The sequence below is a fragment of the Hippoglossus hippoglossus genome, chromosome 17 (genome assembly GCF_009819705.1).
Source record: "Hippoglossus hippoglossus isolate fHipHip1 chromosome 17, fHipHip1.pri, whole genome shotgun sequence".
NCBI classification, from domain to species: domain Eukaryota; kingdom Metazoa; phylum Chordata; class Actinopteri; order Pleuronectiformes; family Pleuronectidae; genus Hippoglossus; species Hippoglossus hippoglossus.
The window spans coordinates 13,318,715-13,388,324 of NC_047167.1; the positions used below are offsets into that span (position 1 = coordinate 13,318,715).

General features: G+C 41.0%; 1 protein-coding gene and 1 long non-coding RNA gene across 3 annotated transcripts; one reads left to right on the plus strand and one right to left on the minus strand.

The window, feature by feature from the left end:
- Positions 1-4,080: 4,080 nt before the first annotated feature.
- Positions 4,081-36,096, minus strand: eif2b3 (eukaryotic translation initiation factor 2B, subunit 3 gamma). 2 transcript variants are annotated; one of them, XM_034613070.1, is made up of 12 exons: positions 35,782-36,096; positions 34,094-34,263; positions 32,809-32,963; positions 26,858-27,017; positions 26,405-26,516; positions 17,158-17,247; positions 14,555-14,691; positions 14,158-14,348; positions 13,777-13,839; positions 12,955-13,103; positions 9,184-9,287; positions 4,081-4,303 (listed from the first exon to the last, which is right to left on the minus strand). In XM_034613070.1, the coding sequence occupies exons 2-12, from the start codon at positions 34,239-34,241 to the stop codon at positions 4,251-4,253; spliced, it is 1,362 nt and encodes a 453-aa protein (XP_034468961.1). In that variant the 5' UTR covers positions 34,242-34,263; positions 35,782-36,096; the 3' UTR covers positions 4,081-4,250. The 2 variants fall into 2 exon arrangements, with proteins under 2 accessions (XP_034468961.1, XP_034468963.1); XM_034613072.1 differs by having other exon boundaries at positions 34,094-34,272; positions 35,782-36,087.
- On the plus strand, positions 35,552-57,943 carry LOC117777971. The gene is made up of 3 exons (XR_004616708.1): positions 35,552-35,749; positions 47,638-47,751; positions 57,483-57,943. It is a non-coding gene; the product is annotated as an uncharacterized LOC117777971 (long non-coding RNA).
- The last annotated feature ends 11,667 nt before the right edge of the window (positions 57,944-69,610 follow it).

Genomic DNA, 69,610 nt, shown 5'->3' on the forward strand with positions numbered 1-69,610 from the left:
TAAGTTAGTGATGGGGTGGTGTCAGTGTGTGTGTGTGTGTGTGTGTGTGTGTGTGTGTGTGTGTTTGGGGGTGGAGGCGTTGGTGGTGGTTGTGGAGGAAATTCATTTGTGGCCGGAGAACACAGAAGACAAATTGAGGAAGTGTTGTGCTAATGTGTAGGGGTCAGCAGCAAACACACACAGGTTTTTCTGACTGCCTCTTGGGTGGCCTGCTCTCTGCCTCTCTCTCTCACTCGCTCACCCACGATCAGCCCTGAAGCCATGAAGCCACCCAGCTACTCAGGCGACCCCCTTCCCCCCACCCCACCCCCCCCCCCCCCCCAACCCAGAGGCTGTAACTCCACCTTCACCTCACCGTGCATCTGCGTGTGTCTGTGTGTCGTACATGTTTCTCCACCATCCACCCAGGACATCCATCTGAGAGTGTGTGCGCTTCTTTGTTAGTATATATTTAACGTTGCTTAAAAAAAAACGAGAGGAGCACATGCAGGCCAAACTTCGTGGTTGCACATGTTCTGCTCATAAAAACGGTTGTTGGGTTGTTTCTTATAAGTCCACGTCTCTCACGCCGTAAATCAAAGTTGAGGAAGAGTAAAGCACGTCTTCGCCCAATTTTATCAAACTTTCTCTGGATCATCCACAGACTTTACTTTGGACAGGATTTCACTGAAACGTCTTCATACTTCCAACCCAAAGGATTGCCACTTGGATCCCAGGATCATCCAGAGAAGCCTCAACATTTGTTTTCGTGAATGACACATCGCAGCTCGTTTTTCAAAACTTCATGAAACGAGAGCTAAATTCCATTGGCCCCCTTCACATTCAGGTGTTGGCACTCAATTTGTTCACAGGAAATAAGTGGGAAAATATGTCTTTTGCGATTCGGGTGAACATTCCCATTGAACTATCAACCGACCATCTCGTATCATTTACAAAAGTGTGATTTCAAGGTAGAAGTGAAACACGATGGACAAAGTACATCATGGTAACATCTTCAGAAGTGTCACATTGTGCATTCATCTTGACTAAAAGCATCAAGAGTCCCATCAGCTCTGGGCCCCAAACAAACTAATTTTGAAAATGTCACAGCTGATATGGACAAACGTCCTCATACCTCTGCAGAGAAGGTTATGTTTTCATTACTGGTTTATGCTAAATCCAGAAGGGGAAGTTTGGGGTGTGGGTCAAGAAAGACAATTAACTTTTGGAGCTAAATTGATACAATGCAGGATTTTTTTTGTCACTTTACTTATTTCTTTTCTCGAAATCTTTGTGAATTTGATCAAGAAAAAAAAGATCTGTCTCACTATAAGGGACTGGTATCTATGACCGTGTGCAAATTGGTGCAGCTTGTTTGAGTGTTTGACTGCTGGGCCTTGGCGGAGGTAAGCGCTGTACTAAGAGCCAGTCTAGTTATTAATAAGCTTGATTTAATCCTAAACAAATGTCATGGGCAAAAGTGGTGACAGCAAAAATGTTAACTGAAGATAATTTGAGGATGAAACCTTCGGAATTGACGGAGGACGTCTCTGGTGCGAGACAGATTTATTTGGGAAACATAATTAGATACAAATCTTCTGTAGAGAGGTCCGAAGATTCCACAAGGCGACAAAACCAAAGTGCGACAGTCTGATATATGATCTGTGGCTCGACACGGGATCTCTAGATCAAACATGCACATTTGTCTACGCATGTGTGCTCCCACTCATGCGTGCATGCATTAACTCGCAGCGGTGTCAGACGGCACTGATTAGTTTGTGCGACAGCGGATTAACAACAGCCACACACAGGTAGGCCTGCACACATGCGAGCACACACACATACAGAGCAGCAGCAAACAGACATATGTTCTGGAGGAGCGGGCTCAGCCATGGTGGCGTTGTATTGAGGGGACTCTGGGGTCTTTGTATAAATATACAAACCTCTACCCAAACACACCCGGCTGCCAGATCTCATCATGTGGTTTGAAGAGAGAGGTCAGAGTGTGAGACCGCGAAAAAGGTTAACATAGCCAAGACAAAGAGCGCGGACACAGAGAAGCTCAACTTTAACTTAGAAACTGTGGTTTTCATGTGTTTTAACTCAAACGTCAGGTTCAAATTTTAGTCTTGAACCTTCGCATGTCGTGACTGAAGTGGACCGAGGAAACGTCCACAGCAGGTTTCAACCCAGAGACGAAAAAGTGTCAAATTACTGTGATTCACTCGTACTGATTCAGATTTTAACGACTTTGGAAATGGGGATTACTATCATCGTGAAGAGATGAAAAAAAAAACATACATGACCATGTAGCACAGGGGTAAACAAAGGCTGAGGTTATATTTGCTATATTTACAACTCAATCTGACTTCAATTTGTAACTGAAAGCTAAACAAAGTAAGGAATGCATTAAAACAGTTACAAACGCATGGAAAAGTTCGGAACTATAGAGTATTTCAGTCTGAGGTCTACAGTTATCGCCGGAGACGAAAATTCTGTGGTGGAACCTAAAAGGACATTATTTTATCCTATTCTTTATTAGAAGTAAAATCTGTTACATTTTCTAAGCAGTTGAAAAACGATTTTGAGTATAAAATACCAAGCTGGCGGATTGGAATTTCAATATGTGACACGTCTAGACACAAAAACCTATAAGTCCAAACCACAAGCCAGAAATCTGTTGTTGGTTGGAGAACAAACAAAAAAGACATACTTAAGCAAATTAAACTAACAATAACCCATATGTGCAATGTCATCTGTCAAACTGTGACTTCAGCATCCCACCACCAAGGATGTTTCCAAAATCTCTGTGAAGTTATCTCACCGACTTCCTTATTCTATTCTAATTTGTAATGCTGCATGTAAGGCCCTCCTCCATTAGTGCAGTGCATTGTGGGGGAAATGTGCTCATCAACAGCACGCTCAAAAGTCGACCGTGTTTAATATGCAGACTGTCGGACTTGAGTTTGCTTCACACAAAATATACTCAAAAACCTGCTTAAAACAAAGTTTAGAACTGGGACACAATGGATACAACAAGTCAGGACACTTCCTGCTCGGCCATCTTTACTGAAATATAAATTGCTCCTCCAGTGATTTGATAAAGACCTTTTGTTGAGAGATAGATGACAAAAAACTAATTTGGCTCATTAGAGGATCCTGATGAGTTCCTACAGTAGGCTGGGTCCTACATTTCCCACAATGCAGCTCTATAACATCTTTTATCAGACCCTCATATCTGGGTAAACGCCCAGAAAACTTCAGGGTGAAAATCACCAGTATTACTGGGTCAGCTTTATTAATTAAGCATATAAATTATAGCTCAAAGCCACATTAGTAGTTGTGATTTCCTTTGGGCTTGACAGAATTACAAGCTGGCAGTATTTAAAGTACAGCTGAGAGGGATCATAATCTCTCTTTCTCATCTGCACACAGTTATATCACATCATCAGGCCGTGAGAGACAAAGTCTGAATGAGTCGTGCGACGGCCACAGACACAACAGGAGACAGAGGACAGCAGATCACAGACACACACATGTGCACACAAAGCACCCCCACAGACATCCCCGGCCTCATCTCCTTCCTTCGTGACTAAGGAACTTCAAACATGTAATTTAAGAAATGCTCTGCCCCAAAGAATGCAATAAATCTTGTGACAGCAAAGGCAGCAGAAAGGAGAAGGAAAAAAAAAAGGGAAGAAAGGAGGAGAGTCAGGCGCGAGCTCGCTTCTTCCTCCGCTGTGTTCGTGTGCGAGGGTGGGGTGTCGGCGTTAACTGATACAGCATCAAGCTGGGTGGTCCGGGGCCTACACACATACACCATTTCTGTGTACAAATAAACTTAACCCCCCCCCCACACGCTATTGTGGTCACCCCTCCCACTGCTTCTTCTTCGACATCTCTGGTCTTCACAGCTGCACAGTGTGCACGTGTAAACAGTCGAGCACATTCAGACATGTACGCGCCCACGCTCCTCCTTCTACAACAGGGTAAATAGTCCGACTATTAGGAGACAGTAACGATCAGATAATTACTAGTGTGGTTAAACAATTACAAAGATCAGGAAGAGATGAAGGGAGCAAAACACACCAAGCAAACGGATTCATGGGGTTTTTAAGCAGACCTGTTTTTATTTGAACACAATGTACAAAAAGGCCTATAGGTGGAAGAGAGCGTAGAACAGTCAAGCAGGCTTCTGATTGGTCAGTCGGCCGGTTAATCAGTTGTCCTCTGGGTTTTCCCGGCTCTCCGATAGGGTAATGAGGTGGGAGCTAGATCTCCATCAGCTGGTCCGTTCCGACGATGACCTCGTTAGTCCTCTCAGCTGAGGAGGACAAAGACATTCAGACAGAAAAGAAAACGTTAATAATAACTCTTCATCATTTTCAGGTTGTTTTCATTTGCGTTTGTCTGTTAGTTAGCAGCATTAAACAAAAACTACAGGACAGAATTCCATGAAGCTTGGAAGGATGCGACATAGGTCCCATTAAAGATCCCATTATAATTTGCGGCGCCGGATCAGGGGGCGGATTCAGGAATTTGTCATTTTCTTTTTTCAACATTTTCCGTTATTTCTCAGAGTTTAATTCATGGATCTTGATTTTAAAAAACCCGGCCTGCTTAGGGGACTGATACGTTGGAGTGATCCTAATCAAACTACAGATCTAGTGAATTTAAATGTGGGTTGATAAGGGGACTGTTGGGCCTTGGCAGAGGTGTGCACTCTACTCGTCTAGTTTACATGTTACACGTTTGATACCCTGTAGTCTTCTTCACTACATTTGCAGGCCTTAACATGCCTGACTTTTTAAATCAAGATCCATGAGTTATTCTCTGAATCAATAAACATTTTTGAAAAAGCCCCATCTCACAATGTCAACGAAAATGAAAGAACAAAAACAAATTCGTAAATCCGCCAAACCCTCGTGTAGTTTGTTTAGAAACACTGAAGGTAAACGTAACTCTGTTCAAAAGAAACATCCACATGTTGAGCAAGTGTATCATGGCTTGTGAGATTTGAGAAAATAAAAGCTAGAAGACAAATACTCATCATGCTTGAATCTGGCAAAATGTGGACGTTGGTATTAAAAACTGTTGTTTGGCAGGAGACTCCTCCATGTTTCATCAAGTAAATCAACAGGGAAACTTTTCAAAAAAAAGTCTTTGCTCTTTATTACTTTAATACCACACACAAATTTTACTGCAGCGAAATGTATTTACTGTAATGGAAAACCCATTAGGTTATTTCTGCGTATAACTTTTAATACCACAATGAACTGAATGGAAAACAAAGGTTGTCTGGAGGGCACAAATAAATGTATGTGCAATTTGTAGTTAATGGGCTATAACGTGCATATCCCTGTATGGTCCTTTCATTTATTTGACATCACTCCCAGAATCTCCTGCGTGGTAAGAGTTAGGTCACTCTGACCGCTACCTGAACCTCACTGAAAGAAATAGATGGTGCTTGAAACTACGTCTGCCAGCGTTTTCTCACTATCTTCCTCAACCCCGAACCCGGTTCAGCATGAGGAGAGCAGCCGCCGCGCCTCCCTCCATCCCTTCATCCCCGAGCACCAGTACCGATCCAAAGCAAACGGTGGAAGAGAGTAATGTTCCATCCACACGAGGCAAGCTTTAGTGTGAAGGAATCTGCTGCTCGGACTGGGTTTTCTCCGCTGAGTGTGTGCGTGTGTGTGTGGACGGGAGGACAAATGGAGCATGGGACAGTAGGAGAGGGAAGGAGAAGGAGTGACTGGAGAGAAAGGGGCAAGAAGTTACTCAGTTTGGGCCCTTTGATTTGTCCATAACTAAAAGTCTTTGTCACAGGGTTGACCCAAGTCCTGTACAGAAAGGTGCACACACCCTGCAAAGCCATGTCGTCCTATGCATTAGCATGGCATGACTTTTAGCAAGGTGATTTAACAAGATTTTATTTTTCTTCTTTCCTAAGTTTTTCTTATCTTTGCCATACTGGTTGGACCAGGAAACACCAAAACTGTACAGGAGGCTTTCTAACAGGAGTTTACATGGGGAGGCACCAAGTGGGATCAAGTTGGAGGGGTATTTTAATTGACTTTTAAATAAGTACTTGCTAAAACTATGTCTTAGTATGTTATGCAAAGCAATGTTCAGATATTGTATGAACCAGGAAGAACAGTAGTATGGGGCTAATTGTGAGAACGCAAATGTCTGTGAGTTGCTCCGACCTGTAGTAAAATGTCCAGAAAATGTCTGAGTGAGCCCATGTGAGAATACAGCAGGAAAATTCAGAGCCAGTGAGTGGGCGTGTTGACGTTTCTGACTTGTGACAGACGTAAAACTGAAACAAAACCCCAAAATTATCCATCCTTTTCTTTTTCCTCTTCTTCTTCTTATTTATGCATGTTGCCACTGTAAAATAAATACACCTGGACTGCACAACTGGGTTTTTTCTCAGACTTAGTGCCTTCGCCAATCATACGTATTTACAAATACAAATAAAAGACAGAAAATTGCCATTTGCTCATAAGAGACTTGTCTTGGAAACGAGTATTCTGTCCAAAAATAGATAAAAATGACAGAGAAGCACTTAAATGTCTCCAGGATGCATTATAAGATCAGAGGACAGTTTGACCTATGAGGCAGGAAACATGTCCATGTATGATGCCTACTTTATAAATGCAAGCACGTGTGCATTTGCCAGAGTGGCGACAGCGAAGGTGTGTGTCTTTTAAATATCAACACCTGATACACGCGCATGTGTGCACTTTAGCGGTGTGTGTGTGTGTGTGTGTGTGTGTGTGAGCGTGTGAGGTTGACAGTCAGGGTGGTCCTTTACTGCTAACAGCTTCAGCAGTGGAGTGGGTGTGTAATGTCTTTAGCAGCCTATGGTCAGTCAGTGAGACTGGTGTCAGAAGACAATGCTCTGCTTTTTCTTACAGTACAATATAAAGTCAAAGAGGAGAGTGGGTTTATAATTAGTTCAGTGTGTTTTAAGTTCAATAAACTGAGCTGATTTCATGACAAGGGCAGATTAACATGTATAAGTATATTAAGCTGTACAAGTGCACTTATAGCCAAATATTATGAGAAACAACGTCTGGTTTGTTTGGAATTTTCCAGTGCGAAATAGATTTTGATGTCCACCTATGTCTTAAATAGTGAGAGGGGCTTTTTGAGCGCCATTCACTCATGTTGGTTGCTACAATGGATATAAACTAGCAGTTTTGCTAGCTCATTTTCACACATTTGGTATTTTATACAACTGTCCCACTTTTTGGCTTCTGTTTGATTGCATTCATTGTTCCTCATGTGACTAAAACAAAGGTTGAAGTCGTAAATGTTCATAGGTTGAAACCAATAAAAGCTTTGTGTTGTTTTCTACGGAAATTCCCCAAAACTTATCATGCCCTTTGGTGCTGGAGGTTTAAGACCTTATCAGCGAGTGATTCACAGAAATTTCCCTGTTACTGTTCGTTTCCCTGAAGAGGAGGAACCAAGTACTGGAGGTGTTGTACCTTGTTCCTCTCCTTCAGTGACGCTACGTTACACAAGTTAGATTTCGTTACATCCCCTCGAGTCGTGGAAGACTGCAGATCAATCCTCTATCGCCATTCCTGAGGTTTCTCCCAGTCTTGATCTCCTGATAAGGTTTTTCAGTTTATTCACGAGTGTAAACACCTTGAGATAAGATGTCATTTTTGAGAGGGTCCTAACATAATGGGAATGGAAATTACAAGATGCTATATTCTAAACTTATTGCCATATCTTCAAAAACTTAGCATTCCAGGCTATGTTAAGAAAAGTTGACTAACTACAGTAGAATCCCTTTAAAATAAAAACTTATAACGATATAAATATTTTTAGAAATGACCAATTGAGAGAACAAAAAAAAAATCTGTGTTTGACAACCAGCAAGAGACAGAGAGATTTACACTCCATTAGAGAAACAGAGGCTGTTAAACCTTTACTTTACGTTTGCGTGACTGAGTTTTGGCCATACATTGTATGCAGAGCAATTATGCAACAAGGAGTCCAAGCTTCCAGGGTTCAATAACATAATGTGCTGCCTAGTCGGGAGCGTCCTGCCAAAAAAAGCTAAAGCCAGATTGGTTTTGTAGCAGTGATTGCTCGACACTGCATTCCTCTTCTGAGCTTCACGTACGGTTGGGCCAACAGCAAAATGGTACATTAGATCAGTCTGTACTGGTTTGAAGCGTGGACGACGTAATGCTTGGTTCTCAAACCTGTCGAAATGCTGCTCGGTTCTAAAATGACACTGGCACCGGCGTCCTTTAGGAAAAGAGGTATTAGTGCTCCCAGTTGTTCACTCAATTAGGCTGCTCAGTCTGGTAGCCGAGCTCACTCTCTCTTTCTCTATATGTGCGCGTCTGTGTGCGCGCGCGTGTGTGTGGAGGACATGGCTGGAAGCTGCTGCTGTTGAATTCCGGGTGGTCCTGTTCTGGCCCTGCTCTCTAACCTCTCCATCAATGTGACACGCACGCACTCACACACACACACCCATGTTTATACTTCTATCTTAGTGAGGACACTCATCGACATAATACATTCCCTAGCCCCTTACCCTAACCTTAACCATCCAAACTAAATGCCTAAACCTAACACTAACCTAAACCTGATTCTGACCCTAAAACCAAGTCTTAACCCTGAAACAGCCCATTGAAAAAGTGAGGACCGGTCAAAATGTCCTCAGTTTCCAAAAATGTCCTCACAAAGATATAAGTACAGGAACACACACACACTGAGCTAGCTTCGGGGACAAGAGGATTAAAGAAATAAAATAATCTCTGACAAATCTATCACAGCGACTTCAGAATTAAGAAACTTTCATAGTTGGCAGATACCACACACATACATTAGCACGTTGTCTGGGTCGGGCCAGAGAGAGGGGTGGACAACCTAACAGCCACAACCAACCTGGACATTACAAACTTTAATAGACACCATGTCTTGTATGATGGGTGGTGTTATATTGGAAAGCGTTTGTTTTCTTTCCAGTCTCAGTTTTTGCTGCTGTATCATTTGTTCTCTTCGTCTTTTGAGGCTTAGTTTCCAGTTGATTGTGGGGATTCAAAACATCCAACTTCATTTAAGGGCATAAAATGCTCAAATGTAGCCACAGTTACAGAGGGAAGAAATGAAATACAAGATCGAATGCTTGAGAGTTAGATGACTGTGTGTGTGTGTGTGTTTGTGCCTCACCCTCTGATTCGATCCGCTGTCCATTTCCAACCAGACAGTATTTGAGGTCTGCTCCTCGGCCAATGACGGCGTTACTGCAGATCACACTGCCCTGGATATTACACCTGAAAATCAAAACACACAAACGACATGAATCCCGTTCTTCTTATATGGCATAAAAACACTATGTGGTTCCCAACTGGAGTGTTTGAAGGCCTAGTGAGTCCCAAGATTAATACAAGTGACCACAAACACATATAAGTTAGTTTCCTTTTAAGGAACAGTAAATACTTTAACTGGTTTTAAAATCGTTCAAATCAAACAGTGTTCACAACCCACATTCAGGCCACAACCACTGATCGTCATGAGAACATATTGCTTAATTTTAAAGGTGGAAAGGATGGAAACAACCACTCTACAGATGACATCATTGCAACTTTATTAAAAACAACTCACCAAAACTAACGTTTAGCTTTGGTTGAAAACTTTGTTGTCAGTCTTATGACAGTTAAGAATAGAGGATTATAAAATATGTGTTAGTTGCAGCTGTAATGAACTAAACAATATTATTTTGACGTGCCTTGAAGTGCAGGAAGTGGCTAATCCTTCTGACCAAGTGATAGTTTGAGTAATTGAAGATTAATATTTTGCTGGGATAGGTTTCGTAGTGTTGAAACATTTTCTGTTTGCTCTTCAGGCTACGCTTGAGATCCCAACATGGTTCATATTCATATTTCTTCTTTGGAGCTTATGTACACACACACACAAACGGGCACATGCACACAGCTTAGCACGCTCATACTGGGAGCTGCCCAGTACAACCACAGCCTTCCTCTGTTGGCTGCGAACCCTCTCCCCTCCACAGTTGTGGACTGAGGTCAAACTGACAGTAGAGACATTCAGCGTCCTCCCACCTGCTTCGAAGACTCAGACATATGCTTCATGACATTAGCATATATGTGCAGTGTATTAAAAAACCACAGCAGGCCATGCGGTGTGTGTGTGTTTGCATGTGAAGACATTGTTGGCCCCGTGCTGCAGTCCCACCTGAACTACCAGTGCCAACCCACCATGCACACTCACATTCAGCCAAACCATCACCATAAAAATTCTTGGAGGGGAGACACAGACAGTCTTGTGTGTCCTGCGTCGGCTAATCGTGGAGGGCATGTGTGTGTGAAGGTGTGTGTGGGTTCGAGAATGTGTGTGTGTGTGAGAGTTTCAGAAGCTTGGGGAGCCCAGTGGAGAACACATGTTGATCTTGCCCAGGTTGTGACGCACACACACTTGGCCCCTCTGCACCTCACACACAGACAGGTTTGTATCGGCCCGATCTGTTCAGGTGGTTAGGCCTTAAGGGAGAGGGAGAAAGGAGTGTGTGTGTGTGTGCGTGCATGTGCGTGCGTGTGCGTGTGTGTGTCAGTGACTACCCAGGAGGTGCTGGTGGTAGATGGTGATGGGAGATTACAAGATTCAGAGTTTTGTAACATTAGAGAGAGTGGGAGAGAGCGAGAGACCACCAAAGAAGCTTCAGAGCTGAAACACCGCTAATTACTAACACCAGGGCTCCTCCTTGCCATGACCCCCCCCATCCTCCTTCCCTCTCTTACACTTACACACACACACAAACACACTCACGTCAACCCCCTCCTTCCGTGCCAACCCCCCCCCCCTGTAAAGTTGACCCCTACTATCCCCCTTCCCAAACACGCAGCGCTTTGTCAACAAGCTCTGGTCAGCTCCAAACAAAGAAGCCAGAAATGCTCGGGGTTTCTGCGACATGGCTGGGGTCTGCTAATCCCCTCATACTGGCTTTTTCTTTCCTTCTTTCTCCTTCCTTCTTATGTCCTCAAAGAAAGAAAAGAAAGAATTGCAATTTCTTTATTGCATGCTCGCTTGCTTGCTTTCCCCTCGCTTCTTTCTTCCCTTCCCCTGTCTCTCTTTATTCCTTCATGCCTTTGTGCGTGCACCTACATGGGCATGATGAGGGTCCCCATGCTGGCTGGCTGGCTGGGGTCCCTGAAAGGCTTAAGAGGAGATGGGGAGAGAGACGGAAACAGAGAGGAGAGAGAGAGAGAGATGGCGTCGGGGCCTTGGCGCAAAGAAAAGAGGAGGAGTAAGAAATTGAGATAAAAGACAAGGAGCCTGCGAACGAGTGCATTAAAGTCTCTTTCCACCAGAGTTTCTGGCTGAGAGACTGAGCAGATCAATCTGCATGCTAATGCTACAGTAGCTTCTGGTGCTGCTCTCTGCACAAGTCCTCTTTTGTGGCTACAAAGCATTTTGACCACTGAAACTACTGGTTACAGTTGAGAGCAATGCTGATGTGCACCCCCCCCCCCCCCCGCCCAACCCCAAGTTAAATCTTAACGTGGCAATTACAATATCTGCCTAATCCTGCATTGACCCTCTGAGTTTCCTCATTCATCAAAGTTGCAATTGAATGTATGTAATGTAACTGTAAACGACCAGGTTCATTAAGGTGATATTCACTCTAAGGCTGCATCTACATTACTACGTTTTTGTTTCAGAACGCATAATCTCTGCCACAGATTTGCCTGCCGTCCAAATGTCTGGAGTTTTATAGCCGCTAAATCGGAGAAGTTTGGAAACGCTGCAGGTCTCATTTTATTTCGAAACCTCCATGGCTGCGTTTTAGTCTGGACGGGCAGAAACGGAGATGTTTGGAAACGATGACACTCACAACCGCTTGCTGAATGGGTCTTTTCGGTCATGATGCAGCCTTCGCTGATTCGCCAGGCTCCTATCACACGACCCCATTCCAGAAGAAAACCACCGGTCCAAGAAAAGAAATCCATGATCTCACTTTTTTCCCCAGAGGTCTGCACTCTACTAAATGCGATTCTAATTCTTTATACTGATATTTCTTATTTTGACCATATTCCTACTGCTGTATCACCGCAAATGTTCCTTGTGGTGGATCTAATAAAGGATCAACTTATTTTATCTCAGCTGAAAAAGGAAGAAAAGAAGCACATTTGCACAACCTTATTCCTCGGCTAGTTTCTGTTGTAAATTGTGTCATTTGAAAATATTAGATGGAAAGAAGCAAGGAAATAGTCACGCTGTTTTAAAAAAAAACTTCATTCGTTTTGGCATTTGATGAGCTGGTACTGATGGAACTAATTTCGAATAGCATTGATCAAATAGTTCAGACTCTTGCTTGTGTGGATAACATCTTTCAAACCCACATGGTACCTCAACAATTCCATAACCAGCGTGTTTGTTTGGAACTGGTCTCTGGCTGGTTGCACACCAATAGATGCATTGTTAACTCAGCGATCCCTGTTTGACCCCATAGTGCTCAGAAAACAAAACCTGTTACACCTCCCATCGACAGACACACACATGCACAAGAATCCAACACACACGCGCACACACACAGGAAATGCAGTGAATGGAGTTCTACACATACCACTGCTTTTATTTGTAAAAAAAACAAACAGTGTTGAAAGAAGCAGCAGTGTAAAAAGTTGTTTTGATTTTTGGGTTAGTGTGTAGGAGGCGTGTAAAGGGAGATTCAAAACGCTCATTACAAGTTTTTCCTGGCAATTAAAGATGATTTATTTAATTTGGAATCTTTTCTCACTAATCACCACTTTGTCGCCCACAGTAAACATGTACGAACTGAACACCTACAAAAAGGACTCTAATTCCTGAACATGCCTCCGAGGGAAAATTCTTTTTCAGGCTAAATTAACGTGTTCGCAACAGCACTTCAACGAGTGTTTGCACGATGTGTGTGTTTTTCTGGGACGTGTGTGTTCTCACCCTTCCTCGATGGTAACCCCGTGCATGATGATGGAGTTGGCGACTTTGACTTTCTCCTTTATGGTGGTGGAGTTGCCAATAGTGGACCTCTTTATGGAGGTCTTATCTGCTACCTGGCACAGAGCTCCGATGATGCTGTCAGATCCCATCTGAGCAAACACAAACAGAAACATTACTTTGCATATATCCACACAAGAATCTTTTTTATTTTAAAAAGCATCAATGTAGCTGCATTCACGCCTGGCGTCCACAGTAATCTGCTATTTTTTAGCTTCTGAAACAAAGAACTGCTGGCCCTGTATACGTTTAAAAACTCTAGGGCCTCATTTTAGTCTGAATGAGCAGAAGCGGAACAGTCACCTGCTTTCGCTTCCTGATTGAGTTTTATCAGTCACGACTCGACTACCAGCGGTGAAGGAAAAGCGTTTCTAACACTTCCTTTCAGTAACAGTTCCACTTTGCTGTTAGTCAAAGAAATTAAATCCCTGTTTATATTTTTCACCGTTGCCGTTTCCCGTTCTTGATATTCTTGCATCTGCTTTACATCAGCACATGTATGCTCAGTGTACGTGAATGGTCATGTGACATCGATTTTCAGGTGTGCTAGTATCTTTTAAAACTATTAGTGTGGACATAGCCTTAAACAGAGATACATAGCAAATCCTCTACAGTAAATATCATGTGTAATTCAGATGCTGAGAGAATGAGGAAATCTAGAAGAATAAGCAAAGTTACTAATTTTGAATAAAATGCTCCCAGATTACACTAGCCAGATTATGGCTAGTGTACTGACCAGTGATAATTGTGATATGTCATTCTTACCTGACATTTCTCAGAAATGACAGCAGACGGATGAACTGCCGACTCCTCAAACAGCTTTGGGGCCTAGTAGGAAGAGGACAAAGGGGAGGGAGACATGAGATAAAAACCAAAGGAATAAAGATTAAAGACTGAAAGATTGATTCAAATGTCCACAATCTATCTGGTGTATTGAAACATTGAGTTAATTTTTTGTAAATTAAACTACTGTTACCAAGATCAATAACGAATCTTCATTGTTTAGTATGATCAGCAACAAAAAACAAAAAAAACGTTTTTTGTGCATTATGAAAAAGGTGAAAATTACATAAAAAGAGAGGGATAAGAGAGGAGAGAAATTATGCAATGAAATGACAGCTTATTTACTGATGATGTCTGACTCACCAGTCGGTTTGCCTCTATGTAAGCAGCCAGAGTGTTGACGCGGTAGCACAGGCTCTGGTCCGTAATGTGAACGTAGCAGCGCAGCTTTCCTCCGTGGTAAGCATCGCTCATGTCACCGTGATGGTCGTTCCAGCAGGAGCGCTCCTGGGCCAGCTCTAGGAGAGACTCGTCCCGTGATGAGATGAGGAGCTCTGAACGATGAAGAGACAGGAAGACAAGTGGGGACAGCAGCGTTAGCGGTAGAAAATGATGATGAGGAGATGTTGCATGGGCAGAGTTTAGATGTTCTCCATATTGACGCTAATAAATAAGATCCACAGCTATTTTAAATGAGTAACAGCGCTGTGGCTGCTCAGTGTTGTGTTTCCTGTGATGATGGGTCGGTGCGAACTCTGACCTTGGTTCGTAGAGGAGTCACTCATCTCCTGGCTCTGATCCTCTGAGTCCTCTTTGCTTTTGGGACGTTTGGTCGTTTTGGAAAATTGCTTCCGCACCAAATACGGTAGCAGCTCGCCGCGGATTGATGAGATGGACCTGTGAAAAAAAGAAAAGGAAGGAAAACATACTTCAATACACTTTCTAATCATCAATGAGGTGGAAGTTGTTCATCACTGAGTGTACAAGGGGTGAGGCTGAATGAAACGTAAATGAACAAGCAAGAAAACAAGTTCATAAATAACTGAATAACTTTTCCAGTGAGCTACATTCTGAATTCACTGGGAGCTGTGCATCTGAAATAATAAAAAAAAAAAGAGCACTGGGGTGATTTATGCATTTACCGTGACCTTGCACTGACTTGAATAAAACCATTTGCTGTTCTCAATTCCTCCTGTACTGGTAATGTCCTTGGCAAGTGGCCGGCTGCCATTTGAGATGTGTTTGACAAAGTTGGGCCAAAAAAAGCAATAAATTTATTCATTTCATGCTGTTCCAAGGTCACTCACTGCTTCATGTTACATACACAGTGACACAGTGCACTACTGTGGTGGTGATAGTCACTTACAAAGTGATATGATTCAAGATAAATGAGAGTTGACCACTCATCAAGGGATCATTTAAATAGCTGTGTATTTGTACTATATGATCTTAAGATCAGGCAGTAATAGTGACCTTTGTTATTTAGCACTAGCAGACAGCAGTAACATTAAGTTATCATTACTGTCAGACATATTCGCTTTGAAAAACACTTCAAACTGATAATTAGCACCTCAGAAGTTGAATCATACTTTCAAGTCTGTGTAAACCTGGAGGTAATTCCCCCCCAAAATCTTTTTCCTCTTCTCTTCTCTTCTCCGCTCTGTGCTGTGCTCAGTGTCTCTCTCCACCACCCCACACCCCCTCTTACTCGCCTTCTCTTACTTTCTTTTAAAAGGGAGATTAGAATTTCCATCTGAATGACAGGAGAAAAACAACAGTTACTCTGTCCATTTCTCTCCTTGAGCGAGAGCACGGAGGAGAAAGGAAGCGAGACAGAGGAGCCGTGAAAGGAAGTCCCAAGAAAAGAGCCAAAGAAAGAAATGAGTCATCTAACAAGGGAGATGATATATGGTGGCGGCAGAGGGTGCGTTAGTGATGTAATGATGTAAGATTTATATCTACATCTCTATGGCGATTCAAGTGTAACCCCCCCGCCTTAACCGAAAAAGAGGTGGAGAGTTAGTTATAGTTGTGGGATCTGTGTTTACAAGCTTGGCTTTAGATTTATTTATGTGCGAACTATGATGAAGACTAACTTCTTTTAAAATGACTGTAATATAACTACAGATTTCCACAAGCTAACTTATATCCTTGACAAAAACTGTTAGACTACACACCTCAGCAAAGATATAACAACACTACTTCGGGATTTTTTGCTTCATGCTGTTAACCTTTCAACTTCGTCTGGAGTACATCTGGATCCAGTCCCAATTTCCCCTGAGCAGGTTGTAAACAGACTGAAATACCACTGCAGCATCTGCAACGTCTTTCAAAGTGATGCTGCATTGATGCTGCAATATTACGACATGATAAACAAGAAAGTGGCATTAAACTACAGTGCTGGGTCTGTGTTTCTTTGGCTCAGCGTGAAATTGACGAGATCCTCGACTGACGTCTGCTGTGATGAAGCTCAAACCTACCCATGATTCAAAGTTCCTTCGTCCTTCATTCTGGCAGTTAAAAGGCTTCAAAATATTAGCTTGGGTTTTATAGTGCAACCGAAAAGCAGCACTATCCGTATTTGACGGCTGTGACTCAGGAGGTAGAGATGGTCATCCACTAACCAGAAGGTCGGCAGTTTAATTCCCACCTCCTGCAGTCTGCATTCTGAAGTGTCCTTGGGCAAGAACCCTACATTGCCCTAACAGCTTTGTAGGAATGGTGTGTGTGATAGAAAAAAAACTGCTATATAAAGACAATCTATTTGCCAGTTGATTCTGAAATGATCAAAACCAAACCAATTTCATATGGAGGAAATTCTTATCCTAAAATTTTGACTTCCCATTATAGTTTTAGGAAGAGAGGTTCAAACAAACTGCGCGAGTCTACTTTCCACTGACCCCTAAGAAAGAGCCAAGAAACTATTAATTAGCAAAACTGACACTAAAACCAAGTTAAATAATGAGGAGAGGTCATTTCACGTATCCAGAAAACCATTATGTCATCACTAATACCAGTTCTTAGTGGGAAAGATTTAATAGATGATATCAGAGGTTATTTTCAGAATCTAGCCAGGGGTATAGAGTCTGTGCAGCTACGGGGCTCCACTTGACACTGCTTCACTTCAGAGGCTAAAGGCCTAACAGCCTGCCTCAGTGGCACATAGTAAAACAAATTAACACCTCACTAGAATACCCTGCTAACAGGACCGTTCAAAGCCTCACACACCAAGTTACCATGTTTAACACTTAGTGCAGATTAAGCAGCACATGTGAGTTCGTGTCGACCTGTGCGGGTGTATGTGTGCACTTAAACCGGTCACTTTTCAAATTATTTTAAAAAGAAATTAGCGAAGGAACTCACTTGTTTTCTGTGAGGAAGTCCACCACCGCTTTCTTCAGACAGTAGAGGTGAGCGTCCACGAGGCCCGTTTTGATGTGCATCCTGGGATGTCTGCAGGTAAAAGAGACGGAGACAGAAAGTGATGTTATAGAAATATCATCCCTTTGTAGACTCACTGAGCTAAGATACACACAGCATTACAGTGAGATTTGTCTTGATGCATTCATTAGATTCTATATTGCTGCTTTCAGACATGCACTGGACTCCGGATAATCTCCTGAAATAAAGCGAAGGGGCTCCATGTAAAAACGCAATTCCTCGGGACTCTGTCCTGCCAGCCACTGCTCAGATAATGAATGAGCTCATGTGAGAATACAGCAGGAGACTATCCAGAGGATTCACCACATGGAAGTGGGTGTGTTGATGTTGTTTCTAACATGCGAGGAGGAGGCATGCGCGAAGAAGACAACGACGAAGATGTCAAATTTTGGAGATACGGGCCGATGCCGGTGACGTGATGTGCTGTAAGCGGATTTCTGTGTTATGTTCCACCTCCTGCATGTTCCACCATCCCTTTCCTGAACGATCTGGAGATTTCTGTGTTGTTGTGAACGTGTCTGACCTGAGATTCTCCAGCTGCGTTCTTCCTATGCTAATGGCACTCTGGGAAAAATCCAGACCCCTTTGTCAAGGATTTTTTTGAGCTGATGCCTTAAAAAGGGTTAACGAGATTGTACAGAAAGATTTTATGCACTGAAGGATAAATCAGAATGTGGATTTGTGGAGTCCCACCACACTGCATACACTTTCCTGACAAACATTTTAACCTTGGCTACTTGAAGGACAATTTGCTTTCATTCTTTTCATCATTTGCTGTTTTTGTGTTTTGTGTTTGTTTCTCATTAAATGAGCCTCCTTTCAATGTAAACCTCCTCTTTGCACATAAACAGGAACATTTGATGAAAACCAGACACCGCCCATAGGCTTACATAAAAGTCAAAGCACGGTGACATCTGTCTATTGTCGTCTGTCAGCCACCGTAGATGTCGTCCCGCAGAGCTGCTGCCGGTGAGACAGGTTTATGTTGGGTGGAGGGCCACATGCACACAGACACACTCATCCATCCATGCATTCACTCATGTATTCACACATCGACACATAGTTTGAGTTTGAATATGTGACATTTACGAAGCGAGACCCAAAGAAAACCATTTCATCCTTCAGGGTGCAATAAACAGATCCACCGTCACCCCTTCATCCTCTATGACTACCTATCCTCCTCTTCCTCTGGCCCTTTCAATCAGTACATAATAAAAACTGCAGGGAGCATTGTTCCTGAAAGGACCAATGGGCTTTTACATGTTTTAGCCCATTTACTACAAATCACACACACCTTCTATGTTTTCAAAGCACGCTGTAGTGATTTAGATTTTTAAAGTTGTAAAAGCGGAATGACTTGAAAAGTCTGTGTCTCATTACCACAAAACAATAATGAAACTTTGACAAAAATTAAAAGCAGACATGGCGCTCACTGTTCACAGTGACGCTGAGAGCTGAGCAAATTGATTTATTATTCCACATTAAAATGAATAGAAACTAAATACTGGCTGGAAAACAAAGTCTGAACTGAAATGTACAGACAATCTGGGCTGTCACAAAAATTCAAAACATACAAAAAAAAAGTTGTTCATGCAAACATGTCTTCGTTATACCTCTTTTAGACCAAATTAGCAGGTAAACACAAGGTTTTAAACACAAGTCAATCCGCTCAAAGGAGGCACTTGACTCTTTTCCCACTAGTAGTAGTGGATTTTGACTTTCTGTATTCCTTCCGTCATGTTCGATGTCAGGAATATGACATCACTTTGACCAGTGGAAAGGAGCTATAGGAGTTGGGACAAATAGACACAAAGGTGTTGACTTAAAAGTCTGACGATTTTGTGCTGAATGGACGAATGTGCATTTTTGGTTTCATAAATTTTTCACCCATCTGTACCAACACATTGACGCGTTACAGAAACACTTGCTGAGCAAACGGGTTCCTCTGGTTATCCTCCTATCAGGTTGCACCATCAGGGAATCACTAACGACAACAGTCTGGACTGTGATTGGCTTGTGTGAAGGGATGGCAGTGCCAGACGACATTCCATGAGAGAACCGAGTGGCAGAGACGGAGCATACGCCTGCATGATTGAGTACAAGAGTTCGATTTTATTTGTATAGCGCCAAATCATAATATACATTATCTCAAGGCACTTTACATAGTAAGGTCGAGACCTATGTGAAGATGGTTACATGGTTAGACCAAAAGACTCTTAGGCAATCCTTAGTGACTCGAATTTTCTTCTAGTGGCCACGATTAGCCAGTGGACTCACATATGTCCTGATGGAAGAAGACTTCCTGTGAGGGTTTACTGTGCATGAAGGGAGGTCTGCCAGAAAGAAAAATCAAATTGACACCACCTCTATCTCCACTCACACATTAGCGGATTGCCTGCGGCTCGGATTCTGCTCTTAAAAAAAAAAAAACACTGCTTGTTATCGAATTATAGAATAATTATAGAAAATCTGTAGTGGGTACAAGGGAGCTTATTCCAGTCGAGATACCATAACATATAAAGATGGTATCATAAACGTGTAATTAAAAATATTAACCTGCCAATATGGTTGTATGGGTGTATTTGACTTTCTGCTTCTGTACATACAGCTAATATTCAAGATTGGGAAACTACCACAATAAAAGTGAAGGAGCAACATTCAGTAAAGCTTCTATTTACACAACTAAGGCCTGAAATTATTCTTCAGCACCTCTTAGCGTGTACATCGAAATTAGCAATGATTCATAAATATCAAATAGAACATATGCAAGGATCGAGGGTGTGATATTGTTATTGGCATGAGGCCGAATTAATGAGTGATGATACACCTGGATTTGAGCATCGGAGTTTCAAAAAATATTTTTCAAATGTTTCCTCTGGCTTTACGTCACTCACTTCCTTCCTCTCGTTTTCAACAAAAGCTCTTTTCTACAGTTTTCCACATTTCTCCTTTTCCGCTCCTCTGAACTCCCGCTCTCCACCAGGCAGCAGGATAACGAGAGTGACTGAGGAGGATTGCTTGGTCACAAATATTTTACAACCAGATGCTGGAAGCCATAAATCAAACGGTGTGTGTGTTCATCTGCGTTAAGGCATTTTATTCAAAAGCATAAAAACACATGTGCCTGCACACACATGGACACACTCTGCGGGTGTTTGTCAAATGTATTTATTCACACAACATTTCCCAGGTGTGTGCGGGTATTGTCGGCTTAAAGCGGAATTTATGGGAACACCCAGCATGTGACATCACTGCTTGGCATCTGCAAGTGAGACAGGAGTGAGTGAGTGAGTGAGTGAGTGAGTGAGTGAGGGGATAGGAGTGTGTAAGAACAGGTGTCCCTGTAATTTGAGTCTAAAAATCTTTATCTTATTTGTTGAAATTTGTTTTGTTGTGGCCCACGTCAGACTGTTAAGCCGTTTTCAGACATGACCTGCAGGTAAAATCCAGATAATTGGCTACTCAGTTTACCTGCAGTTTGCCTTTCACACATGTACAACACAGCAGCGGGAGGTTCTCTGCACAGAAGCGTTCACAACAGCAACAAATCCTCCACACGATTTAGGCGAGAGGTGGAACAGCCGGGTGCAGCAGGCAGAGGCAGGAAGTGACGTATTAACTCCGCCTCGTTAGAAGCATCACCAACCCCCCCCACTTGCTTGCCTTGAATCCAGCGGGGATCCCCTGATGGGTTCACATCGACTTCTCCTGGATTTCTAAGGATATTATCCTAGGGGCCCAGGCGGAGAAAGTCCAGTGGGTGGGATGCATCAGTTGCATTTCAGTGCTGTAGCTACAAGAACACGTGGGTAATCACCTGCTACATGTCCAAGGACAATGAGGATGTATCCAGGTGCATGTGTTGTTAGTACAGATGCTGCTAATGAGCCATATTACATGTCCCATACCTTATAATGTCACATTATCTCCAGAATCAGGACTGCAACTAACAAATATTTACTTCAGAGATTAATCTTTTATTACCTTCTCATCTTCGATCTTCCACTTAGCTAGAATAGCACTCAGTAGAGCTCATACCACCGCCAAGGCCCAAGAGTCCTCTTAAATTCAATCAAGCTTCAAATTCAAATTTTACACACAAAGATACGAGTTCCCTAAATTTACCAGATTTTTATTCTACAAGATCCAAGATCCCACAATGTTAAAGAAAGTGAAAATAAATCCTGGATCCGCCCCCTGATCCAGATCTGTTCCAAGATTTAATGGGCTCTTCCCTGATACATAGTACACACTGCCACCACGCTGTGTGGTAATCCATTCAGTTGTTTTGGTGTAATCGTGCTTTAAAAAAATAAAAATAAATAAACAAATGGCTGTAGGTACATGCCGTTTCAAATATTAACACCTGATCAAATTGTTTATATTCTGACTATTTGGAACCATTTCACCCTCAAGTGTTGCTTTACTCACTGATTTATAACACTAAACTCTGGCCACATGCTAATTTATAAGTTTACACTTTTTTTCCCGCAAAATCCCGCCTCAACAAACATCTTGCATTTCCCAAATAAGGCTAAACATCTTGCTTTTCCTAAGAGCGGCGTCGTGTGATTTCTGGTTGCTGCCAGTGCTATAGAGCTTGGTTTCAAGGGGAGCAGGAATTTACTGCCTCTGCAGGCAAGGATGACTCAACCCTTGGATTAATGACTGACTACTTAAGTACCACTAAAGTCCTCAGTGGGAGAGAAGAGTCACATCTCTCTTGCTCGCTAATGCACACAAACACACACACAGTATAATGTCTTATTTAGTTACAACCAAAATCCCACAGCGGACGATGACTCAGACGCAGCAGAATGACTGTTAATACCCTCATTAGTCAGGTTTCCACTACAGAGCCAACACGGCTGAAGGGCTTAGGACGTATTTAGGACATTCAACTATTGCCTCCAAAATAAAACCTGTGTGATTCCCTTGATATCATGCTAGTAACAGATTATTTCTTAATTAAGATGATTCACATATTTGAAGCTGTGTTAGGAGGCTTTTTTTTTTCAAACAATGCCCTGCAAAATCTGCACATTCTGTATGAAAGATTATAGCCATACTTCTATATATGTTTAATGTTCATTGTATAAAATGTCAGAAAATAATAATGAATAAGCTGCAATGGCATCAGTCCCTTAAAATTCCTAATTATTTTCATCAAAGTCCATGAATTATTCCCTTGGAAGTCTGGGAAAATCCCAAATCCGGCATGTATTGGGCTCTTCCCTGACCCAAAACCACATCCTTCCATCAGGTTTCATGTTAATCCGTCCAGTAGTTTTTTCATAATCCTGCTTACAAACACATGGATCAGGGTGAAAACATAACATCCTTGGCAGAGATGAAAATATCCCAGTCTGAAGGTAATGTTTTCAAATGGTACAAACAACTAGTTTACAAAGAATGGAATGGAATGGAAATCTGCATGTCGGGAGCTGCATAAGCAGCTAGAAATATAATATACAGATAATATAAAACAGAGAAAAGTATCAAATCCTTTCATATGAGAAGCTGGAACAAGTATAAATGAGATAAATGACAACTCATCAAAAATATTCTGCCAACCTAATGATCAATTAATTGACTGAAAAAAAGAGAAAAGAAGTCTTCAAGTCTATTGCTTATTAATTTTCAGAAAACCAGTATGAGCAAATAAAGAATAATTATGACCAACTTCTTATTGTCTCTGATCTATATAGACATCAACAGAAGCTCCGGTACATGGGACAGTGTACAATCATAATTTCCGCTGTAAAGCTTGTTTTCTATTCTTCTGTCGTACTTTGCAATGGAGGCTATTTAACTTTTGGAAGGTAGAGCAAATGGTATTTGTGTTGATTAGGTTTTAGCTCCGGTGTCTTGTGCCATCATTGGTAACAGATGCAAACAAACTTCTGGTCCAATATCTTAAAGGTCACTGCGGTTAAGATGTATTTCTCAAGCATGTGATCCAAGCATCCAGTTCCCCTGCTTGACGGCACGCATCATAAAACAAGTTTGAGCGTTAAGTAAAGGGCAACTGATGCAGATGGGGGAAGATATGTTTGTTAAATATATGCTGACTATTATGACTAACTAACCATGACATAGTTTTTTGTTCTCGTCCTTCTCATGATCCAGACTAGGATGATTTTTGAATCACCTTTTAAACCTCTCCCCTAGGCCTGTGTGCACAAGATCGTGACAGGAGAATCTGTAATGTACGAGGGGAAGCTCTGCTGGAGTCCTTTCACACCGTTTAAATGATTTCCAGGTCAGACGATCTCACATGTGCAGAATATTTTGAGCAAACACACACCTCAACCATGTGGAAACTGTAGCGAAGGAGTGGGAAATAAATTACACACACACACACGATAGGTTTGAAGAAGAATGGAGGATGCAAACAAGGATGGCTAGGCTGTATGGAAGAGTAGTCATCGTAAGATATAGATGAAATAAGGAGGAAAGGGGCCTTTAACCGGATGCATGCAAGGATTTTGTGTACTTGCCGAATCTCTTGCTGAAACAGAGACACTTTAAATTTACATATAATTTGAAAATATACATAAAATGTAAATTGTGGACTGACCTGAGAAGAAACTATCCAAGTGCTGATGTTACAAAAGTTCAAATTTAATTGAAAATAATGTCTTTGGGGAAAGTTCTGATCAATTAAGTGTGTACAAGTATCATGAATGTGTCTCAGTGTGCACATTTAAAAACAGACCACAAATGAGAGAACCTGTCTGTGTGTGTGTGTGTGTGTGTGTGTGTGTGTGTGTGTGTGTGTGTGTGTGTGTGTGGTTGTGAACTTTGACTGGATGGTACTGATGTGAAAAACAGTCAAATCTTGTAAATCTACTTACTGGTGGGTTCTAAAAATCCAGGACTGTGGGATTTATTGTGTTTTTACCTGAGGTAATAAATACTGTACGTTGATAAGATTTTTTTTTATATCTGTTTTGTGTGGTTGTGTGACCTGTGTGCGTGTGTGTGTGTGTGTGTAAATGATCAGTGGTGATTTAAAGGTTATATATCTTTCAATGTCAGCTGTAAATGTTTAGCAGTGGGCAAAATGTGTTTCCATAACACCGTGACACGGTATGAGTGTTCTGTGTGTTTGAAAATGACAGTATATACAGTATATGTATATAGGTACACGTACACACACGTGTACGTACACACGTACACGTACACGTACACACACACACACACACGTACACACACACACACACACACACACACACACACACACACACGAGAGAAGCATGCAAGCAGCTGCTCAGGCCCCCCTCTTATTGGCCAGAATTTACAGTGGCTTTGGCTCCATGAAGTATTTACGAGCTCCCAAAACACCCGCTCCCACACATACATGCATTTTGGGACTCTGAAACGAAAACCTACCTAGAGTACTCTTCCTGTAACAAAAATCCCACACACCCGCCACAGAACACACAACCTTCAAACACACCGCCTCTGATTAGAAACCTAAACATCTGCTCGGCCGAGCCTAAGAATCTACAGCTGTATAGGACATACTTACCATCCAACCACAATCAAATACGCTCAGAATTAAAAGTTGGGAGATGGATGTCAAAAGTGGGTATTAAATGGGCCCTGGGGCTAAATTAATAAAGGCTGGTTCTGCTTTCAATAGAAGGGAAAATTGTTTTCCGTTTTATAATTGCTAAATTAAAGTAATTGAGCACATCAAAATTATGATTGCGTTTAAGACTGTGAAGCATTTTTGGTTTTGCTAATCCAGACACGTCCTCTGTCACAGAGCCTTTGTGCGTGGGCGGGGGCAGCCATCACTCACACACTGCACCATATACACACACAAAGGGATCCTGCTGTTAGTGACAATGGCAGAGTGAACTAAGCTTCACTAGATTCTATGCTGACAATGCTCGTGCTACAACTGTAACAAGTGTATTGCAGGTAAGGGCGGACACATCTGTCGAAACATCTGGCTAAAGTCCATCCCAGCCAGAGAAATGCCCTCGACTGCGTAACTCTTAGCTCATCTGTTGTTGCCCCAGTTAATAATGCTAGCACCCTGGAGCCCACACATGGAGTATATTATATGAATGTGGTTAAATGATTAAAAATAAACGTTAGCCAGCTGATTGTTTTGGTGCATTAACATAAATAAATTCAATCTGCAACAAATCCTTCGAATGATTCAGGCGAGAGGTGGAGCGGCCGGGTGCAGCAGACAGAGACAGGAAGTGACGTATTAACTCCACTGCAGAGATTCTCTTGACCACACACAGATTATCAGTTATTATCACCTCAAACTCTCTAGACATCTTCGTCGGTGTCTTTTTACGTGTATGACGTAGCTTTTTTACTGGGAGTTATTTGTTTTCTTTTAGTTTTTATTTATTTTTGTGTCTGTTGCATGTTAGAAGCATCCCCCCACACACACTTGCTCGTGGTGAATCCAGTAGGGGAACTGATGCTGTGTCCTCACATCGACTTCTCATGAATTTCTACTGACTTTTTAATAGAAGGCCAGATGGAACTCCGCAGATACTGCAGAGCCTCTCAGTCGGACATTTGCGTTCACACATGTACCTCCTCTAGAGAAAATACAGTTCAGTGCATGTTTGAATGCAGCTTATGTGATTTAGGAGCTGCAGGAAAACTACCTCATAGTGAGTCTGTAATAATCATTTGCTCAAAACTTTGCTGTTTCTTTTACTCTGCTTATTTTAATTTCCTTTATTAATCACTTATTATATTCAATTATCCCTTTATAGTCTACAATAGTGATTTGTTCAAAATTGTGCTTTTCCAGTTTGATACTCAAGCATATGCTAAGAATTTTGTCTAATAAAGATAAAGAAAATAACTATTAGAGTTCTTTTAAAGTAGTAGATCAATAAATCGTTTACTTAGGAGCAGAAATATCATCAAAATCTTAATGATAACCATGATCCTAAAAATAAAATGGGAATGGAAGAGCTGTTATTGTTGAAGAATTAAAAGCTTATTAGAAGATGTGATTTTTCTCACTTTGAACAACAGAGTATTAAAGACATTTACACAAACCGATTACCAATACATCAACACATGTTTATCAGAAGTACGTTAAACTTAATTAGTTAGTTTAGTTAATAAGTTTGAAGTTCTGTTGGCTCATTGCATGATTTCCTTCGTTAAGCTGACTTACTTCCTCATGATGGACTTCCTAATCGACAGCCCGTCCTCCAGATCTGCCTCGTTGGCCATGAACAGCAGCCTTTTCCCAGACTGATCCACACCGACAAAATCTCTCTGCTCAGCTGGTGAGAAAATACAACACATAGTGTTAATAATGAATGAGTGACATTAATGAGAAATCAAACATTTTCTTAGAGATATAGCACCATAGTTGCAATTTTTCAACATTTGGGCACTTTTTTAACAATTTTAATTCAACAATTATTGCTTTCTTTCTTTCAGTGGTTAGAAAAACCAATGAAAATTAAAATAACAAAAAGTTTTAACAGTTACATAGAAAATTATGAAAAAAGGCATTAGATGAGCAGCAATCACACATCATAAAATGTCTCATAATGACATCATACATGTAGTATCTTTGTATGCAAACACTTTAACCAATGTTCATGAAAAATCCTGTTACCTGTCTTTTTCTTGCCCTTCTGGCCGGGGACCGTCTCTGTAAATTCATGTGCTTTGCTCATTAGCATGGCCAGTGTTGCATTGTGGGCTCGGAACAGATCGACAACCTCGTGAAGCGCCACATCTGTTATCAGGTCACAGCTCACCACCAGGATGTCCGCCTGCGGAGAGCGGTGGACGAGAAACAGAGGGCAAATTACGATCAATTTCCAAAGCTGCCAATTTACTCCTCTGTGTAATAATAAGGTATGAAAAAAATACCATAACATAGTATCTCTGCAGTGGTTTGATGGAAATGATTGCCTCACCAAGTACAGTCATTTCAGGCTTTCAAAGAGAGCTTTCTATTTTGTGTAATCTATTTTGGAGCTTGACCTCACCACTTGTTTTGATTTTAGGGACACTTCTATTGTCACCCCTACACATACAAAAGCCCATAAAGACAAAGAAATGCATAAAATACAGTTTGAAGGGTGAGTTATATTTATGAAGAGAGCTCTGCTCGCTCATGACAGTCATTGCAGCATGCAGACTATACATAAATATATATATATATATATGGCAACATAAACACCTCAGGACACAAGAGCTGGGACTGTGTTATTTTCAATTCTCACAACAGCTCAGAGATGGAGAGAGAAGATGAAAGAACAGGTTGTTTGGTTCAACACTGAAGTTTAGCATTGCTTGTATATGGCACGCGCGCGCGCGCACACACACGCGCACACGCGCACACACACACACACACACACACACACACACAAAATCAGCGACATTGAGCCAATCAGGTTTCAACAAAAACGATCAGTCCAAATTTGGAGGGGCCGCTCATAGGGCCAAGTCGGCTGGTCCATGCCACAGCCTCGGCTCATACAGTGACAAATGAAAAATAAAACCTTTTTGACCACCGGCCAGTTTGTGGGTCTTCCCTAACTTCCCAATGACCAGCCTACCCTTTCCCACCATCAGTCGTTTTTTCAACTGATCTTTTCGATGTTTGGAAGGGGAGGTTGATGTGAGGGGTATTCAGCTACAACATGCAACTTCACCACTAGATGTCACTAAATTCTACACACTGATCCTTTAAAGAAGAAAGAGAAAAAAATATTTGTATTTTAGCATTTCATCTTCATTTTCAGAAGTGCCCTCCTTTGATATCTTTGTTACTCCACCAAAACCTACATTAGTCACTTGTGTCTGTGGGTGCGCCCACATTTGTGTGTATGTGTGCGGTATCCATCTGTGTATCCAGTGATGAAGGCTGTCAGCATAAGGACTAATCCCACCATTAGCACCAGCCACCTTAATGACAGAGGCATCTTTACTCACTCTGTGACTAAGAGAGAAGGAAAGAGACTGAGTGAGAGGAGAGGGGCGGCATTTAATGAGGAAGAAGAGCACACGTGTGAAGAATTTACAGCCATTCTCAAAACGACAGAAGACAGAATGGGAAAGGAAAGATAAATTGGAAGTATAACAAAATGTAAAGATGGATGAAGGGATGCAGGATAGACTCAAGGATAGAGAACAGGAGGCAATACCAGAGTCAATCTCTACCTGTCATCAAAGAAATACTGGAACAATTTGATTCACTGAAGCTTATAAAACTACATGCAGGCCATCAAGAGCATATCAATTAAGTGAATTGTATCTGCATCTTAGGATATTGCAGCAATCACCTTAATAGCTGAAAATAAATAATGATCATCTATATGAGAAAGTAGAGAAACGCTGAACCATCCATCTATTCTATGTTTTCAACATTTATATTTGCTCAAAATAAAATATTGGTGAAAATAAAGTTAGCATACCTCAGCAGTATTTGGCAAATATTGATTATATATGATGTGATTTTTGTTTAAGAACATAAGGAAGCACTAACCTGATTTTCACCATTTAGTATTGATGATCAGCAAAGCTACCAAGCATGAAAGAATCCACTTAAATAAGATGTGAACTGTTTTTAAATGTTGAACAGTAGAGTTCTGTGTGTGTGTGCGAGTGTGTGTCAGTGAGGGTGGTATCACTGGGGTCAAGGGTCATGCAGTTGACCTAGAGGTAACTCTGAGTATAACCTGGTCTGGCCCTGGCGACAGGAAGCTGCCACATGCTGGAGGTGTCTGTGGGAGACCTACTGACACTGAGACCTTTCAACACTCTTCTCCCTCTATCACACGCAGGCAAGCTCGCACACATGTTCAGGGAGAGAACACACAAGGACGTGTGTGCACACATACACACACACATACACATGGGGGCCTGCACAATCGCCACACACAGGCACTCACTCAGGCGGCAGCAGAGTGGAGTCAGCTGGAGAGACAGAGACACTTTGGCCTTTCAACAGCCAGAATCTCTGGACAGGTCAGGACCACACACACTGATACACAGACACACACACACTGATACACAGACACACAGACACACACAGACGCCTCCCTGGTAACTGACTTCATTCCAAAATGAAAAGGACTGGAGGGGCGCCGCATACTCAGCACGCACTAAATTGTAATGACCCCACTTCATAATGACGACATCATGCGGATTCAAAACTCAATGCATTACTACACTATGCGACATCATTTTCTGAATTTATAGTGAGGTCAACATGACATTGTTCCTGTGACCAATATGATCATGGATTATTCTCCGATCTGTATAAGCTTTAGGTCGTGTCTACAGTCCTTGTGTCATTTTCTGACTTCTTCAGTTAAAAATGACAACCATCACCTATTAATTTACACATTGTTGTCTTCATCAGTCAAACTTATGTTTGTTGTAAAAAAAAAAAAACAACTGACAATTCTGACAATGCTTCATTCTTAAATCTTCAATATTTTGGAAAATAAAAAGATGCTCACTTTAATATTTAGACCTGGAAGTTTTAACAACGTTTAACCATCTGAAAAAAACAGAAACTATTAAATAGTGGATTCTTGTTGTAGTCGCTTAAAACAGAGTTAAGAATTAACAATAGAGAAGTCACTGTAGAATAAAAGCTTTGAGGGCCAGTTTCATTTGCCTTCTTCTGGGTATGAAGGCATGATAAGCTAATGCTTCAGCCTACACCTTTTGGTCCATACATTTTCTTTACTCTTTTACTTATTTAGCTATTTTGTAAACGTATTGCCTTGCTTTTTTTATTGGTAACAAATCCTTTGTTAAAAAAAATGTGTGGATCGAAATAAACTTAAAATGAACTGAAATGAAAATGGACTTTGCCCAAACCTTGTCCTTGCTTAACATCGACTTCCTTGAAATATTTAGTCTGAGCTCTTGTTTGTTACGGGACAAAGGGAAAACAGGTGGACATGGCTGGGGGAGGAAAGAACGAAGACGGGAAGTAATACAAAGGAACTCTCATATAAGCATGTTTACTGTGTCCTCTCATGAAAATCCTCAGCTCAATCTCTCACTCCTCCGTCTCTCTTCACCCTTTATCATGTGGCTTACAAGCTGACGAACATATTTGAACCTTTGAATCTTCATTTCCAATGTATATATGGCTCTTTTGACCTGCATAGACCCATTCTGCCAGGTGATTAAGCCTGAGTGATAATACATATGTCAAAGGGGCTTTGAGCGTACAAAGCGAAAAGACCACGTAAAGTACTCCTTTCACTAGTTAGGATTATTGTGAAAGAGCGCAGCAATAATCAGGCATATCCGTCCACTTTTGTGTAACATCGCTGTTTGAAGAGCGAACAAAATAAAATATGCTGCTTGTAATCTCTCTTTTCAGTAATCAGGAGGAATGACCCACTGTGCTCACCCAGAGTGAACACTGATTCCTGTGAGCATTTTGTTTGATAGGATACACCAAATCCCCTCATCGGAGGCTGTTTGTGTAAAGGGATGAGTGATTGTGTACGTGTGTGTGTGTGTCTATACTGTACTCATGCATCAGTTTGACAGTTTGAGTGATCTCTGTGCTGGGATTTGGCAGGCCACGGTTACGGTTCTTCACTCATCACCCATCCAGTGTGTGAGTGTGTGTAACTCAATGCCCCTAATCTAGCTGGCTGCTCAAAGGATTAGGAACTTGACTATTCTCAATGGGAGCATGCTGGAGCTAGTCCTATTTAAGAGTGTGTGTGTGTGTGTGTGTGTGTGTGTGTATGTGTGTGTGTGTTGCATCTGTGAAAGAGCTTTTGGGTGAAGAGAAAAAATAAGAATCTGAACAGACCTATTCAAATGCCAGAGGAAAAAAACATTTAACTCACGTGTCACAACAAATATGGCATTTTGAGTATTTGATCATTCTTTTCAAAAGCAACGCCAACGGATTTTGTTGTAATGAATGTAATGAACTGCAGTGGCAGGACAATTAGCTCTTCCAACGTTTGATGTGGCACACTCTAAATACAAAAGGTATCTGTAAGCACATTTCAGTGATGTTTGAACTGGGACCATTGGCACTGAGTATATGTGGAGAATAACTCTTTTCAATTCTTAATTATACGATATAAATCAAAATCAATATTTCAGCCAAGATTGGTTTTAAATGAAATAAAGAAGCTGATAGTTTAAGCTGCGTGAGTTGGTTTTGTTTCACAAAATGTTCTGACACCAAACTGCATGTGTTCTGTTACTGACTAAATGTTTTCAAACAAATTCATTTTCCTCAAAATATATATATATATATAAAAAAAGTGTTTTTGGTTTGATCCCTGTTTCAGAAACTTGTACCTGCTGAGTTCCTGACTGTATTTGCATTTTGTACTGAAACAAAGATAATCTTCGGTTATATAGGAACTTTTACTTTATAAAAAATATGCTTTTCCTAGGCTTTCCTGATTTTCTTAGTTTAAGTTCTAGGTATTTGGATATATGATAACGTTTATGGTTAAAGTGTATAATATCAAACACATTTCTTTTTCATATGGGCTTGATTAAAGACATCTTAGGAATCATTGCCAAAAAAAACCCTGTTTTTTTAATGGTGTATTTCAAATAATATTTGTTTTAAGTACTAATCAGTTTCGGAGTCATGGAAGACAATTATTGTAACTCTTGAATAAATAAACTCCCCCTGACCGTGTAGAAAACAGCAATTAAAACTATATGAAAATCCTTGATAGCCAAACTACAGCAAAAGCCTCAGAAATATATTTACATTTCTAAGCTCCACAGAGCCTGAGAGAGAACATGTTTTAATGGCCACAGGAGGCCAGTCAGACCAATGGCATATACAAAGGGATGACATATAACCAAATACAAATGTTGCACAGATGTGCATGACTACAGGATGAGAGTAAATGGTGCACTGGGTAAACTGGCAGCAGAGGGAGTTTGAGTCTTAACCATGACCTCATCTGTTTAGAGAGTATTGGATGGAGGGATCAGCAGGCAGGATACAGAGGGGTCTGGAAATTAGGGTTGGGGGTCATGGATAGCATGTCAGCATGTCAGCATTTGAAAACCTGTGTGTCTGTGTATGTTTGTGTGTATTTTAAAAAGGTGAAATGAGGCACTTCAGCAGCCTTGACCATCCGGGAGAGGGAAAGGCACGGATGAGTGGTCACCCAGCAGTACACACAAAGCCCCCCTCAAACTCCCCCACAATCTTTATCGTTTTTCTCCTCTTCCGCAGAACTTTCTGCAGTTTTCTTTGCATAGAGTTGACATTACACACAGGAGAACAGCTTCTCTCATTAAAACAATAATGGCTTGCATTACAGTGGTAACTGGTGGGTATGTTGTGTATTGTTTAGCCATCTCTGCCAAGACTGAGGGAAGCAGTGCTGCAGTGGAAGAATGGAAAACAAACTAATGTTTTAATCATTGTATTATTAAAACAATAACTTAAACTACTATTTAATTGTGTTCATAGCTGCTAATAGTAAGTCATCCACACACCTGAAATTACATAACATCATTATTTCTGCAGAAACAATTACATGATTGACTACAACCACGGCTCATAAATAAATAAATAATTAGGCCACATACCTTGATTTTCTGCTGGATGTGTCTGAGTGCGTCTGCAGTCCCCATGTCTCCATCTTCCTGGATACAAACCACATCCAGCTTCATCTTCACCTCCTTAATTTTTTGGTCTGTGCTCATCATCTTCTGGACCTCTTTGGTGGTGATCACTATCACCTCTGAAGACACAGTTTAAAACAAATATTTAGACATTATTCACAGTAGATAACCAACACAAGCTGTTATGATGGATTTGAATGAATAAAAAAGGTCACCAGGACCTATGAATCTATACTTTTGCTTCCAAAAAGCTTTTAAAAACCTAAATTAGTGCAAAGATGAAGAAACTAGTCCTCATTGAATATCTACAGTATGTAATTATGACACGACCTATCCCTTACATCACGCTAAGACCACTGTTCTGCTTTTTTATAAGAATGCATCTACTTTAAATGGCCTGGTCTGCATACAATGTTTTCCAGCGGGCATTTGTTCCCTCTAGCTGTGTCAGCCTAGTAAAACCAAATTGCAGAGCTTTGGCTAGCTGGCTGCACACAGTAAACTACTGGCCACACAGGATGATTATGTATAGAGTGTTTTATTTAGGTGAGTGAGGACCTACAGGCTTTTATAAAGAACAGCCCTGTTTACTGGCAAGAACAGCGCACTACAACAGATCCCTTTATACGCCCAGCGTTTTGGACCCACTGCATGCTGCAGCGCAAGAGGCAAAAGTCTGGACTGTAAATCTAGACAGGAAATGCACACCTGACAATGGCTGATGATGTGCTGACAAGCTGGTAAAAGTATGACTGCAAAAAGCAGCACAATTGTAAATTTAATAGGTTTTACGCAGTGAAAGGAGCAACGAAATGTTCCTGGAGGCAATTTTGCGCACGCACTCGCTGTGCACCCACCAAGAGTGGAATTGAGACCCATAACTGGTCTTGTAATTAAAATGTTACAGCTTCGGTAAAGGTGTGGTACAGTTTTAAACGATCAGTTATATTTTATTTCACTATGTTTTAACACAGGTAATCAACACTAATTTAATTTAGTGTAAATTTTCTTGTCGTAAAACAGGACGGGACATGAGCCATTAAGAACTCGTTAAATTTAGAAGCAGATCCAGACAAAGAGTTGGATCTAGGAATACTTATGTTCACTTTTTTTTAAGGCAAAGTCCCAGTTATACTGATACCACTCTATTCAGTAATCGTGGCAGGACTAACACAAACAGGGCTTATCGATATACAGTAGTTTCTATAGTATAAACACATAATAGTATCATGAAAATCCCAGCTCTTACCTTCAAAGCCAACCCTCTCCAGCAGGTTGAGCGGGTACCACATGAGGGGTCTGTTGCCAACGGGCAGCATAGGCTTGGGGGTGTTGTATGTCAGATCAGTCATACGAGAGCCCCCTCCAGCCGCCATCAACACCGCCTGGAGCTCCATGATATCTGCCGGGGATGGATGGCTACGAGTTCCGATAAAAAGATAGATTAGGAGAGTTAGATTTGAGTGTGGAATAGAGCTGAAATATGCATTTCACCCATACAATCTGTGCCGTCAATACAACATGTGCTTATGACAATACATTACAAAGCAGTGCAGTTATTAACAGAGGGTGCATTCAAATTGTCAACTTTGCTTATGAAGGTTCCTAACAGAGTGAAATGACCCGGAAGACCCGCATCAGGCACCGTAATAAGATCTATTCAAATTCTCTAAATGATAAGGAAAGCAGCTTAGATGCTACCTATCGTATCCCCTGTTGCATAGGAAGCACAGAATCATCCTTTATGAAAGGAAAGGACAAACACGCCATCCCACAATTCATTGCGGCCGTAACATTTAAAGGGACGAATCGTTGTAGCTGCACCTGGGCAGACCCATGTCAATGTCAAAGAAAACAGAACAGCTGTTCTATTCTCCTGACATGATCCAGAACTGATCCTCACGTGATTGTCTGAGCTCCTGATTTCTTTCCAGGAGTCACAGTGAACAAGCATATTGAACTTATAGTTCACAATATCATCACCAGAACCAAATATAAATAAACATGTGCAGATACAAAACCCTCTACTTAACAAATATCCATCAATCAAATTGGATATCTAAAGCCCATATTCACAAATCTGGGCATAACAAGGTGTGACATCCTAGTCTGTTCTTAACCCTCATCAAGAGTGAGGAAAAACTACAGATAGGGGAAAAGAAAAGTGGAAAGAGGGATCATCTCCCAAGATGGACAGAAGTTCAATACATGCTGCAAATGTATAAAAAGGTCAAAAGCACTAGACCAGGAAACTATAAACTTATGTATAAATAACACTTGCCCCTTTTAATTTATTCAAATATTATTCTAATGGATTTAACTAATTCTGCACACACAGACTTTGCACACTGCAGATGTTTTTCTTGTGTTTACCCTGTGATATTAGTTTTTATTCCATTCATATCTTTCTATATATTTTGTTATATTTCCCTACACTTAAGTATTATTATCCTTACACTTGTTATTACCAACTGATGCCTATTTTTGACACTTGCTGCTGTAATATTGCAAATTTCTCCATTGTGGGACTAATAAAGGATTCTCTTATCTTATCTTATGATTATTACTAAATGTTCCCTCTGTATAAACTGAAAATATATGTCATTGGGTGTCAGGAGGTCTACATACAGTCTATCTGCTCTTATAAATAAAGTGAGGTGAGTGTAAGTGGGGTCAGATGTTCTCCACAGCAGAATCACATTAGACTTCAATGTCGCCTACATGTCACACATATCGATCAATGTCGTTGGCATGAGCATGTCTTCCTTCATTATACCGGAGTCTGGTGTGTTTTGAACACAGTGATCGTGGCTGTCACTCGAGCAAAGCATCATCGAGCTGTGCACCAGGGCATGTGTTCGAGACCCACTGCTAACAGAGGCAACAACATGGCAGCAACAACAAGGTAAATCATTGGGTATTGATAGATGAACGTACCTGTCAGAGTCTCCTCGGCCCCCGCGGATCAGCTGCCTCTGGAAATGACAGCTGTGGAAGAAGACGCATGTAACTTAGTTGCTGTCCAGGTTGTTAGCACTTGGCTAACGGTTAGCACGGAGCCGCACACGCCGCTTCACAGACACGTCAGAGGGAAACCGGACACGTCCTCTGAAGAGAAAACACTCAGGTGGAAAAACTGCAAGAGAAGAGTTGAATTACTCTCAGAACCGCGTGATGGGGTTTGTGTAAAGGAAGCTAACAGCTAGCATCGTATGATGACATCTGCGGGCTTTCAGTGAAATACGTCCGTGTGGAAAAGGCACTTCCTCCGCTTAAAGGTTCCTACCACCGAGAGGAGAAGAAGAAGAAGAAGAAGGATGAAACACCATCATATGTCACACACATTACTTGCAATTAAAAGTACAGTAGGTTACTAATTCAACCAGTTCAGTGAAATGTTCACATTAGCAAACACTAAACTCAATGTAACAGGAGAGTCTGGCTTACAGCAGAGTCTGAGTCTGACTGGGTGTGCGTCCGTTAACTCATCTCAACTTAAAGGTTCAGTGTGTAAGATTGCGGTGAAAGGGATCTATTGGCATATGAATATAAAATAATCCTAATATTGTGTAATCATCTAAATTGTACAAATTGGTGTTTTCTTTACCTTTATATTCAAATACTTTATATTTACATCTTTACATCATACTTTATTTGCACGCATCTAAACAAGGTTACAAAGTGCTTCACAAAAACAATCCATGGCAAAAGATGAATGAACTCAAATAAAAGGTCTTTCTGTTTTAGTTAATACTTCTTCAGTTTATTTTAATAACATAATAAGGTCAAGACCTTAACATTTATAGAGAAACCCAACAGTTCCCACAATGGCCAGCACTTTGTTGACTGTGGAGAGAAAAAAACGTCCTCATTAACTGGTAGAAACCTCTCAAGCAGAACCAGACTCCGTGTGGGTGGCCATCTGCCTCGACCGGTTGGGGTGAGCAGAGAGAAAATGGGATAGAGAGGACAGATGGGTGGGAAAGAGGGAGTAGTAAAGAGAGAGAGATAGGGGAGCGGAGGAGAGGGGGAGAGGGGGAGACCAGGAACAATTGTGTAACCAATTGTTTTAACTTAACATCAACAGAACATTTGAGCAACATGCATCAAAATCAACGAATGCCTATTATTGATCTGTATAGCATGACGTGGCCTCAAGTTGATATGCATTAGTAAGGATGAAAAGAAGAAAAAACTATAAAGTAAAACAAAATTAATTCAACAATAAAGCAATGTTTGACATTCAATTTGCAGAGGGAAATATATATGTTCTGTATAAATTCTTTCTTGACAGAGTTAATAATAAAAATGTAATTATGATAATAATAATTTGTAATATACTAGTAGTGCTAGTATATAATTTGTTGTTAAGTCCTTTTTAAAACACACTTACAAAGTACTTTACAGAATAAAATCATATCCAGCAAAACATGACAAATGGAACATACAGTCAAGATAGAAACAGCTGAACACATGTAAAAACAACATGGAAGAGAAGATCTAAATAAAAGAGAGAGGGTTAGATCAAAGCATGTAAAACACAGGTGAAAAATCTAAACAAGATATTCACAAAAACAAAAAGACTTGAGGGAGGGATTTAAAAGATGACACCAACTTTGCTAACCTACGTTTTCTACCTGTTTGATTAATCAAGAACAAGAAGAAAAGAGAGAAGTGAAGATAAGAATTGAACAGAAGATAAAAAAAAGACATCTTTCTCACATTACTCACCTAAGAGAAACAAATAAATTATCTACATTATTCATATGCTAAAATGAGCTCTCATTAAATATTATGAAATAACAGTATGATTTAAAACATGCATTACAGCTAGACCAGTCATCACCAACCCAATTGTCAGTGGGGGGAAATGTTATGATAAATACCACCAACTAGTTATCTCGACTACTCATCATTTAACAGTTTGATAACATTAGAGATAAAAAAATCCTTTCTCATCCCAAGAAGCTCAAACTCTACATAGAGAAGCTACTGTGCAAAATGCAACAAAACAGGCAGTTTAACTATGTGTCGGCAGCCTGTTTTTTTTCACCTACTAAACCACAATACCATGATTACCATATAGTGGAAATGGGATGACGTTATAAGTTATGTTCCTTTATCCTTATTGATGCCTGAGTTGTAGATATTTTTTAGTTTCCCTCTGCAACCAAAAGAGATTCAAAAACATGTGCATCCCCCCCCCCTGCCCTTTGGACCATAGTAGTAGTAATTCCTAGGGTTCACACACAAAAAGTGGTGTGAACAGATTAGCAGCCAGAAGCCACCCAGCTACTCCTCCAGACTTCAAGCTTGAAAACTCCCAATTCACAGAGCTGAGACGTAACAGCAAATTGAGCTCGGGGAATGTGGCTTCGGTTTTGTTTGCTCTGGCCAGGAGATGAGCTTGACTGCTCGTTGCTGCTTGCTCGAAAACCAGAAGAGCGAGAGAAAGGAGGGAAGGAGGAGAGAGAAAAAAAATTGAGAAAAGAGACAAACAATCTGGTCCGTCTGTTGTTGCCAGCAATGAAATTAAATACAAAAAATGGAAGGAAATGTAGAAGTAGGAAGAAAGAGGAATTGAAAATTGTGTTAGAGAGAGTGGAGGATCCTGGAAAAGGGATCTTTAAGTAATTAGGAAAAAATAACAGAGGTGAGAATGAAGAGTGCGGAGAGGAGTGATCAAAGAAAAGGAAAGAAGGGAAAAAAGCATGTGTGCATGGAAGACGATCGCAGAGAGATATTCAGACAGGGACAACACAGAGGTGACTTCTTCTGAGATGCCACAAACCAGACAAGCTTCATCCCCTTTTGGCCGAATCCCGTTTGAACAACTGATGCTGTTACTCTGAGTTCAGTCATACACAGAAATACACATATGTTCAGCGTTAGTTATTTTGCCAATTAGGAGAGAAAGAGATATATCCACCTCTCTGTTCTGTTTCACTTCTTCATGTTAAGATCCAAGACCTAAAGTTATAGGCCTATATTCCATATACAAAGTACAAATATTTTTGTAATAGTTATACTATAACCAATGGAACACATTTGAAATTCCCATTTGAAGGTGGCTCAAATTTAGGAATTTGTTCAATCAGGAGAAACCTCATTTGAAGTTTGAACAAAATGTATTGCCATGCACTTGATGTGAGATTAAATGAATGTGCAATAAAAGAGTCTATTTGGTGCTTAGGCCTCTTGATGTCATCATGGTTGGACAGGGGGTGTGGCTGCATGCTATTGGAAAGCCCCTTAGCCACGGTCTGGACACTGGTGGTTGATGGGATGTAGAAAATGTTGAGGATCTGATAAGATGAGTGGACTCAGCTGGGCTCCACCATGGCTCTAGATATGGGAACTGGAGGTGACTGTGGATGAGGAGGGTCACAGTGAATCTCTGAAATGACAGCGACTGAGACGAAAACAGTAATAAGACACGGTCACACATGGGCGAATGTAGCAGTGAGGTGAAACTTTGTCACGTCAAACTATTACTCAAGAACTACTTTTTATTCCAATTCAATGGTTTGGCATTTTCAAAAAATGTTTTCCACCCTCTATGGTTTTTGGTCTCTTTCTTCTCCCCGGACTTGACATTCAGGCTGGAGGCCATCACCAGTAAGGTTTTCCTCCTCTGAGGTGGACTTGGCAGTGAGCTTTGGGCGAGTCCATTTTTCATAGTCTGACATCTTTGGTTCCAGCTCCTGCAGTTTGATGGTTAGGAAGAAACGTCTCCTGTTCAGAGGCCCTCAGCTTCTGCTGGGCTCTGGAATCCTGTCGCTGCCTAACTTCATTGTAGAGGAGTTGATTATTTTCGAATGTTCTTCCTTAGTGGCCTCATTCTGAGTGTTTCCTTCCTTTAGCTTCTTCTATGCAAGCGGGAGCGTTTCAAGGGACTTTTGGGACCCTAGGCAAAATCCCCACCATCATCCCAGGTACATCATACTCACGCATTTAAACATTCTAGTCTTCAACCACACTTCTAAAATTACAAATCTTTTGGCAAGGAAAAAGTGGCACGGAGCTTCTTCAGGGGGTTTCTGACTACGGTGTCTTTGCAGTCTCCTGTACATAGTCGATCATAGAATTTAGAGTTTGGATTGAAAATCCCGGAGAAGTTAGCAAGAGAAGGCTATATCTTTAAAATACACAAACGATACATCGGACCCCTTCCCAACAAATTGGTCAGTCCGAGAGAAATGATTCATCATGTTTATTATCATAATCATTTTCTTTTGGGGCCAACATCTTTTCTTTTTAACTTAATTTATTGATGGCTTTAGGGATGCAAAGATGATTTCAACAAATACGATAAAAAGTTTCACAAACAACTTGCTAACCCAACATTTAAGAGGGTTTTCACAACACTGTGGTGGTCCCCTCTCAGCAGGGGCCCCAGGAAAATGCCCGCTTTGCCTACCCGGTTGCAACACTCCTGCTCCGTCATATCTTTTAATTGTACAGATTTCCTTTGGTAGCACAGATTCTGCTCCCTCTTTAAGGTTGGTCCTCTTCTCTTTCACCCCAGCTTGGAGTTCACCATCCTGCTCATGCAGTTTTATTGTTGCCCTCTGCTGTAACTGCTTTCACAAGTCAATTTTTGAGCTTGATATTAAAGCTCCTCAGTTAGGTGTGGCCTTCTCAGCCTTCTCAGGCTTCTCTGATTTTTATTTATCAGCAGTACGCACAAACAAAGCTGATTCAAGTTATTGCACAAGACCTTTGACTGTCTGTCCAAAGCAGCAGGTGTAGCCAGTTACCACCAAGCTTCTGTTTGGAGCTTCTTTAACAAGAAAGTGAATATTCCTTATGTGTTGGTCTCTATCTGCTGAACGTGTACATTTACATCAGTCTCTTCAGAATGTGTCTTTTTGTACCTCAGCGCTTGTTGTGGCTGAATGTTAGGACCCCACCCAAGTGATGTTCTCATAAGCATAATGTGTTACTGTACCAAGATTATAGATATGAGCAAAGCATTGAACTGTGAAGAAATAAGGATAAAACAAGCTTCTGGGTCTCAAGAGGAAAAACACACATTCATTATTCAATTCCTTGTAATAAACACACTGTTTTGCAACAGTTTCATCTATGATGCACGAGAAATCACTTTCCCCAATTAGGTTGCTAGTAACTGAGAAATGTTTTCACGAAAGCCTGACTTTAAATGGATTTGTGAATTGTTGGCCTATGTTTGGGACTGAATACTCTTTTAAACAAAAAGGCCTAGTGTTTACTCTGACTGGACACATTTACTTCAAAATAAACTTCAATGGAGAACAGTGACTGCATTTACCTTATCGGGACATTCTGAGGAAAACTGATGTCTGAATGCAGCTGCAGATTGAAATTAATGAGTTATGAGTCACAGATTAAAGGATAAAGGCTGCAGCCAGTGGACAGATAACAGATGAAATCTTGGAGCTGACAAATATTGATATATTTATATTTGTATTATTTACATGCAACAGATTATAGTTTCCCATATAAGCTCCAAAGCTTGTCTTCATATATTTCAATTTCTCTCATGAACTGTAAATAAAGGTGGACATTATGATAGGTCACCTAGTGGCTGGCTGCATTATAGGTCATAAATTCCACCTCCTCCATGGTAACAGATGGGACATGGACTAAACTAAAACGTCTGAGTACAGGTTAAATACATACATTTTAGGTAGTTACACAGATGTTTGTTCAAATGTGCATTTTCCCAGTAATTTGAATGTAATAAGTAATTTCATGTTGTAAAAACAGGGTGAAACGTCATGATTGACAGCTGAGACTGACTCACTATTGGTGAAGGATGTGTATTGACAGAGCCTCGCCACCACGGCTTCATCCCTGATTGCTACTGTACAGACTCAGACTCCAAATATGTAAGATGGCTGATTCGTATCCGGGACATTTTAGCTTCAGTTCTGGATAGTGGGAGAATGTGTCGTCCATCTTTGTATACAGGCGATGGTTTCTCCTCTCCGTCCTCTCTGTTTACGAGGTGTTGTCAGCATGCAGGTGGAATCCCTCTCTCTTCATAAAATGGGGGATCTGGCTAAATAAAAAAGCAAAGCAAAGCTGCAATAAAAGTCAACCCAAACCACTGACACTCAGAGAGGTTACTGTTTGGCTGGTTTACCACAAAGCACTGATGTGTGTGAGATGTTCCACTAAACTGGGAGAACTGGGCTGCTGTTAACTGGTGTCACTGAAAGCTCATGAGATAAGAGGCAAACTTGTCAGTGAGTTAAAGGCTGACTTTGGACAATGGTGTCTTTTTTTTCTCAGAGACATGAAATTACATCATCTTGCTCTTGGCACAAGGAGAAGAGGGTGAGTGAAGGGTGTGTGACAGGTACAGATTATTATCAAGATGTTCCTACTCTGTTGTCTTAGGGAAATTAGCAGAGCAGAAAAAAGCGCTGAGGATGAGGGTGAGACACTTCACAGGCAATTGGAAATCCCCTGATCCCTTGTATTTTGCATATCGTCAAAGCCCGGCTAATTTGTCGAATAAAGACATCCGTTTTAGGGGATAAACGAATGAAGAAAAGACACAAACAAGGAATACTAACAGATCGAAGAGAGAACCAGATGGAGATACACATGTGAACAGATGTAGAGACAAGTGTGCAGGTCTGGTCGCGGAATGACTTGAAACGGAGCCCTAAGATTTCCTCCGATTTCCTTCTCCCTGCTTGGCCCTGTTGCTGCGTCTTGTAAATCATTCTCAATTCACTGAAACAAGCCAGTTGGATTAGCTTGGTTTAGATCATAAACATTTGCTGCGCAGACCACCCAGGGAGCGAGCAGAGCCAAGGCGAGATTGTGTAAGAGCGTGTGTGTGTGTGTGTGTGTGTGTGTGTGTGTGTGTGTGTGTGTGTGTGTGTGTGTGTGTGTGTGTGTGTGTGTGTGTGTGTGTGTGTGTGTGTGTGTGTGTGTGTGTGTGTGTGTGTGTGTGAAGCCTCCCTTTGAGTGTAGAGGTGGGCACATACACACTCAAATGTGGTTTCTCTCTCTGTCATACACACACACGCGCACACATCCACCTATTCTGTGGTTTGGAGTTTGCACCACTTCCAGGGCCAGTGCACTGTGGGGCCCTCACCGCTGCCGTGGAAACCAAAACAGACTTGTCTGAGATTAACACACACACAGACACACAAGCCACAGATAAAGATGTCTCACTGCACTGCTGCTCAATGCTGCTGATATTCATTTGCTGTGAAAAGACTTTAATTTCTTTTCTTTTTTTTTAATCCATTTAATTATCAGCTGATCGGTTAATATGTTCTTAATTAAATTGTTGTGTACCCATTCAAAACCATGACTCTCTCATGTGAGATTTTTACAAGACACGGGTCATCATCTTGTTGGAGCAAAAATATCTTTGTTCCAGCTGCAAAACCTTAAGTGTCATCGACCCTAACAAGCGATATGAAGCATGCTGTCCAGGGACTTTCACAATTAAATGCATTTTACGCTCTTGGTTTCAACAACAGTCTGCGTTACCAGACCTTAAAATTCACTCTTTCTCACTCTAACACAGTTGGTGTAATTCTTCTGCTGGTTCTCTCCACATGCTGGAGCAATCTGCGAGCCAAGCTGGTGTCAGAACCAGGAAATATCTGGGTTGGGTTCTCAAGAGCCAGTGTGGGAAAAGCCAGGCAACTCCCTACTGCAAGGCAGGGGCTACTTTTCTCTACAAGTCGCTTGTTGGACTGTGGGTCTGTCTAACACGTCTAAGTGTGTGTTGTCCATTCACCTGTCTGTTGTCCACATCTGTGTTTAGTTGCCTTGGTGTCCACTGTTGCCTGTTATTTCGATGTTACATGAGTTTTGTATTGTGTCTAATTGTGTTTTCTGAAAATAACATTGGTAATAGCTTGTGTTTTGAGACCTTGCATGAGGATTTCTGGGTTGAAGGAGAACCAGCTTTTGCAATGCAGAGTAGGAAAAGTGGATAAGTTGTTAAAAGAATGTTGTATTTTCATTCCTTCTTATGTAGTTTAAAAGAATTGTACTTTTCCAAAATAGGTGCAGCAATCAATGAGGATTGTCCTCCACCAGGAGTGAATGGTGATACATTACAGATTTAATAATTCATAGGCGGCAGAGAAGGAAATTAAATAATATAAGAAATGATACAGACAGGAGGAAAGAAAAGACCACAACGTTTCAACAGCAGCTCCACTGTCTTCGGTGTGTGTGTGTGTGTGTGTCTTTCTGTGGCCACACTATGTCTGACAGACTGTCCACTATCTGGGAGGTCCCTCAACCACATGGGGCAAACACACACACACACACACACACACACACACACACACACACACACACACACACACACACACACACACACACACACACACACACACATTTTAAATAGTGATGGAGATTAATATGGTTCTCAGATCCTTACAAAGTATTTTTACAAGTGTATTTACAAAGTTTTGTTCTGTGTTCATAGTCATTTCTTCAAGAAGAGAAATCCCAATGCACAAGAAAACGAAACACTTGACTGCAGAGCTTTGTTATTACCTCGAGGATAAACACAAAAAACAATTTACTTTTCTAGGACCTAATATTTGATAAATTCAACAAACTCAACAACAGGCAAAGTCTTTAAAGGTCTAAAAATACAAATTAAAGATTGACTCTCGAGCTTTTCTCCTCTTTTGAAATGTTTCATGGGTAAGGAATGACTCAGCAGCGGGATTAACCCTTTTTTTATGTACACACCCAAAATATTTAGTCATGTTTGATCTCTTTCTTTCTGGTGGCCAACATGTGTAATTTGACTTTCCTTCCCCTTCAGCAAAAGTAATACACACACACACACACACACACACACACACACACACACACACACACACACACACACACACACAAACGCACACACACATACAAAAACGCACACACATATACAAAAAAAATCCTCTTTTCAACCGAAATAAATGTTTATAGCATTCCAAACATTTTGTGTGTGAGACAGTATGTGTGGTCCTGTCTGCACCTAGCATGAGGTTTGAGGTTAAGGTGTTTGTCTGCTGGTGTGTGAGCTGCAGTGTGTGTGTGTGTGTGTGAGGAACACCCATGCTTGCTTATATATTAAATAAAGAAAGATATCTGCGTAAAACTGAGAGATAAAGAATTATGAAAAAAGATCACTTTTCATATTTGCTGATACAAACTGGTTTAGAAAACAACGAAAGTGAGGACAGAAAACCAAGTACGTAGGTTTATGGAATTTGGTCAAAAAGGATATGATACATTTAGTTATATAAGAAGTTAAGTAATGAAAATCATTATCGTTGGGCTTGAAACACAAGGACACAAAAATACAGACACAGAATTCCATTTATTGTTGGTTTTGGAATCTCCATGGGATGTGTTGACAGTAGCAAAATCACCAGCCTGATCCATTCATACACAAACATGCAGAAGTGAATTTGCCGCAGTGGATCCCCTGATGAAAATATCACTCGCACCCACAGAACATGAGCTGATTGTTTGAAAGCACGGATGTACTGTACGTAAGTTTGGTTTCAGGGGTGGATGGGGGGGGGGGGGGGGGGGGGGGGGGCACATAAAGCTAGAGGTTCTTCAGGAGCAACAACAAACAAACAAGACCGGCACTCAGTAGAGTACGCACCTCCGCCAAGGCCCAAACGTCCCCTTATGAAACCACATTTAAATTCATTACATTCTTCCATTTTGATTTGGATCTGCACCAAATTAAGCAATCCAGTAGTTTTTTTGCATAATCTTGTTTACAAACAAACACAACCTCCTTGGCAGAGGTAACACCATGGGTTGAATGTGTTTGCATGAGGATATTAGTTTTCCTTTACGGTGTGAAGAGTAACTCACCCAATATTCTCAGTGTATTCCCCACCTTTTATTCTCCAACATGCTGAAATAAACTTAAGCCATAAATATGTAAATTACATTGTAAAACAAAAGAAAGGTACTGACTGACTCTGTTTTTGCATGTAACACAGGCTAGTGCTGTAAAACAATAAGAACCCAGCCTCAATAACAGTAAATCCATTCAGTAACAAATAGCACACCATGCCTCTTAAGTGGTTTTCAAACCTCTTGTGTTATTTCCCCCTATAGGTCAGTAATGGCAGGCCCTATAAAAATGTATGGAAACTGTTATTTGCATTTATAGACCATTATTCAACTAAATAGCATGACACACACATGCATGTGGGTATTTTTAACACATACACAGGACACATACAAATGATAAACCACTAGTACCTCTCAGAACCTGATTTATTGTATAGCTGCTTTAATTAGTTAAGTGTTTGTTTGCTGCTTATAATGCGATAAGTTATATTATTGTTTTTTATTTGATTTACTTTGAGTATATCGCCAATTTATCTACAGCACTTCAGCTAAACACGCTAACTAATCAAAAGATTATGGTAAGAATCATAAACATAAAGATGGACGACACATCTCTACTTTCTCCTACTATTCAGAAATGAAGCCAAAATATCCTGAATATGAACGCTACCTTCTTTCGCATGTAAAGCCAGAGTCTGCACAGTATAGCCATCGTGGGATGGAGCCTCGATCACAAGGTCCCACCGATCTACGCACTCAAGCTACAAAAAGACACACTGAAGTGTCAGTGTAACGCGTGTAAATGTGTGTGTTTTGAAAACGAGTGATTGACAGTGGGAGGACAGGAAAAACGCATAATAACGTCTTGTTTCATGAGAGAAATACTGTTATTTTGAGCAGGAGGCCGAGTATCATTTCAAAGGTTTCTGTCAATATGAAAATGGGTAGAACAGCATGCACACACACAGACACACACACACACACACCCGGATAAACATGTCTGCTCCAGATGTTGAGAATATTTTGTTTCAGTGAATGTAGTGCTGCCTCACATCCGAGAAAAGATAAATCACAGCCCCTGGACAGCAGTGAAGACACTTTTAGAGGCCTTCGTAAACCCACAGCGTTCACTTTGTTCCCCTATGGCAATATTCACAGATGCTGTTTGGAATGACACTCGTGCACGGAGAATACTAGAACAAGAGTAACAGGGCCAATTATTTTCAATGCTACTCGTCAAATTTCATATTCTGCTCTGGGGGAGCGTATGAAATGGAAATCTTGCGCTGCGTGAAATAGAAGATGCTCAGACTATTTTTAAAGGTCATGACATCATCAGACGAAGATGTTGAAGTGATTTCAATAACATCTGAGCAGGATGTTGTGCTGACATTAGACACACTTATTACCCTCAATTATCATTGAGTCTGTGTAAAATAAAGTGGGCAAGGTTGCTCTTCTCTAATGACAGCATTTTTTCAACTATGCAAGAGCAACTCAGCTTTGTTTTTGAGTTTCCGCTCACAATTCATAATATGAACCAAATATAGAAATGAATAACATGTCTCCACTTCCTCCCTCTATCAAGCCAGAGTCTGGAGGTTGGAGCCACGATATAGCGAGGTCCCGTCGATACACATACTCCACCAATCAGGAGTCAGTCTCAGCTGTCAATCTGCAATGACTGAAACCATCTTTGAGAAAAAAACTATTTGATGTACACTCTGATTTTTAGTTTGGCTCATATCTTATTCATTTATATAGAGGAGATGGGATGTATGACCCATACTGCAGCCAGCCACTAGGTGGCGATTGAGACAGTTTGGCTTCACTTTTGGGGAGGCGTCATATAAGCAGTGGATTTATTTTTGATCTCCCAAAATGAGGCAATTTCTACTATTTATTTATATTATACATATATTTGGGGTATTTTGTCTTTATTGACAGGACAGCGTGAAATGCAGAGAGAGAGCGGGGGAGATACGCAGCAAAGGGCCATGTCGGAAGCGAACCTGCAACCCCTGCAGCAGGACTCAAGCCTGTCTATGTTCACGCAACCAGGTGAGCTAGCATTGACTTAACATTGCGACATGATCACAAGTTTCCCTATTTTGACTATATTTCATAATCTACACTGGACCATCCAACATCACAGGTAAATCACAGAGAGCTAAAATATTCAAATATCGCCCTCTGCATTCGTTTATATCCTACATGAGGCATGAGAACCCTCATTCAAGTGAAGGATTTAAAATCACCACTGTGGTTTTGTGAATGACAGCAGTTTCCTGTTCTTGACCACTAATGTAGTTCTTCTCGTGTTGATATGAAGCCTTTTTGCGCACAGGACGTCAATCATATCTTCAAATTCACACACACTCATGAAAACACACACTTCCTATGTTGTCTTGTCGCATTGGATAAAATCAAAGGATGAAAATAGACCCTAAAGATATGTAAATTGTAGTGTTTTAAACGAAATACATTTTGTAAATCATGTTGCATACTAATGCTGAGCACTAATAGCAAGTCTAATGAAAAATGGTAAATTCACATTCTGCATTTTAATTATCAAATACAATAAACTTTATTGATTTGTTTTACATTAATCACACAGTGGACTTGATGATTGATTTCATATTCAACACATCATTTATTTATGAGGTCTAAATACTTTATTCGGGGGGAAGATTAAATGAAATATGTTCATAGTCAAGCCCTTCAGTCATAATGTTAAACAGGCAGATATAAAACTCAGCTGTTCGGCTGTGAGGACTCTCTACTTCTATTAGAACCAGTGAAAGAGCACCATCTGCTGGTGTGGGGAAAGAGTTGCTGTTAACTTGGTATTGAGTTTCAATAAAAATAGATAAAACCATCTCTCTGTTTACAACTAATATGAGTCAATGGAGGGCAGAGTGATGCTGAAACTCTATCCTCAGCTAACTTGAGTAACTCTTGGTGACTTGTATGATGTAGGTATGACAATCATCTGTTTCATAAATGCAATAAATCAAACTGCCCGTTCTTTCATATCAATGCACACATTTATATCAGCGCATTTCCACCATCTTGCAAGCTCTGTGGCCTTTTTTAAAATGTCTATATATGGAAAAAAATCTTCACCCTATTTTCTAAGTTGTGGCAATGGTGCAGCTCCTCAAAAAGATCCTTTTGATCTCAAAAACATGATGTCATCAGTCTCTCCTTTACATGTCCAGCTTTCATCGTGCACAATGTGAAGAGATATAGAAAATATTGTGCCTGTCAAGTTCAAAACAGCATCATCTTTTTGCACAATTCCAGGTTTTACCACCAGCTTCAGTTGAACCGTCCAAGAAAACAATATTAATGAGACCTAAATTTACAAAATCTCTATTACTATCCATCTCTGCTATTTGTGGCATGAATTTTTGAGCTGCTGAGGGAACTCGCTGCTTAATTATTGAAAGTGTGTGCTGTCTGCTCTGAGGGGGGATATTCTCTGGACATGATGTGACTGACCTCGTTGCTTTCAACCCATTCACACTCCCGCCTCGCTTCGCTGGTGGATGTCACCGTGTCACCCACAGGGATGAGGGAGAGAGAGGCGAAGTGAGAGATGGCCGCTGGACGTTCTTACATTGGATGCTACTTAGAAGTTCTGCATTTACACACGCACAATTACCCCCCCACCCCCACCCCCACCCACAACACATATACACACACATGCACAGCAAGTCACATCATCCTCACACGGACCCCTGGCAAAGCCAAAGCAATGCAACTGCTACTCCATTGTCAAGCCCCTTAACTCCCTCCCTCCTCCTCCAACTCTTTCTCCTCACCACCACCCCTACCCCCCCAACCACCACCATCTCTACCCCAGTCCCTTCAAGCTGTCCCCGCTCTTTTCTCCGGGTTGCCATGGATACGGCTAACAAAGCCATCACTTTTACCAATTTCCTCAGAGACAGGTGCTGGCACAATGACTGCTTCCTTGCGAGCTGAAAGGGGAAGGGGCAAGAGGGGTCCATGGGAACTCCAGGCGGACACTCTGAGGGCTGTCCAAGTGTCCTCCTCCCCGGGCCCTGCCGAGAAAAGAAGGCTAATTTGTTGTCCCTGTTTTCCCAGGGAGGGGGGATGCAGGAGGAAGGTGGGGGTGGCGGCGGTGCAGTGTCAAGGCAGGGCGAGCGAGTAAGAGAGAATGAGGCAGAAAGACACAGAGAGAGAGAGAGAGAGCATATGCAGATGGGTGTCCACCAGTTTTCAAAACAGACCGCCTAGTATCAGTCTCCTCTCACTTTCTCCTGCCAATGGGTGGCAAGGTCCTCCTCTCTCTCCCCTCATTCCCTCATCTCCTCTCGCTTCCCCTATTCTCCCGCTACACGTCTTTGGGGCCGGAAACAATAGCGAGTCGTGGCATCATGACTGCAAGATGTTTCAATTTAGCTTTCAGCAAGCGTTCACTTCCTTCTTTGTGTGGTGCCTTGTCTTTGTGTGTCAACGCAAGTGTGTGTGTGTGTGTGTGTCTGCCTATGTAACACTTAGTCATAAATAAGCTGGACAAGCATCGCAATAAGTTTTTTTTTTTCTCAAAGTTTACTTTTGTGTAACGGCCACATGTTTCCTAACATTATTCCACTTGACACGCCGACTGCATATGATCCTTTACAGGATGAGGGAACAGATTAGATAGATTTGATTCTAGTATCGCTCTTTTGCAATGTTAAAAATGTTTCCCTCTGAAATGAGACTGTGGCCTCAGTTTCAGCAAACATCAAAGTCCATAATTGCCCAATGAAATATGTAGATTTTGTCCTGCTGAAGGCTTTTACATTACAACTTGATAAGCTGATGTTTTCTCTAAGTCATTGTTTACTGGTCTCTTTCAAAGCTCGGCTGACACACTGAAAGAGGGGCTGTCTGTTGGCACAGCTACAAAGTATTTATTGCCCCGCTTAGGAGAGAAGCCATGGTCTTTCAATTTGAGGGAGCTCTATGTGTGTGTGTGTGTGTGTGTCTGTACATTTGTGTCTGCTTATAAAGTTGTGTGCGTTTGGGGATGTGTTTGTGTGTGTGTGTGTGTGCATGTGTGGGAGCTCTTATTTGAATAGACCATACAAATGGTTTTGTTGGTGGCACAAACCTTTTTGAGGTAACTTGTAAAGCACTTACCTTCTGTAAAGGACATGCCATTCAGCTGCAAAAGACCCTAACGGCTGTTGTACTGGAGTGTGTGTGTGTGTGTGTGTGTGTGTGTGTGTGTGTGTGTGTGTGTGTGTGTGTGTGTGTGTGTGTGTGTGTGTGTGTGTGTGAAAACGATAGAGCGTGTGCATATTATTGTCTAATGCCTTCTTCTATGATCCCTGCCAAATACTGAGTCGATGAATTGGACAGGATTGAGCTGGATTCTGACTGATGAGAATAAAAAATTGGAAAATTGATTAAAAACCCGAAATGTACTAGATAAAATGTCAGATGTATGCAGGAGGTCAATTTTCACAGTTTATTTGCATTGATTATGATGTGAAATTTCTTCTGTTAGTACTGAAAACAAGCTTCTTATCTTTTTTGTTCAATACATAATAATACAAAGTACTGCTTAACCTTTTCAGCCGATCCCAGCTGACATTGGGTGAGAGGAGGGGAACCTCCATGACAGGTCAACAACAAATCACAGGGAAAACCTATGGAGACAAACAACCACTCACACTCAGATCTGTGGTCAATTTAGAGTCTGCAATCAACCTAACCCCAATGTGTGTATCTTTGGCCTGTGGGATGAGGCAGGCGTACACAGACACAGTGCTAAACACTGCACCACCACAAAAGTGACGATAGAAAAGGTAATTTTTTAACTTATTTTGACTTTCGCCCTCAGTTAATACGTGTATGTGTTTCCTGATTGGTCACATTCATCTACCTCATCTAACTCAACATATTTGTAACCTTTTCGTTTTACATTGTTCATGGTTAACGTCATGATTGAATTTGCATTCAACATCAAAATATATAAGCTCAGTTTTCCTGATTTGTGTTCTGCAAGATACGCTCTGCTGTCTGCCGGTGTATTTCCTTAAACTACCACTTGGTGTCACTAAAGTTAGACATTTTCAAATCTTGCACAAAGTGACCTTAGTCTTGCCATAGAAAATATTCTAACAAGAAAAATTGTATTTGCTGCCTTCACTGTGAAAAGAGGAGTGGACTACTGGACTAAGAAATGAAATGATACCGGGGAGCCAATAGATTCTACAAAAGAGACAACACAGGTTCATTCTTTTTAAAATTCAGTTTTGTAGTTCTAATTATAACTTTAGTTGTATAAATATTTAGATATAAAACTTAACTAATCATGATTGAAATTATAAAAATAAACTGAATTCATTAGAGGGAAGTTTAAGAAATGTAGTTGCCCCAAAGCCTCAGCTAGGCAGAGGGTCATGGACTAAAATAGGCTTGATGACTGACAGTATTGCAATGACTGCGACATCACTTCCAAGATTTCTGTTATTCAGTTTGCATCCCGTTGCCAGGAGGCTGATATGTTGGCAGAGTGTGTGACAGTCATGTGTCTCAAATGTGTTGAGCTGTCACTTCCCCCAATAAGCTCATCTCAGGGAGGGTTGTCATTGATACCATCACAGCACATGCTTTACTTAGACCTGACGTACTCCTTCCTCATAGAGACAGGTACTCCAGACAAACCAAACATGACAGGACGTGATCGGTGACACTGAGGCTCCTGCTCATTTTATAATATAATGATGATATAAATTAGAAAGTCTTACTAATGATCTTTTCGACATTTCAATTCTGTCCAGTAGATGTCAGTAAAACACCACCAAGTCAGCCCTGTGGCCAGCAGCAGATTTCAACCACGCTTGAGGTTTTACATAATTGAGTTCATACATTCAGGTTGTTCTATAAAAAAATCTATATATATTTATGTTATTTATTACAGAAATTCTTTTTAAAATCTTGATGACGTTATTAAAATTATTAAAATGTCCTCCAGTTACTTGTTCTGCATCTGTACCTGCAAATCATAAACTATGTTGTTTTAGCTTGTAAACTCATATAAACACTATTCTGCCTGTGAAACATTTAAAATCTGCTGTGAGTGGGTTATAAAAACAAATCCATTATCTTTTGCATTGTATAGTTTAGGAAACTCCCTCGATTCCAACCAGATTACGGCGTCTAATCCACTCCAATCTTCTCCTTTCTTGTAAACATTGATGTAATGATAGTTGATAGTTGGAAAACATTATTAAAATCTGAGCTTTTTTATATTCCAGCCACGACTTTACATTATCATGTACTTCCATGTAAAACCCAAGCTGCACAGCAGGACGCCACAGGGGAAACACACACTTTGTATCTTTGATTTCAAAGGAACCGCTTCAGGCTTTTTCTATTGATCATGAACATGTTGACGACCCCAAGCTTCTTTTAACGACATGTTGTTATTTGTCCTTTAGGGGGAGCCATTGTGCAAGTTAATTCCCCTGTTTGTCCAAGTGTCCTTTATGACTTCTCCTCACCCATCTCTGCCTCAGCCCTTCCTCCATTGAACTGTTGATTAGTTTTCCATATGAGTTGGCAGAAGACAGTGAAGTGGTCTGATCTGAGTCTTCATTCAGGACAATACGCTGATGCTTTTGAGTGCAAAACCTGAATCTTAGCAGTCGCTATCTTGCAAATATCCTTAACGGTGAACTATTGAGCAATGTAATATTGTATTAGCCTATTTAAGAATACATGTAGTAGGAGGCCCCTGCTCCATCTCTGCAAAGGGGTCCTTGTCTTAAAACATGTTGATGACCCTTGTTTTAGCTGGTTTACATCTTGAGTTTCTTTGCAGCTCTTTGCTCTAACGATATGTTTTTATTCTCTCCTCTATTCCAAAACCTTAAATTATCAAACAGTAGCAGTGAGGGTCCTCAGAAAACTGTTGTTAATGAGCATGATTCAGCATCACGTCGTAATCACATCGATTGTTACCGTCTGATTACGCTCTCTGCCTTTTTCCCTTCATGTGTTTTAATGAAAGTCTAATGAGTGTTGCTGGCACAACTGGCCTACATACACAGTTCACCTCACATCCTTAATCACGCACAGGGAAGTTAATATTCATCACTTCACTGACAGTAATGCACCCAAACACAGATAAAGAGAAAGCTTCTTCCCGATACAGACGGTGATTGTCCAATATGAAAACTATAACAGCACTGCATACCTCCACCAAGGCCCCAAACTCTCCTTATTAAACCACATTTGAATTCACTAGATTTTTATTTCTATTCAGATCTGGACCAAATTTCACATGAGATCCATGAATTATTTGCTAAGAGATCAAGGAAAATGTTGAAAAATGATCCATCTCGCAATGTTAAAAAAGTGGTGTAAAGATATCTGGATCTGCCCCATGTACCATGGGTCACGTCCCACCCCTCCACAAAGTTTCATGGAAATCAGTTGAGCATTTTTTGCGTAATCCTGCTATAACAAACAAAAACAGATGAAAACATGCTTGTCGGAGGTAATTAAACAATTTCAGATATTTTAGCTGATACAAATCCAGAAGTACTTTGAAGATTTCCCAGTATTGTATGGTGATTAGTGCCTGATACAACAATGAATGATGTCGAGCAGGTGGCGAGTACAGTACAAACACACAAGTGCAGATTTCCCACATATGTACATAATGTTCACGGCTGTGAGAAAAGAAGATTATCACAGTGAGAGTCTCCTCAGAGGTCCAGTAATGTCAGCTGCCTGTTCTTTCCCCTTTTGGCTGTGAAGAGGAACACACTGGTGCACATTTGAGCTCAGAGAGGGCAAACGCAGAGCTGTTTCACTTGTATCATTGTGTCATTACTGTAATAACCCGTCTTTGATTTGCTCTGCGGAGTGATTCATGGACGCAGACAGTGCAAAACTGAAATAGTCGCATTCCGTCACTCACCCACTCTGGAGATTATCTGGTCCTGCGGGACAAGGCAGTGACACACAGACACGCACACACCCACACAGGACTAACTTTGAATTCCATGAGACTTAGTTTAATCTTAATCATAGCTACCAGTTGCCTAACCCTAACCTTAACCTAAACCTAAACCAAAACTTAACCTAAGCCTTGTGCGTCTTTACCTTAAAATGAAAGGATTCACATTATGAGGACTTGCTTTTTGTCACCAATAGGCAGACATGTCCCCATAATGTGACTGTGAGAACAATGTAGGTCCCCACAGCATGATTAGTACCTGGACACCACACACACACACACACTTACCCGTTCACTTATGCAAAATGTGTGAATAATCTCACTTTTGGTTTGTTTGTAAATTGAAGTTAAGGAATGGCGACAGCTGTATTTATGGTAAATTGGCAGTTTGGTGAAGTCCAGATGTTTTTATACCTACAGATTAATCTGCTGACTCACTGTGTCGTGCTGTGATGTAACCAATGATCACTCTGCTCCTGACCCTCTTAACATTTGTATGTCAAATTCTGCTCGTTCCTCTTCACTTGTAATCTATTCATGTTTTCCGTCAATGTCCTACTTTTAGTTATGCATTGTTCTATTCTGGTAACATACACAGCAGGCAAGGGATCCACAGACAGGGAAGCTGTAAAATGTCCTGTAGTGTTTTTTGCCAGGAGGAAGAAGATGTATTATTTTAAAGGGCAGACATGGGGTTACCACAGTAATTGAACTGATCAGACAGAGGTGACTATGATGGGATGATAAGGTGGTGATCATACTTCAAATCCTCACATCAGATCCCAGCAAAAACAAATACTGTTAAATGATGTGACTATTTCCACCTAAACTTGGTTTTGGGTCGAAATTAGTTCAATAGTATGAATTATATTTTATATATATAACCACAGTCTCATATAATGTTACATTTGTTTTGAAACCAGCGTCCATTATAGTAAATTGACTGTATTTATATAGCACTTTTCTAGTCTTACTTACCACTCAAATCTCTTTACAGTAGAAATCACATTCACCCATTCAGACATCGCTATTATATGCTGTGCTTATCAGTTACGTTTACATTGAGATGGATATGTATTATTTCCAGAAAATGAAGGGTTAAATGTGTAGAGTGGATTCTCCCAGTGTGAGCAGATCCATCCATCGATTGCATGCTTAGTACTGAGATATCAGCAGGGAGCATTGTGCTTAACAACAATTAAGTGTTCATGTAAAAGTTCAGTCACTTCTACAGCATTTCACTTTAAAACTTAAATGCTGTAGTTTCACGTCTTTCATGTCAATAAGCACAAATAAGAAAAACACATCATGAGTCTGTTGAGTCTGCCTCAACAGGATGCAGGGGATGCTGCAGTTAAAACAGAAAACAGGAAGTCAGTGCTGTGTTGTCTGGAAATTTCAGAGAATTTCACTGCTTCACGGTTTTTCACCACGTCGGCCTCTCAGTCTGCTGCTGAGTCCTCATTTGCATATATGCGTTAAATCTTCCCCCTATAGGGCTTTAATCTGCGGATCAGTCGTTTGGTTTCTCTTTGTACATCTGACTATTTTTGATCACTGCAGTGATTGATATGAATCTTCTTGAACAGTGTCCAGTTCTCCTTATAGTGCTTCTCTGTGCACAGTTGGCCCTGCTACATAAATGCCTTTATACCAATACACTCTCAATGTCTCTCTTTCTAACACACATACACACACACACACACACACACACACACACACACACCGCAGTGAAATATTACAATACTTTACAAAAGCTGCACATTTGCTCTGACTAATAAGGTTACAACATCTCAAATCTGGTGCTCGAGTACAATCCTTCTAAATCCTGCATTGGATAGCATTTGCAGATTTCAGGAGAACTGTGACAATAGTAGAGGAAGAAATAAACAGTGCCCGCAAGCTGATCTTAGCCTACATCCACCTCTCGTTGACTCTTTGCTACCCTGGAAACTGTGATTATATAATAGAGCAAGCAACGATTTTGTCAGGTGTCTTTATACAATTCTATTAAAGGCCTTCTTCCAATGCTCTGGGGATAATTCAGTCTGCCAGTGTGCCATGATTTTGTTTGGCAAAAAGCCCTGCTTTCAAAATGCACCATCTGTTGTCATTTTCCATTTTTGGCTACATCTATTGTTTTCATATTTTGCATGACGTTTAGATATCGGCAGACAGTTGAAGTCACTGTAGCACATGTGGTAGTGAGCTATGTAATTCAAAAACAAATATCATCCAAGTGTAGGTTTTATTTTTTAGCTTTGAGAGACAAGACAAAACAATACAAGGAGGACAAGAACAGTGATTACAGGCCAGTTAACAGAATGGAATGATAAAGCAGAGAGAGTGTGTGTGTGTGTGTGTGTGTGTGTGTGTGTGTGTGTGTGTGTGTGTGTGTGTGTGTGTGTGTGTGTGTGTTTTGTGGACAATCAGGAATCTTGTTTTTATAAAGAGAATAAGAATAATCTGTTATCTGTAACAGTAATTAATAATTAATGATGAATGAATCAATAATAATTAATAATAATTACTATTATCGTCATCATCATTACCATTAATAATAAAAACCACACCAATAATCATCAATAATAATACTCATCATCATTAAAATGTAATTTAAGTCAGGGTGGCAAAGCAGAATCAGAATCAAGACCCTGTGCGGGGAGACTTCAGAACAGGTTTACAGAAGTAACTGCTGTATTGTTTCATTTTGTTCTTGTGGGTATGATATTTGACTTATTTTTGTTGTTTAATTTGATTTTGTTGAATTGTGTTTTTGTTTGTTTGTTGACCCTGACAGGAGGGAGCTCCCCCACTATACTCTATATCTATATATCTCATGAAAGCTGAAAGGGGGCCGGTCTTGAAGGGATTTACAGTCACTTTAATGTTGTGGTTGAAAAGAGAGAAAAGTTGCCATCCTGCCTCTTGCTGGCTGAGAGTTCACCCGCAGAGTGGCCCAGCCACCGGGGCCTGGGCGGAGCATGGCCCCAACAGCATAGATGTAGGTTTCAAGTAACAAAACTGAAGATGACACCAATGTTTTTTGTCTCTACAGCTTTGGTCACAAAGCAAATGTCACAGTTTGGCAAAACGTCACTTATATTCTGGATATTTAAATATTTAGTGTGTGTGTGCTGAAGGCCTTGACACTGCGCTTCACCTCAAAATGGCGCTTACCTAATCTTGGCCGCGCCCTGAACACTGAAGAGACTGTGGAGGGAAGCTACACCTCGCAGCAATAGACTGTTGCTTGAAAAAGCTGCACAGACTCAAACTCTCATCTCCTCCTGAACTCCGTCCGGGAAGAACCGGCCACATGGAGCAGAAAGAGGTGAGAATAAAAGCTCCAGTAGGAAAAGATGGATGGGAAGTATGAACCCCAACAGATGCATTCTGTTCTTTATTATCAATAAACATGGTTATTGCATTTGCAGGTCGGGGCTTATGTGAAAGAAGCAATCCACATTCAATGACTGTGTAAGACATGACTGTTGTTCTCTGTTGACAGGTCATTCAGCTGAGGAATAATGTCCACTGAGTGTTGTGTGTTGTCGACACTCACTCTAATTTGCTGGTACAGAATATAGACCAGAGGTGTTTGTGACCATTGAAGTGGACAGTTTGTTGTCCTGATGTCATGCACAACTCCGTCACTTTTCATCGCCATGTGTGCTGCTGCCTCAACAACGAGAGAGAAGGGAGCATTTTGGGAGCAAAGAGAGTGACGTGACCATTCAAACATGGATTCTCCACCAGTCCAACACTAAAACATGCAGCCGTGTTCCTGGCCTTTGAACACACACACACACTCACACACACAATCAACTCGTGTAGTCGGTGAATCTGCCTCCTTTGTCGATATTTTTGGTGCGATGGTAAACCATTCTTGATTTATCCACTTTCCTTCAAATTCACTCCTGCATCCCCTCTGTTTTCTCTCCTGATTTCACATTACTTCTTTTTGCCACTCCCCTCGTCCCCTTTCGTGGACGTAACATAGAGGCCCAACAACAAAGACCTTCTGTTTACGTAAAGTATAATGTACATTTCACAAGGTTTTTGTAAATGGGTTTTCTGAAAAGAAACAAACGCTTTGTAACTTTTCACCAAACCTGCTGCCATGTCTCGATTACAGCCCTGACGTTACTGTAATTCTGTATCTGGGATATAAATGATAGTAATTCACTGTCATTGCTATAAAGGCCCAGAGTGGATTGATAGGCTCTGCATGACTCTTACTTTGAATGATGCCTGGAAAAAAAAGGTTTGATCACCAGTTACGTTGAGTTTATGTTACGTTAACCCTGCACCCACGACACTGGTTGCGTTGATTGCTGGATAAGTCGCCTGGAGGTCACATCACATAGCAGCCATAGGATTTTGTTAAATTTCAAAATAGCTTCAAATGATTACATCAACCAGACTTAAGGCCTTGCACACTAGACTTGTTTTTCTCATGCCATTAATTTGCACATTAATAATATTTTTTTAAACCTGTATATATAGTTAATAAAAGCTTTTATCGAATTTCGCTAAACAATATTGCGGCCTTTAGGGTGATTTTTCTAAGATTTCACCTGTGACATGTGTACATCTGACCAATCAGATTGCATCTCACATTCTGATGCAGTGGAAGTAGAAGAACATCATCTATCGAGGCTGATATAAAGTTTATTTCTTATTTTTCAAGTAAAAGGAGCGACGGATCATCATCGCTTGATGTTGATTGCATCTTTCTTTTCGCGAGGTGCAATTCTTTTTGTTTTTATAATTTGTTTGCTAAATCGCATCACATGTAAAATGTATTGGCTTGTTCATGCCACTAATTTGCATTGCCGCTCTACAAACAACAACCTTATTCTAAAAAAGACCAATTTTAACTTTGAGTCTAAAAAGAACAACTCCACTCAAAGTTTTATGCCTCGACAAAATGAGCATGTGGGGACAATCAAAGCAACATCAACTCTAAATGTCTGCGCGCAACATCTCTTAAAATCTCCCTTTCTAACAAACACACCTCAAAGCTCACAGAGATGTTTATAGCTGAGTTTTGGGCGGTTGCACTGCATTTCCCTTCTAATCTCATTGTGTCTCTGCTGGCCTCTGATCTTTGGCATTTTCCACATTCCAGCCATCTGCTGGTCTCTCATTTAGCTGGCAGCACCCAGCGGCTCTAAACTAAACAGACTTTTATTTCTCTGCCTGCCTCTGTCTGTCTCAGTCAGAGAGAAAGTGGAAGAATCCTTGGCTGAACCATCTTCTCGATGCCAGCGCAGTAGCTTACCCCCCCCCAAAAAAACAACACATTCCATTACGTGCTATAGGATCACCACAGAAGTTGATAAAGTAATTTGGAGAGCACAGTGACATGTCTGTCTGAGGCGAAGCTGTAACGTGTGACAGCGACAAAGAGAAACAATTTCTCAGACACGATATCAATCTGAAAGTGAGAATCTGTGGGTGGCGATTCGAAGGCTGAGGACACAACAAATAGCTGAATATCACTTTTAATGGGTCACTACCACACAAATTAGTGATGAGCAATGAAATGCTAGCGTGATGTCAGACATTTTCCATTTAGAGAAAGGTTATGTTGCTTTCCTGTTTGGTTTGGTAAAGGTGAATGGCAGTGCTGTGGTTGAGGAAACAGGATGTTAGAAGGTCATAGGCTCTATCATTTCTAAAATCGCTCCCCATGTCTGCTTTGATATTTTCTGTCACTTTCTCTCACAGTCTGTCACATCAGAATTTCCCCCCTGTTGTTTTTCCATGTTAAAAAGGTGATGACACTTACTCGGATGTCAGATGAGTGTTATTTTCATATGAATGTCTTCAAAGTAAGAAAACGACGATGGGATCGATTTCAAGTACCATCTTCCAACTAGGTTATTATTTATTATTTAAAAATATTTTATTTATTCAATATTTATTGTGAGGGTTCACTTTGAACCGGAGGGATAATAAAGAAGTACTCTTATTAAAATAAATGCTCCTTTCTCATGTCAAGGAAAAAATAAAGTGCTTAATTTGAGAAAAAGATAACTTTAAATTAACTTTCCCTTTTAACTCATTTTCACTTCACAGTCCCAATTTTCAGACTCACATCTATTCCTTCTCCTCTCGTCTCCGGTGGGAGTTCACAGGTTTCATTGGCTGAGTCGTGTCATGTGTGATGATTTACACATTCACATTCTCCTGAGCCACCAAACCAGTGCCTTATCCGGTTAAAATAGAAACACTGTAGACATTTTACAATTCTCAGTGAATGAGTTTTAGGTGTGGGTCCAGATATGATGGTTTCTGGGGCCTGATCCAGCTGCTTATAAGTGACCTCTGCTGTAGAGATTCAGAGGTCTGGAACAAGGCCCACTGTATAGCTGCACTAATCATATGTGTGTGTGTGTGTGTGTGTGTGTGTGTGTGTGTCTGTGTGTGTTTACAGTATCTTCTGCAGGGTAGCCAAGAAATCAATATTTGTAGTTTCAGGTGTAAAATATACACTTGAAAGGACCTGACTGTCCAACGCTACTCCTTCATTTTTGTGTTCAAATGGGTAAAAATGACATATTTAGTAACTTTAGTCCACATCCAGTCACAAACAGTAATAAAGATCAGCTTATCTGAGATACCTGTATGACAAACAGTCTTTATCTGACGAGGGGCGGATTGCTGGAAAGGCTTTCAAAGGTCAGTCCGCATGCAGGGGAGTTTTTATACAACTATATTTGAATGACAAATGTTTTATACTGACGCGGTTGAGACAGATGACACACACACAAACACACACACATCAAACTGCTCAAACTGTTGCTGTAGTTCCAAGGAGTGTCACACAGGGCACGGTGGACTTCCCCTGTACTGCACCCTGCCATTCTGCTGTAAATCACACTTTTACACTTTTTGTTTACGAAAGAGAATGACGGAGTAATAAGAATGACAGAAAAAGTGTGAGCTTAAACGGGCAACTGGGGGCACAACAACACACCTAGTTACAAGAATCAGGTACTGTGATGTGAAATGTGTGAGTGTGTGGGACAGAAAGGCAGAGAGAGAAAAAGAGCGAAAGATAGATAAGGAAGAGAGAAGGCGAGGGAGAGGAAAGACAGGTCTGGGGTTTCCTCGCCTCTCCCTTCTGCAGTGTAATCGAGGTGGTGACGCAGGCACAGTAGATGATACCACACAGACACACACACACACACACACACACACACACACACACACACACACACACACATAAACACACAGTGCAATGCAGTTGCCCCAAACCATCACCCCGTTCTGCAAACCGCCAGCAGCTGTTCGACTGCTTCACTCTCTCCTCTGCTTTCACCTTCCTTGTGGACACATCTCTCTTTCTCTCTCTGTCTCTGTCTCTGTCTCTTTCTCTTCCTCTTTTGGTCATTAGTCTGTTCCCTCTTTCCTCTCGTTCCCCTTTTCCTCATTTCGTCGTAATCCACTGCGTTTATTCCCTCCTTGTCTCTCCCTCCATTGCTGCATTCATTTATTTTTTATCAGCTCACCCCCCTATAAAAACCACTTCCGCTAAATGGAGTGCATGTGTGTGTGTGTGTGTGTGTGTGTGTGTTATCTTACCCACGTTCTTTTCTATCTGAACTGACAGGCTGAGAGATGAAATTTTACACAATACAACCATTCTTTTTTACGCTACATCTTTGAACCATGGACATTGGCAATATAATGATTCTCTACTTTATTTGCTGACAATGAACTACTCACTAAACCCCTCCCCAGAGCTGTGATTATCCAATCATAAGGTTAAGCAACAGTAACTTGGTATGACAGGGCTGTGAAACTTAGGATTTGTCCATGTGTTGAAGCGATGAGCATGGAGCTCTGGAGTGGTGTAGATGGTTCTATAATACTGTATAATAATAATAAACTGCATTTATATTGCACTTTAATAAGCACTGACTGAAGCATTAACATGAAATGAAATAAAATAGCGTAAAATGCAAACCGCAGCAAGGTCAATTAACCAGCTTTCTACGTTTAGCAGTAGAAAAACCCAGACACTTTCTTCTGGGAGCATTTCAGTAGCTGTCACTACTTTTAGCAGGGTGACACACTATTTGGGGTTAGGTTAATTGGAGACTTTAAATTGACCAAAATGAGTGAATGTGAGAGTGAGTGGTTGTTTGTTTGTATGTTCGTCCTGTGAAAAGCTGGTGACCTTAGACTTTATTGTCCCCTGGGGGAAATTAGTTTTCACAGTCATTTCAGTACAATCAATACAAAAGGGCACATTTCAGCAGAGGCGACCTGCTGAACGTCACATGCAACAGACCTGTCCACGGTGTCAGCTGGGATTGGCCCCAGCCCCCCAGCATCACTTAAAAAAATGATATAGATAATGGATGGGTGGATGAAAAAAAATTGGAAAATCTCACAATGTTAAGCAAACTGCTAAAATATATTGGATCTACCTTTTTGCCCAATCCTGTGTTTAATCCCTTCACATACTGCACCTCCATCCGTCTCTCAAACCAAGATGTTAGAGCGCTCATCTTTGCTTCAGAGATCATAATGATTTGTCTTTCTTTCAACCGGTCTTCATTGAACAGCAATAAAACAATGACATATGTATATACATTGTATTTTACAACCTGTTACACCACATGCAAAATAATAACCGCAGGTCTGTGGTGACCTACCTGTTACCCTGCAGGCTTTGATCTACTGTCTCTATTTCCAGCAGTGTGACAGAGCTAGACACAGTAGATTATGTGTTGACGTGTGATCCTCTGCAAACGCACAGCGAAGGCCTTTGTTTTCTCCCTAAATCCCTTTACATAACATTAATGCTCAGTCTCTCTCCCATTCCCTCGTGTTATCACATTGTAAACTAGTTTCTACCCGTCAAAAGGTTTTATTGGCCCGATGACTGCTCTGTATCACACTTCTTGCAATGGATTCCAAACATACTCTGCAGCCTCGGTACAAGTCAGCCACAGTAACATCATACTGGACATTTTGTAATTCCAGAGGAATGCTGGGACATTTATGTCGTAAAAATTTTGTGAACAAGGAGGGGATTTCCAACTTAATATCCTCTCTGAAATGAAACACAGATTAGGGATACACCACAGTAAAAAAAAGAGGATTTATGACTTGAAGAATGCACACTGAGGTTTTGTTCAGCTTTGCTGCAGAGCAACATGACGGTTAAAGATGTGAATACTTCATGCTGATGTAATATTAAAATGCAATGTGGATGATCCCATTCTGCAGAAACTGTGTTTATCTTTTGTGTTATATGCAACAGACACAGACTGTTTTACTCCCACGTTAGATATAACAAAGATAGAGAGATGCACACAAACAATCCCTTAATAAAACACATTTCTACCCTATTTATTATCCATAGATGAGATCTTAGCCAAAACCTTTCATTAGCCTTTAGCCCATGTTGTTCTAACAGAAGGGCCCAGTTGTGTTTTATGAAGTGAAACCTGCTTTTCTAGAGAACCCAGCCTGACTGACCACAACAGAATGCAGTGACTGTAAATGTTCATTTCACTGTGGACCAACAGGGGGAGTCCAATCATGAAGGAGGAAGCAGGCACAGTGTAGGAACACAGTCAGGCTGGCTGTGGAGTTCACTGGGAGATTAAGGACCTTTCTTACTTTATCAAACTGGATGATGGAGCTTTTATAAAGTCAACCCCTAAAAAATACATGTCTTACAGTTATACATTTCCTTACATTCTACTTTAATAAAACAAATCATATTTAGGTTTTCAAGTTTTTCTCAGCCAAGGACCCCCGACAAGACAAATATTTGTATTTATTTACACTTGCTAAGTGAGAGAACAACACAAGAGTAATGTCTTAGAAAGATATTAAACCTGCATTAAACATATTTTCACCATGTGAACACAGAATATTTTATCATGATCATTTTAATGGCTGAATCTGGAACTTTTTCGCAGACCCCTGGATGTGCGCGGACCCCCATTTGAGAACCACTTACTTTAAATTGTACATTGAAAAGTGAAGCACAAGTTACCAAGTTCCACAACGAACCATTCTATACCATCATATATCTGTTTCTGATAATGAATTATTGATTAACTCCAACAAAACATAAATGGTGTGGCTTTCCAATGTGATGCATCTAATTAGTGTAATGAAAGATGAGGATGCGCATCAAACATTTACATGAGAGAAAGAAACCAGCGCCTGAATATGCTTGTGTCATCTCTGCAGCCGCATGTGTGAGAAACACAAAAAGCCACTAGAATGACAAATAGGCCAAGAGCTAATTATGCAGCGGCACTGCATTGTGTTTTTTTAATATATGGAGGGGCCACTGTATCAGATATATGATGCACGTGCATAAGTATAAGAGGGAACTCTCAACTTCAAAGAAGCAAGGCCCCACACGCACGCGCACACACACACACACACACACACACACACACACACACACACACACACACACACACACACACACACACACACACACACACCAGACATGGACGTGAAGGGTGTCTGCATTTAAAACATCCGTAACCCTAAGTGTGCCAGAGAGCGCGAGAGAGAACAACAGCAGAGATTAAGTGAGTGAAAAGAAGCCTCCCGCCTCCCTCTCTCCACACACACACACACACACACACACACACACACACACACACACACACACACACACACACACACACACACACACACACACCAGTGACCTTTGAAGGAAGGCGACAGATGGGTCTTTTTCTTTGGCCAGGTCCCTGCCGACAGCTGTCCAGGATACGGGGAGGTGAAGTGGTGTGTGTGTGTGTGTGTGTGTGTGTGTGTGTGTGTGTGTGTGTGTGTCTGTTGGAGACGGGGGTGCAGGGAGACGGTCAAAGGTCAAACATTCCCTGGAAGAGAGAATGGAAGCACACGCAAAATTAACATGGACACGTGCAGGCAGGCGGGAGCTAATCTTGCATTCATGTCGACACATACATATTCATAAATGTTTCTGTCTGCGTCTGTCTGCCGCTCTCTGTTTATCTGTCCATCTGCCTGCCACCTTGACCTATCTTCATCTGCCCCTCTCTGTCCCTAATCGGGCTATTGTTTTGCCCCCTCCTCTCCGACACAGTTTCGACAGAGCAGGATACATCCGAGACAACCAAGCACTGTTGATTATCATATTCAAGCTCCGCACCTCCAACCATATGGGTTGTGTTTCTTGTTACTTACGGATGAGTCCTGTAATTCAGGATACACACATATGCTCCCCCCCTCCCGCCATGTGCAGGGGTTTCCCTTCCCTCAGACATGTCCGTACATGTACGAGAGTGGGGGGGGGGAGAAAGTGAGGGGGAGACAGAGAGGCAGGGAGAGATCAAACATGGAGGAATGTGAACCTCTTTGGCATCAGACCGCATCCAAACCTTTTTATCTCCCGGATGCTTCGCTGTCGATTTCAGTTCTCAAACACAACTTTCACACTTTTCCTCAGTGGATGTGTAAGTTTTATGAAACAGTTGGTTTCAACGGAGTTGGGGGGAAAAAATCCTAAGATTTTTCGAGAATTAAGTTGTATTATAAGAATGAAGTCGTAATCTTTGGCTACGTGTCATTTTAAATGTCATTATCAGAAGGTGGAGGAATATCAGAAGATCAGCCTAATGTGTAACTTTACATAACTTATAATGACTTGTCCCAAATAGGGATTTATTTTTTACCTTTACACATGAGCTAACGGAAAAAAACACACAAATAAAACTCGCTGAATTGCAGTTACCAGCCGGGTGCTTGTAATGACCCAGCACCTTCACAGGAATAAAACTATAAACACAATTAAAATCAAACAAGTAGATTGATTCTTTTTAGATCAGGCCACACCTCTTCCTGTTTCTGTTTTTGCATTTTTGCTAATTCAAATACACCAAACGGCAAAGTGGGTCAGTGCTGAAGTTTCCATCTGGTGTTGCCAAACAGGAAATATCAGAATGATGAGTTTACTGTAAAACTCCACCTATCTGTGTTTTACACAAGGGATCAAAGCACACTAAAATAAGTTTTTAAGACTGATTTAAAAAAGTATAAGGATTCACCCCAAGTGAAATCAGTCCCCCTTTGTCCTAGCAAGTCTTTGATGAGGACCTCAGTTTGCAACCAGGCATGTTCAGGGCATCACTTACTGGCTCTGATTAAGCCACTGTACACACAGTCCCAAAAAGCACATAGAAACAGATCACTGATAGCTGAGTGTATCAGATGAACTGCAGCTGTCTCAAATAAAAGGTTTAACCACGTTGTGTAAGCTTTATACAACACAAAAACTTATTTTTTGCTATTTTTAACTTTTGCTATTTTAAAACCCCCAAAACACTGAAACCTGCAGTAAAATCTTAACCCACCCCAGAGAGTCAGAGAGAAATCCTGGAAGAAGTAAATACACACACACGCACAATGGAAACAGAGAGACTGTCAAAATAAAGGACAACATGAACGTCTTCTACAGTTAATAAATCCTAATTCATGCTGCAGTAAAATAAACCACAGGGAGGTGTTGAGCATCTGACAAACCTGGAAACTCACCGATCAAACCCGACCTCCTGGGTCGTATTTTATCTTGTCACCGGTACCTGTTGCAACGTGCCCACACCAACGCAGCCTTTTTTGTTTTCAACACAATATACTGTATATTTTCTATGTTGACACTGTCAGCTTGTTGTTTTTCTGCCCCAAGTGATGAAAACAGTATAACGTGACATAACATACTTTCAATATGCAAAACAGTTTAACTCTTAGGAAGTCGGGTTTTGCGTGAGAACACCTGAGGTGGTTTCAGTGGTGTTTTATGGGTTAGCAGTTCATGTTATGTAGCGTTTGTGTATCGTGCATGCATCTACAGTGTGTCCTTATGTTTTCTAGGTGTGTGTGTGTGTGTGTGTGTGTTTTGTGGGTGTGTGTTTTCCCACAGAACTGGATTTTAATCTGAGGACACACCAGCGAGGTTATATCATCTTATTAGTCCAAAATAAATATCAGAGGCAGAAGGTCAAACAAGTTTGGACCTGGAATTCTTTTCAATACAAAGTTGATACTGGAACAGAGACAAGAGTGAAAGTGATAAAAGCTCTGAGACAAGAAGGGGGATGATGACAGCAGCGATATTTCAACAGTGTGGCAGTTAAAACCTGCACATCTGCAATAACTTCAGATGAAACTTCATGATGGGTAACAGGAAGGAAAACGTTTCTGTTGACTGATTGTTTGTTGTCATTTTTCACTGACAATTGAATTTTATTCACCCAAGTTTCTCAAGAGATGTGGATTTTGGGTGTATGGTAAATACTGTATCATGTCATAACCAGGTCTTAGAGATGATCTCTTACTTACTTTAAACTTGCAACAAATTAGATATTGCACAATGTCAGATTCAGTTTTATGAAGCATTACAACTTAATACCTATAGATATCTTATTTTTATAACCATCGCCAAAGAGGTTAAGTTTTTATCTGTGTTTGTTTGTTTTATTCGCAGAAAACTGCTCAACTGATTTCTGGGAAATTTTGTGGAGGGGTGTGGCATGACCCATTAAATGTTGGTGCTGATACAGATCAGGGTGCGGATCCAAGGAATATCTCATGGATCATCAGTCATGTTTATGGGGATGATATTTATTGAGTGTCTGCAATTTAGTGCAGAACCAAATAAAAATCTGGATCTTTTTTTATTTAATTTTATGTAAATTTATTTGTGTTTTCAAAAGGAGACTGTTGGACCTTATCAGAGGTATCCACTAGTTCTCATTGAAATTTAAGTAAAATCCCAACTGTGCCTTTTTCCAACTGCTTAAATTTCAATTTTGAAGTAATATTTACATCACCTACAAATCAATTTTGAAAGAAATCCATCTAGTCAAATAAGAAATCTCAACTTAAGTGTGTTAGCTATCAAATCCCAATGTCCTTTCAGTGGCAGTGCAAACAGCAGGTATGAGCAACAGCTTTATTCCAGAGCCATTCATTCAGGAGACCAGGTGAGCAGGAGTTCTTATTCTACTACTCATAAAGCCAAACCATTAACTGACTACTAGTCTTACTCTCACATGAGTTTTTCTCTTGTCATTACTCACTGTCTAGAACATGGTCAATCGTACTTGTTTTTCTCATTTCCTTTGTCTGACATGTTTTACTGATGTCCACCGAACAAGCACCACTTATTGATTGGCCTTGGTCCTGCATGTGTGAACCCCCCCGAGGCTGGTCCCAACATGGAAATCCATATCAGTCCCAGTGTAGCAACAGTTGAGCACACACAGATAAATGATAGCAGTTTTAGGATTAGTGCGGCCTTTGAAGAATCTGTTGATATTGAAAAAAACACAGAGAGGGGGAAAAAATAGATATCTCCTGGAACTCTTTTTTATTTAAACAGTTGGTTTCAGTGCAGTGTTGAGTGAAATGACTCCTCTGGCTGCTGGGAGAGGGATTCTCATAAACACACAACAGAGAGAGACAATAATCATACATAAATATCTGGGCATGGATGAGCGGAGCAACAGATGGGAAACTGCACACTTCTCTCGCGTGGTGGCACAAAGGAAAGTGACAATTTATAGCTGTTACACACACTTACGCAGAGATACACACCAAACACTCCCACTGACTTCATTCCTTCTCAGGAGTGCATACACTAAGACACACTCGGCCCTCTACCATGCACACTCAGCCTTTCAAACTATTTATTGGCCCAACACAGTTCTCCACATTCTTCATCTTCTCACAAGCAGCGTTCTCCAGCTGAGAAACAGGTGGCTTCAGCCGGCTTGCAGTTAAAACGTTGACCCGTCTCTGCCCTTCAGACAGATTCAAAACATTGAAGTTGTTCTTTCACTTTTCTGCTCTGGTAAATACGGACTCTTCTTTTTCACCTCAACTCCAAAATGTTAAATTTCAGTTCAA

Bases quoted from the DNA above. Each gene is read 5' to 3' on its own strand.
- eif2b3 (XM_034613070.1), bottom strand. From the start codon at position 34,241: ATGGAGCTCCAGGCGGTGTTGATGGCGGCTGGAGGGGGCTCTCGTATG. The intron at 13,840-14,157 runs GTGAGTCAGACA...TCTTCCTACTAG, and splicing joins ACATAGAGGCAAACCGACTG to GCCCCAAAGCTGTTTGAGGA. The intron at 4,304-9,183 runs GTGAGGCACAAA...TGTCCTCCTCAG, and splicing joins ACAGCGGATCGAATCAGAGG to CTGAGAGGACTAACGAGGTC.